General features: G+C 29.3%; 5 protein-coding genes and 4 non-coding genes across 13 annotated transcripts; 7 read left to right on the top strand and 2 right to left on the bottom strand.

The window, feature by feature from the left end:
- Positions 1–2096: 2096 nt before the first annotated feature.
- LOC137807762 (GDSL esterase/lipase At1g74460-like) lies at positions 2097–4307 on the top strand. Its single transcript, XM_068608547.1, has 5 exons — positions 2097–2390; positions 2770–2900; positions 2979–3218; positions 3318–3567; positions 3840–4307. Exons 1-5 carry the CDS (start codon positions 2153–2155, stop codon positions 4085–4087), a joined length of 1107 nt encoding a protein of 368 aa, XP_068464648.1. The 5' UTR covers positions 2097–2152; the 3' UTR covers positions 4088–4307.
- A 2096-nt stretch (positions 4308–6403) lies between these two features.
- On the bottom strand, positions 6404–7367 carry LOC137807761 (uncharacterized). Of its 2 annotated transcripts, none has more exons than XM_068608546.1 (3): positions 7034–7367; positions 6883–6944; positions 6404–6767 (listed from the first exon to the last, which is right to left on the bottom strand). In XM_068608546.1, exons 1-3 carry the CDS (start codon positions 7125–7127, stop codon positions 6645–6647), a joined length of 279 nt encoding a protein of 92 aa, XP_068464647.1. In that variant the 5' UTR covers positions 7128–7367; the 3' UTR covers positions 6404–6644. The 2 variants fall into 2 exon arrangements, with proteins under 2 accessions (XP_068464647.1, XP_068464646.1); XM_068608545.1 differs by having other exon boundaries at positions 6880–6944; positions 7034–7192.
- Positions 7368–26084: 18717 nt separating this feature from the next.
- On the top strand, positions 26085–29388 carry LOC137807765 (cyclic dof factor 3). 2 transcript variants are annotated; one of them, XM_068608550.1, is made up of 2 exons: positions 26085–26462; positions 27757–29388. In XM_068608550.1, exons 1-2 carry the CDS (start codon positions 26319–26321, stop codon positions 29029–29031), a joined length of 1419 nt encoding a protein of 472 aa, XP_068464651.1. In that variant the 5' UTR covers positions 26085–26318; the 3' UTR covers positions 29032–29388. The 2 variants fall into 2 exon arrangements, with proteins under 2 accessions (XP_068464651.1, XP_068464652.1); XM_068608551.1 differs by having other exon boundaries at positions 26233–27403.
- A 3585-nt stretch (positions 29389–32973) lies between these two features.
- LOC137807760 (uncharacterized) lies at positions 32974–34765 on the bottom strand. Its single transcript, XM_068608544.1, has 4 exons — positions 34314–34765; positions 33774–33812; positions 33258–33342; positions 32974–33178 (listed from the first exon to the last, which is right to left on the bottom strand). The coding sequence occupies exons 1-4, from the start codon at positions 34695–34697 to the stop codon at positions 33096–33098; spliced, it is 591 nt and encodes a 196-aa protein (XP_068464645.1). The 5' UTR covers positions 34698–34765; the 3' UTR covers positions 32974–33095.
- A 2097-nt stretch (positions 34766–36862) lies between these two features.
- Positions 36863–41951, top strand: LOC137807759 (agamous-like MADS-box protein AGL65). Of its 3 annotated transcripts, none has more exons than XM_068608542.1 (12): positions 36863–37234; positions 37511–37696; positions 38841–38900; positions 38994–39012; positions 39138–39202; positions 39291–39303; positions 39398–39459; positions 40313–40409; positions 40544–40591; positions 40677–40804; positions 41023–41401; positions 41612–41951. In XM_068608542.1, the coding sequence occupies exons 2-12, from the start codon at positions 37512–37514 to the stop codon at positions 41612–41614; spliced, it is 1059 nt and encodes a 352-aa protein (XP_068464643.1). In that variant the 5' UTR covers positions 36863–37234; position 37511; the 3' UTR covers positions 41615–41951. The 3 variants fall into 3 exon arrangements, with proteins under 3 accessions (XP_068464643.1, XP_068464644.1, XP_068464642.1); XM_068608543.1 differs by having other exon boundaries at positions 39288–39303; positions 40683–40804; XM_068608541.1 differs by having other exon boundaries at positions 39288–39303.
- Positions 41952–43837: 1886 nt separating this feature from the next.
- Positions 43838–43910, top strand: LOC137808895 (small nucleolar RNA Z267). Its single transcript, XR_011080768.1, has one exon. It is a non-coding gene; the product is annotated as a small nucleolar RNA Z267 (small nucleolar RNA).
- Positions 43911–44126: 216 nt separating this feature from the next.
- LOC137808897 (small nucleolar RNA R44/J54/Z268 family) lies at positions 44127–44213 on the top strand. The gene has a single exon (XR_011080770.1). It is a non-coding gene; the product is annotated as a small nucleolar RNA R44/J54/Z268 family (small nucleolar RNA).
- Positions 44214–44287: 74 nt separating this feature from the next.
- On the top strand, positions 44288–44370 carry LOC137808898 (small nucleolar RNA R44/J54/Z268 family). Its single transcript, XR_011080771.1, has one exon. It is a non-coding gene; the product is annotated as a small nucleolar RNA R44/J54/Z268 family (small nucleolar RNA).
- Positions 44371–47423: 3053 nt separating this feature from the next.
- Positions 47424–47497, top strand: TRNAI-AAU (transfer RNA isoleucine (anticodon AAU)). The gene has a single exon. It is a non-coding gene; the product is annotated as a tRNA-Ile (tRNA).
- Positions 47498–63521: the final 16024 nt, after the last annotated feature.

Raw genomic sequence — 63521 nt, 5'->3', positions numbered from 1 at the left:
ATAGAGAAAAATACTAAAAACACTACTATAATCTCTAAATAAAATTAGATATACAAAATATTTTTGTTATATTTCTAAAGTTATGTAAAAATTATTTTTAAATTCATTAAAATATTATTTTAACCCCTAGCCCAAACAATTTAAAAAAAATTAAAACCTAAAAATTAAATTTCGGTCTTTTAATTTATAAAATTATGTTTTAGGATATACTTAGATAAGCTATTCCATAAGTATTTTTAGGAGGAAAATTTGAAATTAACTCTCTGTAAGTAAGATTAACTTATACATAAATTATTTTTTAAAAGTTATTTTATATAATTTTTTATATTTTTATTTTTAATTTGTGTTTAAAAAAAATAAAAAATTCTTCTTATGTCTTTCTTCAAAAATTGCTTACCAAGAAACTTGTCCAAATATACTCTTATCCTACTTTTTATTATTAAAGCTCTTATCCACTGGTTCCAAAAGGGATTATGTTATTCAGACATATTACACAAAGGTTGAACAACTTTGGAAAAACACAATTCATTGTATACCATACAGAATCACAAATTAGTTCATGCCTAACAATTGGGTTGTTATTTTCATACAAATTTACCAAAAATTTCTTCACAATTTGAAGTGATGAACCGATTCACATTATAGAGACCGTTTGAAAATTGTCAAAATTCATCAATAAGTTTTAAAACAAAATGGAAGGGATGTATAAAAAAAATAAGTATAAAGTTTGACCTCCTGTGTAATAAAATATTAAGGATTGGAGATGATGCAGATAAAAGAAGCAAAGATAAAATTATTATTCTTCTTTTTCAGAAAATATGTGTTAACTTCGTTAAAGTATTTGATTATTTCCATGAATTACCTTGTTATGTTATTTAATACTTTCTTAACAAAAGTGAAGCAGTATATAAAATTGAGATAAAATTACTAATAATATTATAATTTATATATTAGGATTTATTATAAATTTAAAATAACATAAAAACGCGTACATGTGTTTAGAGGACTTTCACCGAGATAACTTCAAGTACTTTTCTAAGTCTTTCTTTTTTCTATGACACTAAGTAGGTTACTTGTAATTTCCTTCCTTTCTTTCTTTATGACTTTTCGGTTTATCGGAAAGATGAGATGTATCTGCAAGGTTCTCCAATTTTATCGAGCTACCTTTTTATACTACTAAATATTGAACTTCATCAATTTTACTGAAATTTTGTTATTTATAATTTTATTTACTATGTTCAAACCTTATTATGAATCATATAATTCAAATTTGATTTTGAACTTTAGTTTGGATTTAGTAGGATTCACATTGGATCTTGTCAAATTAATTTTATTTTTGGATTTAGGGTTTTAGATTTAAGTTATTCTGATTAGACTTATCTAGAGTCTTCTAGTTGTTATGTCGAATGGTATAGTAAATATCAACGTTCTTGAGGGTCTTTCAATCTCTTAACATCTTGATTATTTAGTAAATATCACTTTGAATAGTATTGGTTGAACAATTCAATATTTATTTATATATATATATTATTTTATTTATTATTATTATTATTAATTTTTTTTTTAAGTTCACATAGTGCGTGTACTTGTAGCGTACATGTACATAAGTGAATTGCGAATTATGTGACTATGTTAGGTGAAACATTCAATATTTTCCTTTTACGTTGTTGAGTTACACATTGGTGTAGGAATTAGCATTCCTGCTTGTGTTTTGGGACAACATTTGTTTTCCGGTTTGGTGAACTTACCATTGCAAATTACAATTCACTCCAAGGACATCAACCGTGTTTGTTGAGAATTCAATTTGAAATCTCACCCCATATTCCCTCATTCTTAATTCCTGTTTCTTGAAAAGGGATTTCAAGTTGCAACATAAACAAACTCTTGACTTAGCCATTCATTTCTGATATTACTCTAAAATTATATGGGTAGTTGTAGTTGCTTTGAATGAATAAAATAGTTGGTGTATCAAACAATCTACTTCTGGCTTTTGCATGTCCATGACATTTTCTCTATGTTGCTGCCAAACTCTAGAACAATCTTGTTTTCCAAATTAAAATTTCAAAATTCGTAGCAGGTAGCTTGTATAAAAAACCAACCAAATGCTTAATGGCCATAGAAAGCATAAAGAGGAATAGCTTGCTAGAAAAACATGAACTTCAATCTTGCATTAGTTACTGTGGTAATCACCATTTTGGGAATTGGTCTTGATGGATGCCATAGCAAGGTTGTTCAGTTCATTTTCGGAGACTCACTCTCTGATGTTGGTAATAACATGCATCTCTCTAGAAGCCTTGCTCAAGCAAGCTTGCCTTGGTATGGCATAGACATGGGAAATGGGTTACCTAATGGAAGGTTCACTAATGGTCGCACAGTAGCTGACATAATAGGTAACCCTTTTACTTTTATCTTGCACGCACTTTGCAATCAGTCGACGTAATAGAACCTAACCCAATTGATATCAGCATTTGGGTTGTTGAATTCTCAGAAAGCCTCTATTTGGCAAGATTCTTAATATTTTGCCAAAAGTGAAAGGTAGCTTCATTAAATTTTCTGCATGTGTATTTCAAACCTTACTACCAAATGAATAGATTTCAAATCCACATCAATGCAGCAAAGATTTAACTTTGAATTTCTAACTTCAAAGGTTATTCTTATGGTGTTAAATATGTAAAGAAATGTGAGTTAGAGTTTGTCATATTATTTAGAAATGGTAGCTCTTGTCTATTGTTTCTGGCTGCATACTAATACTATTTTTATACTTTTCAGGTGACCGTACTGGCCTCCCTAGGCCTCCTGCATTCCTGGACCCATCTGTGAATGAAGAAGTTATACTAGAAAATGGTGTGAACTATGCTTCTGGTGGTGGTGGCATCTTGAATGAAACCGGTGCCTATTTTGTGAGTGTCATATTCATACACTACGTATCTTATAGTCTTTATGCAAGCATAATTGAATGAAAATTGTGCTTCTTGCAGATCCAAAAGTTTTCCCTGGACAAACAAATTGAGCTATTTCAGGGGACACAAGAGTTAATTAGAGGTAAAATTGGAAAAAGGGCTTCTGACAAGTTTTTCAACGAAGGTCGTTATGTTGTTGCTTTAGGGAGCAACGACTTCATCAACAACTACTTGATGCCAGTTTACAGAGATTCATGGACATACAATGATGACACATTCATGGACTACTTAATAGGAACACTGGAAAGACAACTAAAGGTTTACTTATTTTTTTTCCTAACAACTTTTTTTTCTTTTTCTTGTTCTTTTTGCATCTAATAATCAAAATCTTTTCAATTATGGTATCTTTGTGTTTAGTTACTTCATAGTTTAGGAGCAAGACAGCTGGTGGTTTTCGGGTTGGGTCCAATGGGCTGCATTCCCCTTCAAAGGGTGCTCAGTACAACTGGGAATTGTCGAGAAAAGGCGAACAAGCTGGCTCTTACCTTCAACAAAGCTGTAAGCGAGTTAGTAGATGACTTTGGGAAGCATTTTCCTGATTCAACCTATAGATTTGGAGATGCATATGATGTTGTCTATGATGTGATAAGCAATCCAAATAAGTATGGTAAGTAAAATATGTTACTCCATTGCCCATTATCTAAAAGAACCTAATACATGCTGTGTATGTGAAACACTTTAAAAGAATGAAAAGTAAAGCACAGAGCATAAATCATTGGGATTTCTATTATGCTTAGGAACATCTAAAGGTTTTACAATGCTACTATTTGCTGAAGAATTGCCAACATATCACACATGATCAGATAATTAAAAATTGGGCTTTAGCTTGTGTGCTGACTGCTAAGAGTTATTTACATCATAGCTACGTTTGCTTTGTAGGATTTCAAAACTCAGACTCACCATGCTGTTCCTTTTGGAATATTCGACCCGCCCTTACATGTGTACCTGCATCAAGTCTGTGCAAAGATAGAAGCAAATATGTCTTTTGGGATGAGTACCACCCCACAGACAATGCTAATGAGCTGATTGCAAATGAACTCATCAAGAAATTTGGACTTCTAAATTCTGATCAAGGGGGTGCACCTGCACCAGCTCCTGCTGTTGCTCCATCTCCAGAAGACCAATGATTCAAGATTTTATTGTTTAATGCTTCAATACCAGTGTCCCAGTCAGTTATACATAGTAGTGTGTCTTAATAATCACACATAATTTCTTGTTAGAAAATAAGATCTAAACTTCGGATTTTTCCTTTCATTTTGTATCACACATGTAACCCACCAGTTAAGTGTGTAATTCTGTATTCTCTTCTTTAAGTTGTGCCATATAGTATCTTGTTCAGGTTCAAAATTCGGTTTAGCTGAACTGGATCATTTGCAGCCATTTAATTTTTTTACTGTCACAAAAAGGTTTCTTATCTTTTAACCTCAAGAACCAATTGGTCGCAGACCGGGTCAACTCTATCCGAAACATAATCAAAGAATGTTCAGCAGCTCACTGCAATTGCTACATTTCAGTATGAGAGCAATTGCATGGTGCTGGTAGACACATACTATCACGTATAGAGAGATAAAGTACAATATATTGAGGCAGTTGAAGACTGAAATAATTTTGTCACGAACCTGACATCAAGAGGGTTCTCAGATAATTCTCAACGTGTCTTCACTGAAAAGCATTAGCGCTAAGGTGTACATTACGAGTGAAAACTTACTAACACCTTCTGGTATATTAATCTCTTTGACTCTACAAGAGTTGACATTACTCAAAAGTTAAGTACTAATCATGATTAGCTAATTGCATCCGCCAAATTAAGCTTTATCTTGCAAAGGATTGCGTCTCTCTATGACTTCATTTACCTTTTATTCAGATTGTTAATGCTACCAATTGAAAAAGGGCCAAAGAAAAATAAAGGCTGAAAGAGTTGAGCTAAACATTATTAGAGCAAACCTAGAATCACAAGTTTAAATTAGTGAAAAAAATTCTGATTGTCAAAGATTATTAGATAAGAAATGGTGAAGGTCACCAAAATCTTACTAATATTGTTTTGGAAAACTCTGACACCGAGTTGGTCAGTAATAAGAAAACTATGACTGTTAAATTGTTGCCTCTATGTCATTAGTTTAGTATCTTTGGGTGCATCTCTGACGTTTATGCAGACGATAGAATTCATATATTAACTCAGGTTAACCAAAGAGATAATTTTTCATTGCCTCCTATTCCATTTCTCGTTCCTCAAATGGCACGGCACACAACTGAACAACGTCATCAAACTCCTAGTTTTGAAAGCATGCAAATTAAGAGCACCACTTTAGAGGACAGAGGATTCTGTAGATTTGGAGACTTTTAGTGTGGAAAATAATCTTCTAGCTTTTCCTTTAGATTACCTATCTGGATTATAAAAAATACAGCACTCAGTTTATTATTTTAGAAATCAAGACACACCATTAACGTGCACCTGTTTCACATATTAATGTCTGTGATATTTTATTGCAGAGATTATGTATCTGCATTAGAATATGGTCCGTGTGAGACGTCCTGTTACACCTGATATTAATTACTTTATGCACATCAAGTATATTAAAATCAAATCTCCATACTTACGTGCAATAGATACCAGCCTCTGATCTAATGTGCTTCTACTTAATTCCACTAACTTCATAGGTCACAATTATATTGGCACTTTTATAAGATATGTTCGAGAAGAGGCGTATATGGGAGTGGTAGACAAAACTATGTCCCCATCAACATTATGCATCGCTTTCTACGCTGTTCAAGTGTACTTAGTGGCCAACTAACATCATTACTTAAATTAAATAAACATTTTGGATTAGTTCCGATTTCACTTTCCAAGAACATGGTTATGCAATCCCTATCAACTTGCTCTCGGTGGACAAATGGTTCTTCACTTTTAAATCTCCATATTTCTATTGTGGACAAAAGAAGGGCCAAAAAGAATCTGTTTAATGCTTAATGCATCACTAACTCGTGAGCAACTATTCACATAAACTATTGTTTATTTCACGACTTAATATTGGGGTGGAGGGTTTCTAGCACCATGAACGATCCGTTGCTATGCTTCCAAGACTTACTTTAATTACATGCATGTAGAGTGGGATTACCAAAATAAGAAAATAAAATCTATGTACGTTTTCTTTCTGCATAGATTTATTAGTGGGTTGGTTTTTGTTTCCACTCGAATTCTTTGAGTGAGAATCCTTTAGAATACTTGCCATTATTTTGAAGATAAAACCTTTTGTAATTGTAATGCACAAATGAGCTCTAATGCTATTATTAGTTGAATAACATGAGTGTGAGTTTAACAGACACGTAAGTATGAATGTTTATTTCTCAATTAATCAGAAATCATCTTTGTCATGACTTTTAACATGTTTATTATAAAAACATCAAAATTACTACATATGATAATTTGTGATTAGATAACCATATAAATAACTTCCGCATTGTGAGTGCATGTATTATTTATTCTTAACAAACATGAGTGTGAGTTCACATATAATCATACCAAACAGTGGGGATTCAACTCTAGTTAATCCATTCTCTCATCATACATAACATAATTGCCTCTACAATTGACCAATTATGGCTCTACTTATATAAGATTGTACTACACAGAGGACACCTACCAGCTACCTAGACAAAGTACCATTCAGCACACCATTTCACACGCTATGGTGCTCTTGGAGTGTGACGACCATTAGGCCCTGATGGGGAATAGTCCTGGAGTTCCAACTCCATCCTCTCAGTAGTGGTTGCTTCCTCCAAGTGCCTGTAGTATTTCTCAGTGATAACCTGTATTTGAATAAAAGGAACATAAGCTCATTGACGTGATGTCTGGTTAAAAAAATGCACTACGTATCTTATAACAACATAGGATAATCATAAGGCCTCAAATTTCACACACCACCTTGTGGCTGTTCTCTGGTCTAAGATAATGAACTTGGGGGCCTTGCATAATGTTTTCAATTCCTGCTTATATAAACAAGCCATTTGTAAGAAGAGGAGGGAGAACTACAACTCTACTAGAATAAAATTAGAAATATTGTAGTAGAATTTACTTGTAACTGGTACTGCTTTCAAGCACATAAGATGAGAAAGCCCTAGAAGAATCACGAATAAACGAAAGAGAGTGCCTGCCATCTTGTATTGCATTTCTCAACAACAAAACTCTCGGTTGTGTTGCTTCCCGTATGCTACTTCTCAATTTATACTAGTGCACGAGATTTTTTCTGGATGTTTTCTTAACATGGAAAGTCCATTATGGAGGAGCAATGATGCTACCAAAGTCAAAAAGGTGATAGCAACCCATTATGGAGGAGCAATCACGTTCCACTCTTTGTAGAGCTTTTATCAGCTTGTGGGATATTCGTATGTGAAAACCCAAAGTATCTTGAGAAATTGTTGGATAGTCCAGAATCATCAAGTATCTATGATTCTGATCAATTTCTAAATTTTACTTATTTAAGTTTTTCAATTTACGATAAAGAAAATAATAGCAGTTAATTATGTGTTATGCAGATATTAATATAAACCATAATGATCCTGAATCAACTAATAATTTTCAAGTATTGAGGTGCAGAGAATTGTTTGGTGGACATGAAAGTTATATTTTAAATCAAAATGGAGCACACTATGGAAGTGGAAAGATGACACAGAAACGCTGGAGAAGTAAAAACTGTAGATTAATCGAAGTCAAAGGCTAGTGGGAAATGCAAAGGGCAGATTAATTGAACTGTACAGAGACAGAATGGGTAGGTACACATCCTACTAAACATTTGAGCTTTGATTCCAGTGGCATCTCAACAAAGTTATTAGGAAAACAGATGGTATGCACTAAATGTGGCAGCAATCGGCTACATTTGTAGTATTAAGATATCACTCAAGAATAACTCTCAAGTTTCACATTAGTCACTTGAGCAGAAAAGCCTAGTAATATAAAGCTACCCCATTCAGTAAAAGAAAAGTGACGTGATGTTTGAAACTTGGATAAAGCAGTCTCTCAAATTAAAGGACCATTCTGGAACTGTCATTAGACATGGACAAGACTCACATGAATTCTTAGAAAGGTTGACCTTCTATCAGGTGCAAATTTCTGAATGATAAATAATTTGTGTGTCGTCTAGAGTTAATTTAAGCTTTATTGCCCTTATTGTTTTGTCTGGCCAAAGTCTAATATAAGAGTTAAAAACTAGTGGTTGCACATTGGCTGCTGTTGCTGGGAGTGGAAGTCATCATATTCAACAAAGAAAACGGCTCAAATGTTGTAGTCATATGTTATTGCTAGGGTAGTGGGAACAATTTTCTCCACTATTCTGTGAAGTGGTGGCAAGCAACTTTGCTACCTGTAGACCACATAAGCTCTGTTGCTAGACATAAACTAGGAAGCCATTAAAATTTCTATTTCTAGAAGAGAAAAGGCACAATAATTTATGGTAGAATTCTCATTATAATTTATTTTAGGAAAATGTTTTATTAACTCCTTCTGCACATTACACACTTTTGACGTTGTCTACGTAGACAAACATACAGAACACATGGTACTACACAAGATAACGACGGTTTTTAGTGAAAACCGATATAAGTGTTAGTTTATGCGAGTGTAGAATGGTGATTTCAGAGTTTTTCTTTGTTGTGAAAGCGGAAGAATTTGGGGTGAAATCCTCCAAAGAAGGGCACAGTCGTCGGTGGTGAAAGAAGGGTACGTCCGTCGGAGTGAGGGAAAAAACCGTAAAAAATGTGTCATCCAATCAGATAACAAACATTGGTACCGTCGTCGTCGACATTGCGGAGGGAGGGAGAACGGTAGAACCTCTAATCGAAGGTAAGAGCATACATTTTTTGTCGTATGGCCTTCGACATTGAGGTAAACACAAACCGAAATCGAACGTTGATGAATTGTTGATCTGTTGTTGTGTGCATTAATGGTTGTTTGTTGGTCCATGGTAGGATCGTGGATGGGAGTGAGTTTGGGTTTGTGGCACATGTTCATGCTGTGAATAGGTAACCAGTTTTTTGAACCTGGGTAACCACTTTTCCCGTTCAGTGAACTCCAAAAAGAGACAAGGCAGCGGCAATTAATTTCACCTACATTTGAAATGTTACAGCGGTTATCACTACCAACCGCTGTAAAGCACCATTGTGGGTGGGATTGAGTTTGGTTTTGTGGCACATGTTCATCCTGTCTATAGGTAACCAGTTTTTTGAACCTGGGTAACCACTTTTCCCGTTCAGCGAACTCCAAAAAGAGATAAGGCAGCAGCAATTAATTTCACCTACATTTGAAATGTTACAGCGGTTATCATTACCAACCGTTGTAAAGCACCATTGTGGGTGGGATTGGGTTTGGTTTTGTGGCACATGTTCATCCTGTGTATAGGTAACCACTTTTTTGAACCTGGGTAACCACTTTTCCCGTTCAGCGAACTCCAAAAAGAGACAAGGCCGCGACAATTAATTTCACCTACATTTGAAATGTTACAGCGGTTATCACTACCAACCGCTGTAAAGCACCATAGTGGGTGGGATTGGGTTTGGTTTTGTGGCACATGTTCATCCTGTGTATAGATAACCACTTTTTTGAACCTGGGTAACCACTTTTCCCATTCAGTGAACTCCAAAAAGAGACAAGGCAGCGACAATTAATTTCACCTACATTTGAAATGTTACAGCGGTTATCACTACCAACCGCTGTAAAGTACCATTGTGGGTGAGATTGGATTTGGTTTTGTGGCACATGTTCATCCTGTGTATAGGTAACCAGTTTTTTGAACCTGGGTAACCACTTTTCCTGTTCAGCGAACTCCAAAAAGAGACAAGGCAGCGACAATTAATTTCACCTACATTTGAAATGTTACAGCGGTTATCACTACCAACCGTTGTAAAGCACCATAATGGGTGGGATTGGGTTTGGTTTTGTGGCACATGTTCATCTTGTGTATAGATAACCACTTTTTTGAACATGGGTAACCACTTTTCCCGTTCAGCGAACTCCAAAAAGAGACAAGGCAGCGACAATTAATTTCACCTACATTTGAAATGTTACAGCGGTTATCACTACCAATCGCTGTAAAGCACTCCACCAAAAACTTTTGCCATATTGATACCGAAATTATTTGCCATGTCACCACCACGACGCCACGCCTATGCCACTTATGTAGCGTCAAAAGTGTGTAGGGTGCAGAGGGTGTTAATATATCGGGACCCTTTGTTTTATGAATTATACGCCGAGAGTTGTTATAATTGGGTAGCTTTAATTGTTATTAATAAACATAAATTAAAAAGACAAACAAAACTTTTTAGGATAATAAATATAAATTAAAAAGACAATATAAACATATTGATGGAAATTATCCAACCTTAATCATTAACTAAGAAAATAAAAGAAGATGAAGGTTTCAGATAAAAACAAAATCTACATTGTAATACTATAATATTAATATTTTTTTTCTAGTCTTGTACAAATAGTATATGAGTGTTTTTTTTTTATAGATACATAGTCAAATTCGTCCCATACATGAATGAAGAAAAAAGCTTGAAGCTTGTTATGTGATGTTCCTAAGCTTTTTAGTTTCACATTTTTTGTATCATGAAGTATATGCATATAAATAAGATCCCTTGGTGCATGTAAGACCCACCTTTGAATGAATGAGAATTAATTTGTTTATATGTTTGTCTTCTTGTTCTAAGGGTCAAAATGAGAGTAATATTTTTCTTCTCTCCTTCAATTATACTATTTTTGACCTATTCTAGATGATGTGAAAGTTCATTTTTCAGCCTTTTTCCCTCTGTGTCTTTGACGAATTTGACTATGTATTTAGGATATTTGGTTGACTTTTCAAGCCCAGATCAAGGCCCAAAGAAAACTCACTTATGTCTCTACCAAAAGAAGAAAATATACTTATATAATTTGTACAAGACTAATAAGAAATAAGAAAATCCTAGTATTATACTCTTTAAATGTGGAGTCTTCTTCCATGAGGTTTTATCTTCTTTTATCCTTTTAGCCAATGGTTTTGATGTTGTATGATTCCTATCATGAATTCTTACATTGATATTAGTAAACCTGACTTGTGACTCTGAAATTAGTAAAATAGTATGAAGGAAGCGAGGACGTCTACAAGAGGCATGCCAACGTTGAATTTGTTCATGAGAAAATTTAAGATGCAACGAATATAGGATTTAGAAACAAGAAAGAAGTATTCTGAGATACTTTTATGCATTGTAATGAAGTGAGTTGTCAAGAACTTTAAGCTTCTTAAGAAGCTTGATTTACTTTGGAAAATTCCAAATATTTGTCTTAAGAACAACAAATATATGTCAAATTCTTGTATGCTTTGTAAGCACTTAAGAACAAGAGAGACTTACTAGTCAAATTGAAGCTCAATCAAGGTCACAATAGAAAGAAGAAGAAGAAAAATTCGATAAATAATCTTTGAGCAAGGAGAATGTTCAAATAAAGGGAATAAAGTCAAGAATCATTCTTACTTCATATAATAAAAGATGTTTAATAAACAATACAAATTACACAATCGATTTATATGTCTCATATGTTCAATAAGATGGTGTAAAACAGGCCAATTAGTCTAATTTTAAAAGTCTTATAGGATTATTATTGTATATTACATTAGTAAGTCTTGATTTTGATATTTATAAACATATGTTTAAATATAATAAAGGAACTTTTGTTTTATGTTGAGTGGTTCAGACTAACACTTCAAGCTATTCTTTGTTTTTTAGTTTATTTATAACTACGGAAAAAAAATCAATTCTAACATTTTAATTTAATATAAATGATATATATATATATATGTCACAAAAAAATTATTAAATAGAAAATAATTTTATAGACTAAAATAATTAGTTACTATTTAACTAAATTATATATCATTTTATAAACTAAAAAAAATTATTGGTATATAAAGTAGTTTTTATTATTAATAAAAATTTATAAAATAACTTTTAAATTGATATTTAATCATTAACTACCAAAGTTTTAGCTACTTACTACTTTATATTCTGAATTATTTTTTAATAGTCTTTTAGATACTAATTCATAATCTAAAATTTTAGTAGTTAAAATCTAGGTAATTAATTTAGAAAATAACTTAGAAACTATTTTATAAATTTTTATTAATGATAAAAATCCCTTTAGATATGAATAATTTTTTAGTCTCTAAACTATTTTCTTATTTAGTCAATACAGTGACTAATTATTTTTTGTCACTAAGTTTAATTTTTATTTATTGATTTTCTTGTAATGTTTGTTCAGTTAATAATTAATTGGCTAAAATCAATTTAAGTCAACTTTAAACAAAGCATAAACTCAATTTTTATATGAATTAAAAAATATATTTATTGACTACATTTTTTTTTTGTCTCCTGGGACTAGCTTTCTCCCACAATTTAAAAAATGTCAACCTTAATTGTTTGTTTTCAAAGGTTAATATAAATAAAACATTAAAGAGTATTTATACTTTTATTTGTGAAAAATAATTATGTCTTTTACATTTTACATTGAATGATAGTAAAAGAAATGTTTTACACTATCAATGTTGACTATTTAATTGTTCTTGTTGTGAGTACTATTAGCTTTCTTTTAGCTAAATCAAAACTTTAATAAATTAATCTAACACGAGCCATAAATATTAAAGAGGGATAAAAGGAGTAGGAAAAGAAATATTCTTTCTTTTATTTTCCTTTTCCTTTTCTTGCTCTCCCTTCCATCTTCACAATCGGACTGTTTCTTCCTGCACCTCCATATCTTCTTCTGGTACCTCCATACCCAACATGAAAATACAATTTTATCCTTCTTGTGCCACCCCCATAGAATAGCTTCCGGATTATGTAATCCGGAAACGCATTTGAAAAAAGACTTCCGGATTACATAATCCAGAAGTTAAAAAAGACTTCCAGATTATGTAATCCGGAAAGTAATCATGCATATGAAAAAAGACTTCCGGATTATATAATCCGGAAGCTAATTACAAATTTGAAAAATGACTTTCGGATTATGTAATCCGGAATATTACAGAGGGGCATTTTTGGAATTACGAAAATATATGGAGGTGAGAGAAGAAGGTATGGAGGTGCAGGAAGAAGCAGCCTCACAATCGGATATTGTATGGGCCTTGGCCCAATGAAGTATTTAATCCTTCTAACCATGGGCTTGTGGGTTATTATATAAGGCTTTTACTTCTTGTACCCTTATTATTATATCTCAACTATTAACAAAAAAGACTAAATAAAATGCCTTTTTCACTGCACCACACGCCGCTGCCGTCACCACTGTCGTCGCTGCTGCACATCATCCCTGCAAAATAAGAAGAGGAGAGAGACAACGAGTTGTAAACAAAACTTCTTATGAAAAGCTCTTTCCAGAATATATTTCTTTTAAAAAAATAACTTGTTCCATAAATTCTATTTGGGAAATTATGTTATGAAAATCCTGTTCTAAAAATTCTGGAAATCCTCTTACAAGAAATTCAGAAAATCCCGTTTAAATTTTTTGAAAAACGTGTTTTAAAATAAATTCAGAACAGATAATTATATTATTTGAGATATCTATGTAGACTTTCTTTCTCTAAATTACAATTTGAGCTGTTTATTTATGCCTTCGTGTCGGTACATAGTAAGGACTGTATTTTTGTAAATCTGTTTTGTGCGTTCATGAAATACTTTACAATATACAAGGTCGTTTGATTATCACAAAAAAGTCCATATGCCTTTAAATCTTTGTATGATTGTTTTTTTTTTATTTTCATGAGATAATAGAAGAAAAAAAAAATATCACATACTAATCTCTGAGTTGTCTGACAATATTTTTCAAGTCGCAATAAGCTCTAAATGACAAATTGTTCTCGGATGACAATAGTAATCTTTGTCCAAATGACTTCTCTCCCCAAATTACAGTTAATTATGTAATGATAAGATTTTATCATTATCAAATTAATTGCATAGAGGACGTACAACAAATTTTATAATCATTATTTTCTTAATAATAATATAAAAAGTACTTTAAAAAAATGATTAATTTAATAATTATAGGTATACGCCAATAAATTGTGGGGATGGATGAAAAAAAAAACACTTAGAATGAAGAAGGATCGATGGAGAAATAAATATAAGTATTCCAAACTCTGTTGACATTAAACTTGAGTTGGGCAGTGACCCTTCAAATTAAAGTCAAGGCATTTTTATAATGCGGATATTTCTTCTAAACTTCATTATGCTAACCTATGGTGCATTGTGGGAAGACATAATTATCAGGATACGCACTCAGAAAAAAAAAAAATACTACACATAAGAAGTAAGGAAGCATTATTCTGGAAGTTTTCGGAAGGTTATAAAAAAATCTTGATAAATTATTTCGAATGATTTTAAATTTTATGTTTTCAAAATAAATATTCTTAAATATTTTTATTCTCAGACCGAATATTCCCTATTAAACGTCTTCAGTCTTCTATCTCTTTACTCTTTCAGTTATTTGTCTTATAAGTATGTGAGTCTTCTATCTCTTTACTCTTTCAGTTATTTGTTTTGTCTGATAAGTATGTGAGTGTAAAGTATATGTAACATACTTCAACTCTCAAGTAAGTTGAAGTATTTGTCTTGTTTAACAAATTTAGAATTAAAATAATCATTATTTTTTATAATGAGGATTTTTTATATTTTTTTACTAGACTTTGAGTTATGAAAAATTAATATAAATCCAATTATTTCTTAATCATATTTTATAATTCTTAATTATAATTAACTTATTTAATCAAAAGGTTATCGTGATATAGACCTTAACGGAGAGGCCAAATTTAGAAAGTCGACAAGCCGGTCTCTCAGTTTCAAATAGAACAATTTGTAATTATTTTGAAACCAATGTTTTAAGATAAAAGAAAATATTATAAATTAATTTAAACTAGTTACAAATTATTTTTATAATATATATTTTTATGTTATCCGAATCCTTATTTCAAAGTTTATTGTTTTATAACGCATCTAGAATATATAATTGAAAAGTATTTTAATATATTTTTCTGAAAAGTACAGAAATTTTAAAATATGTCATTATATTATAACATGGAGACGTGTTAAGAAAAATTGGGTTGCAGGAAGCAATAGTCTTATTGTTATTATACTTCAAATTGAGTGAAGGACTTATGGCTAGTGGTTCTTTGGATGAATGGAAAATGTGGAGACCGCTTCTTCCCGCACCTCCATATCTGCTTCTGTCTTCGGAAAATGTTTTCGAATTTAGAATTGTTCTTTAGATTTATAAAATCTGAAAGTCTTTTTTGGATTTGAGATAAGTTTATGGATTATGTAATTTAGATATATTTTGGATTACATAATTTGGAAGTTAACTACATTTAGAAAAGAATTTTGAATTATGTAATTTAAAAGTTAATCATGCATTTAAAAAAATATTTTTGAATTACATAATCTAAAAGCTAATCTTATATCCAAAAAATACTTTCGGAGTATGTAATCCAGAAGCTAATCACACATCTAAATAAAAGACTTTCGAATTACATAATCCAGAAATTAATCTTATGTAGAAAAAACTTATGGGTTATATAATTTGAAAATTAATCACAGAAGACTTTCAGATTATATAATCCAAAAGTTAATTATGAATATAGAAAAAGACTTACCGATTATGTAATCAAAAGATTAAAAAATAATATTTTTGAATAAAAAACTTAAGTGACACAAAAGATTTGGAGCAGTAATGTACACGGTTTAGATTCAGAGGATTTTACTTTTTTTAAATACGGAAGGGCCTAATAGTTTTTTGGACAATTGGTTAACGTTGAGGTTTTGGTTTATAAGTAAAAAAATATTTTAGATTATAAATTTGATATGTATTTATTGATTAAAAAAATATCTTTTTTGAATTTCACAATTTAATTTTTTTTAAAAGAATATATTTTGGATTGTAGAATCTAAAAGTATTTTTGAATTCAATAATAATTTTCAAATTATATTATTCAGATTATAATGTATTTTTTTTATTTAGGAAGAGATGTAGGATTACTTTATTTTTTCCATTAAGAGTATTGTGGTCATTTCGTGGGTAAATTCCCTATCTAACACCATTTAGACTTTTATTTCCCTAACTAGCACCTTTTTGTTTTTATTTCCCTATCTAGCACCCTTTTGTTTTTATTTCCTTATCTAGCACCCTTTTATTTTTTTATTTCCGTATCTAGCACCATTTCAAAAATAAATAAATAAATAATAATTTATTTATTTATTGATAATTTTAATTTTGAATGCATTAAAAAATAAATATTTTTAATGTATTCGGATTTTGAAATACTTACTAAAAACATAAAAGATATAAAATAAAGACAACACAAATTAAGATAAAGATAAAAGATATAAAAATAAATCCAAATAAGATAAATATAAGATATATAAGACGATACTAAATAAGTATATGTTGATCATAAAAATAAATGAAAGATGATAATTCATTTAATATTTTCTTCAATGGTACATTAAATAGTTTGTGCGAAATGAAACATAATTAATGACGAGAAGTGCACAATCCAGTAATGTTGGAACATATTCTTTATGTGTGTCTTGGTGTTTGACAATATGAACATTTTTTTTTCCGATCATGTTGTTCTTTTATGTCCATATCAGTCCTTATTTAACTTTGTTTTTTTATAACTATGTCCTGTATTTTTTACTTGAAATTAACATAATTACATCATCAATAATAATAAAAATAAATACTAATTTATGTTTATATATTCAACTTTTATGTTGTTGTAGAGTTTAATTTTTTATTTTATTCATTCTTAACAAAAATTTAAACTAAACATTTTAAATTTATTACTTTTTTATTTTTATTTTGTAAAAACACATTTCTTTATTCATTAACTATATTTCTAACTATTTTAAACATTAAAAATATTTATTTTTTAATGCATTCAAAATTAAAATTATCAAAAAAATAATAATTTATTATTTTTTAATTTATTTTTGAAATGGTGCTAGATAGGGAAATAAAAACAAAAGAATGCTAAATAGGGAAATAAAAACAAAAGAGTGCTAGTTAGAGAAATAAAAGTGTAAATAGTGTTAGATAGAGAATTTATCCTCATTTCGTAGACTCTATAAAGGTGTAAGGAGAAGTTTGAAGGTGCAAGAATAATTTCTCTTTAGTCTGGTGGGACAACTTGCATAACGTTTGGGCTAACAATCATGAGGGGTACACAATTTTATTATTTTGTTTTAAAAACAAAATGATTTTAAATTTTAAGCATTTATCAAGAGTATATCAATGTATATCAAGTAAAAAATATTTTCAAAATGTTAGAGTTTAGATTGTTGTATACTTGAGAAAAGACATTTTTTGGGACACATTTATGTTTAGAAAGTAAAAACCTACCTATTGTTTGGGACAATTTTATAAGATTTTAGTTTATTAAATGGTTGAAGTTTATATTTGAAATATTCATCACAAATGCAATTCATCGTCCCAATCATCTTAACCAATTGATACTAAATAATAGTTGGCAGTTTCTTCCTATATCCTACATTATTCACATTATTCTTCCTGTTTGTTTAAAGACAAAATTGTCCCTATATTGGCGCTTCCAGTAAAATTTTGGATTGTCGTGTGTGGTAATCTTTCAGATTGATGTTTCCGATAGTAATGAATGACAGTGTTAATCAAAAATAAAAAAATGCAGAACATTCATAATTGAAAAAATCATTCCGGATCTGTCAATCCGTAATTCAAAATATGCATTCCGGATTCAGAAATCCATAATTGAAAAAAATCATTCAGGATCCACTAATCCATAACAGAAATTAGGCTTCCAGATTTAGCAATCTAGAAATCAGCAATTTATGCAAACTTTGCTTCTGGAACACCCCCTCATCCGGAAAGCAACATGATTCACTTCTGGATTGATGAATCTGTAGCACACTTCTAGATCCCGAATTCAGATAACGGGCGAAGGTCATTTTCGGGATTTACAAATTTATGGGGTGCAGGAAGAAAAATGTAGGGGTGCAGGAAGAAACTACCATAATAGTTTAATAACAAAGTGGGTCGGCCCATCCCACATAGACTCACTCCGCACTTGACCTACAAAATACGGGTCAAGTTAGCCTGTTCCGCGTAATGAACGCGGGCTGGATTTTTTGTCCCGCCCCGTACAAGGGCCAATCTATGGGTTTGCGGGCCAACCTGCATTTTTTTTTTTTTAAATTCAATGAAAACGTTTTTTACTTTTTGCTCTTGAAAAATTGTTAAATTGAACCTATATTTGTTATTATCAAAACATCAATATTTTTTTCTTCCATTTCAAACATAGTCAAACATCAATAATTCAATTAAGATAAAAATCAAATATTAATATTATTCCATTTCAAAACCATTAAAAATAAACATTAAACATAAACACCACTACAATAAACATAGTTAATTAAAAAACATTAATATTCTTCCATTTCAATATCATTGGATGCAACCTTAGAAGAACTTTCATCCAATTTTTCATAATTATAATTTTTCCCGTCATCTGCATACATTAAAACAATGACAATAAATAAATTATTTTTTCATAAAAATAAAGTGTGCAGCATTGGAATGAATGGAAAAAGAAAACCTATTTTTTTCAATCCTTGTCACTGCCAAGTCAACACATAAACTTTTTTTTTGTAGGCCAACAGGTCAGCCTGCTCTGCCCCACTGTTAGCTCAGAGTTTGTCCCGTGTTTTTTATTAACGAGCCGCGAGCCGCCTTGCATAGCCCGCCCCGCTTTGCCATCCTAGTTTCATGAATTACCCATATATATATCATTATGGAGAAAAAAGTGATAATGGTTTAATAATTTTCAATGTAAATTGGTTAAGCTTACTTTTACTTATAGTTTATTTTAACTATCATAATATATGCAAGTATATATATATATATATATATATATATATATATATATATTAATTTTGAAAAATGTTTGTTAATTGGTTTAAGATTGATAAAGGTTTGTCAATATTCGTGTTTGAACTCGGACATGTATTTGATCGTATAATTTTGTTAATATTTGTGTTTGAATTCAGACAAGTATTCTTGATCCAATAACTGTTTAGTTTTGGTGAGCTATATGACTCTTTGGTCCGAAGTACCAAAATATCCAATGAAACATTGTACTTTATGCAAATAATGTATTTATACATCTCTTAGGTGGTGGTCCTTGGATTGGTAGTATGATTGTCATTTATTGCTTCATAAATAGTCACTCATAAGTAAAAACTCATTGAGTAGATTATTTTATTCATAATTGTCATGGATGACAATGAAGGTTCGGTTAAGGGATGTATACAATCATCCGAGTTCTTTAACATTCTCGATCTTATGGTGGGTAAGTACAATATCCTCTAAGGTGGGTCAAACCATCGAACATGAGACTTCCAAACATTGGAAATAATATGTAACAAACAAACTACGAATCTTCTCTCCCTTAGCATGATTACCATCAAAACTTAAACACAATTAATTTCATAAATTTTGAGTTGTGGAGATGAATATTAGTGTCATTTGTAAAGAATTTTTTATTAATATAAACATTGCCTTAAAATATATAATTTGTTCTTACAAGGTCGAATATTCTCTACACTAAGTCTTTAGGTTGCTCTCTTAGGATCTTCACGTCTTCATTTTTTTTAGTCTCAATTTTTCAATCTTAGTTCGGGATAGGGTACCTACAATAACATTATGACGTTCAAGTTAGATATAATTTTATATTAGAGTTGTGTGTCAAGGATCAAATGTTCATTACTCGAAACATCTATTTATTTATAGTTATTATAGAGAGGACCATGCTAGATCCATGTAGGCCTATATTTCATTAATCATGTTTTTAAAAGATAATTAAGTTTTCTCTATCGTTAACCATTATTATAACTTTGATCACTAAGTTAAAAGATTAATTGTGATTCATACAATTCATTAAGCCAAAAGATCGATAAGTCAAAACATCGGTATAAATACAAACTTGTTGTCTCAAAATACCTGCAATAAATAATCCAACATAAACCGCATTAATTACACTCACATCAATAATGAAAAAAAAACCAATTATATTTAAACTTTTGACGAGACTTGCAAACGATTAATGAATTAACATCTAATTTTGTTTTGTTTGGAAATTGGAATGAAGGGTGTGGTGCATAATACATACATGCAATCTTTATAAAAGACCTTTTTCAGCTTTTGCGATATTATTATAAGAGACAAAGAAATAACAAGTCCACAGCAAAGATATTTGGTGCAAGATTGATTATCATATAGTATGAAGTTAAATAATTTAGTCCTATATATATTGGTCTTGTCTTAGTCATGCATTTATAATTAAGGGCATACTAAATAGGTAAATTCAATATGAGAGTCATAATCAAAGTTTTTGGCAGTTTCTGTGTACTTAAAAGTGGCTTCAAATTACCCTAATCCTCAACCGACCAGGCATCCCCTTGCATTATCAAAAGCATTAATTATTGTTAATTATCTTTCTTAATTCTTGTGCTCCTTAATTACGTGTACTACCATTACAACTACTTTCCCTCAATATATTAAAATTCACCACTTAGAGGGATACGCGTTTTGATCCATAAAATAAAAACCAAAGGAGATGCATGGAAAGTTATCAATACGTGTCAATTGATCGAATATATTTTAACACCCTATTCAACTCGTAAATTCAAGAAAAAGAAAAGGGTGAAAAATGCATGGAGGTACGTGTCTAATGAGTCACATCAATCCTTTTCCTTTGCTCTTTTCTCCTTCTCTTTAGATTATATAACATCAACCTTTAGTTTAGCCACTATATTCTCTCTCTTCATTATTTTTCCAATTTATTATGCTTTCTTTTGAGGGGAAGTATGAAAAAAATATTTATGAAAAATTATAAATAATGTGAGAATATAATTAAAATATTACTTTTAATTGGTAAAAATATAAATTGAATATCGTGTTTTAAAATAATTAAAAATAATAATATATTTATTTGTATATTTTAATTGTTTGTAATTAAAATATATTTTCTATATTATGTAAGAGAGGATTTTGAAAAAAAATATTAATTATGTAAAATTATCGAGATATTAAAAATTATTAGAATTTTTTTGTTTTAAATTAAAAATATTTTTTTAATATTTATATTATTATATAAATAATTATATTTATTTTTTATATTATAATTTTATTTATATTATTATTTTTAATATTTTTAGATATTTATTAAAAAATTAAATTAAATTAAAATTATTAATAATATTAATATTTAAAAATGTATTTAATCATTATTTTATTTTTATTAATTATTTTTAAAAAATTTGGTGCCATGTACAGATAAAAAAGATAATAGTTTGGTATTTTTGCTGCATGTAATTTTCGTAATCTTTATTGGCAACTGAAGAAAAATGTGAACGGTATGCATCCTCTGATTAATCGCTATCACTTCTACACAAATTAATTTCATAATTAAGATTTTGAATAAGACCAACTTTTCATTTTTCATTCATATGTCTCCCCCACTTTTTCATGGTAGTGAATAGTCATAATCAAACAAAATATTAACCTCTTTTTTACTACTATTTTTGAGTTTATAGTCAGAGAAAACACATCCATTTGCTTCCAAAACACACTTGTGTAAGTCATGACTTGAGAAACTAGGTTAGGGTTTTCATTACCTACAAATCATAAAAAATCAATTTTAAAATATTATTTTATCTGATAAATAAATTTTTCTTTAACATAATTTCATCAAAAACTTATTTACAAACTGAAGTTTACATTTTATTTATATAATATAATTTTATTTTATCACGAAGAGTTCGAGAGAAAATAATATAATAATTTTAATAAATTTTGTTAATTATGTTTTGATTTCAGTTTTAATAATCAATATCATCAAATCAATATTATAATTTAATTTCATTTTTAATAGATGAAAAATTATTAGTTAATAAAAAACTATTTGAATAAACAATTTTTATATATTAACATATTTATTTTATATTCTATTGTTGATTATAATTATTTTAAATATATCAAATTTTAAAATAATATTTTTTATTATACATCATTTAAAAAAAATACACTATTTACTTTTAAAATTATTTCCATATAATTATACGAAACAGTTATAATACTGTATTCCTGCAGTTGGTTTGTCCGTATCCTCTTGTTATATGTGTATTAATTACATCAGGTTCGACTTGTTTTGTTTTTGGATTAAAATTTGTTCCATGATTTTGTGGTTGAATGGTTTATATTTTACAACCTTAATGTTAAAAAAAGTATTTTATATATAACCAGTATTGATGAAAGTATATAACACGGCTTATTTTAAAACACACATTGGAGAAATTAGTTTATAGCAGTAATTAAACAAATTTAACCAACTCCATCTATCACATTATATTCAAATTTTGATAAACTTTTACTTCATTCTTTTCCCTTTCCACTATTTTTCTCTAATTCAAATAGTTTCATTTTCTACCTACTTTTTCCTCAAATTTATTATTTTTCTCTTCCTCAAATCTATCTATTAATCTAAACAAAACATAAGGAAAAAACAGAAATAAAGAACCACTATAGTCCATATATTAAAAAAAAATGTGTACATTGATAACTAATCTCACTTCAAAAAAGTTATTAAATAAAAAGAAAATTTTAAAGATAAAAAAAATAATTACTATATTAACTAAATTAAATATTATTTTAAAAACTACAAAAAAATATTAGTATTTAAAATATTGTTTATTATTAATAAAATTTATATTTAATTAATTATCAAGTTTTTAACTATCAATTAATTTAAATTCTCAAATATTTATAAAAAGATTTTTATGAACAAATATTTATCTCAATTCTAAGTTTTTGGTATACCATAAGGCAAATAATAGGCATGTGAAGTGAAACCAATTTTTTATTTTAAGAATGTGAGAACTATATATAAATTTGGATCATATATGATCATACATGTATGTAAATATTATAATTTATTTAGTGGTCACATAACCACTCAAAGAAGCCACACATTTTCTTTTAGTTTTTAGCATACAAATATAATCTAATAGTCTATATTTTTTTACCAATTAATTTTATTTTAATTCTAAAAAGGAAAAAAAGTAACCCATGATACACTTTATTTTGAAGTTAAAGTGGTACAGAAAAGAAGAAGAAGAAGAAAATGTACGAGTTATCATTGGGTGAATTGTATTAGTTCGAAATAAAAACAAAAAATAATCATTAAAATTAGTTAGATCGGACAAGTTGATATAATTTTCTTTTGTGAATTCAACACGATCATATTAGATTCATTTGAACCAATTGACTAGGCTAATAATTTTTTTAAAGAAAATATATGAAAACAATATTGTGTCATGTATATTAAGATTAAAAAAACACTCAAACTGATTTGTTTAAAAAAATATTACGATTGTATTGGTTTATATTTAGTCCAATTTAAAAGATGAAGATTCAAAGCCTAAATTTATTTTAATCCAACTATAAGTAACTAATTTTAAGATTTTGTTTTGGTCAAAATAATTAGGTTACTGAGTCGAATTATATTGAGGATGATTTTCAAAATAGACGTACTAAATCAGACAGAGAGATTTATGATTTATTTTTCATCACATTAATATAAAAAAATAAAAATAATATAAGTTGTTGGAATCTCATTTAAATACTATGAAATGTTTTCATCTCTAGTAAATGTGAGATCTCTAACCCAACCTTCTTATGTCCAGACCCCAACTCATGTGTGAGACTATATATTTATGGGTGGTCCAATAGCGATCTGATTGGTGGGTGGTATGACAGGTCCAACAAACTCTCGTTATGATAAGTTCTAAATGACTGATTAGGGATAACAAAACGGGGAGGGTCGTGCGGGCTAGCCTGCTGAGAAGAAACGCGAGACGAGTTGTCTATTCCAACCCCCTATCTCACATAACCCGCAGTCCGCACGGGCCAAGCATGAGACGGTCAGGCTGCCCCACATAACTTAAAAATCTTGAAATTTCTTTTTACACCCCAGTATTTTTTCTTCCATGTAGCTTCATATTCTACAAAATTCTAAAATTATTCATTCCAAATTTTACAATCTAGAATACAAATTTGATTGTGTAATCTAAAATATTATACAATTCAAAACACAAAATTTAACTTCTAAATTGTATAACACCGGAAGTCTTTGAATTTCACATTTCAAAATTTTTACTCGTACCTTATTACTTATGTTTCATAAGAATAATACTGAGAACATTTACCTAATTCATCTAAATAAATAAAAAATTATTCAAAATTTTTATTTAATTTTAAAAAAAAATACTGTTTATGTAAGGTGGACCAGTAAAATCAGCTTGCATATTTTAAATAAGACAGGTCAAATGCGGGATGAACCTACACAGGATAGACTAGTCTATATTATCATTCCTAACTCTGATACCATATTAAATAGTGGATAACTTAACATTTTAAAGTTGATTTATAAAATAAAGTATATATGTATCTCCAATATAAATATATAATATTTTTATCGTAGTGTTTGAATAATTTTTTGAATGAAACGTAAGAATCTGTGAAAAATGGGATTAAGCATCTATATTTGATTGGCATGGAAGTACTTACATGAAATGAAAAGAAAAAGGAAAAAAAGATGCCAAAGGGAAAGCCTTCTTAATTATTTGCATCTTTTTTTATAAACCATGACTTTTCTTCTCTTTGTCAGCTTTTGCCAAGTTGAGGAAAAGTTGTCCAATGAAAAAAATGAGAACATTTAAAAGCTTAACATAATATATTAGCGACAGTGTGCTTTTTTTTAGTAACTACAAATCTATCTCAGTCTTTTTAAATATTAATTTTGTTATTAATTTAGTATTATACTCAATAAATAATTACATCAGCATATGGTCTTTTAGGTATTAGATGATCCATTTAGTATAATCTTAAACTGAGAAACTTTACAGACAAATATTGACCACTCTATACTTGATATTAAATGGTAAACCTTAGAAAAAAACGTTTTATTTATAATTACCCTAAAGAAATACTTTTTATTCTACTGAATTACACAAATTATGAGCTTCAGATAATTATGATAAATATTCGACATGAGATTATTTTTCTAGTACATAATAAAGGCGAATTAAAAGATAAGATTTTTCTCTATATATAAAGTGTGAGTTATAAATAACTAGAAACTAACAACTATAAATTACCAAAACATGAAAATGTGTCATTCCTTCTTTGAGCAATAATTTGGAAAAAAAAAATAATTCTAATTTCTTTATTTTCACACTTAAATCTAAGAGACCATATAATATTATGTCAATACTTGATGAATTCTTTATTAGATGTCAATCAATTTTGTTAGTTATTCATTAACATACTTTAAAATTATAGTTTTATAGTCAAAATATAAAAAAGTATAATTTATGATTAAATATAAAAAAATTCACAAACAATTACAAATTAATAATATTTCTAAAATATACCAATATATAATACAATTCACCATGATACGTCTTGATATTTTTAACTTATTTCAATAATTTTTCAAAGGCCTATTTATGCATAGCACAATATTAAATTAAGAACTTTTTTCTACAAGACATATCTATAAAATTATTTTTTATCTAAAAAATATTATACCTAATTAGGGAGCTTATTATAATTTTTTAAAAAATTATTTAGTGTTTATTTCTTAACTATAAGCATGCATGTATCCTCTTTGAATGCACTTTGTACTTATTAGATAATAATTAATTGTCTTACAGGTCATGGTTTCATATTTTGTTGGGTAATTTTTTTTCAATTCCCAAAAAATAGTTAAAAGATAAAATATAAAGTTTAATTGATAATAAAATGCGTGTGTGGTTGAATATTTTTGAAAAGATAATTTAAATAATTTAGACTATAAAAATAGTTGTTTTAAAAAAAATGTATTAAAATATAGTGAATGGAGAATGTAACTGAAAAAAACAATAAAGGAAAGCCGTCCGTGGATGTAGCAAGGCTGCTTCCAATCAGATTACGCCACGTGATGGATATTTTTGAGGCAAAAGTGCTGACATGGGAAAAGAGAGGGTGCACGCAAGGAGTGTGCTACCAGAATCGAACATGACCAAAAGAAAATCTAACAGAAGCCACAAGAATTCGTGGCCAAGAATGAAAACCTAGGTATGACGTGGCACCTCACTCTGTTTTAATCGGATCAAAATCCTATTCGTCCTCTTTCCACTGACACTTCGCAACACAAACACACCCCAAACCAAGTAACCAACTCGCTGCCATCTCCCACGTTTGGATTCGATCCCCAAAAAATGCACGAAAATAGAGATCCTGCAATTAGGCTCTTCGGCCAGAAGATCCCCTTCCCTGAAGATGTTGACATAGAAGAAGAAGAAGAAGATGATGATGATGATGAGGGTTGTGATGGAAGAGACCAAGAGATAGAAGAGGATAAGGTACGGTTTGTAGTGTCTCAGAAAATTTTCAGAATCAAAGCAACGTTTTTTGTGACGTACACACAACACCCTTTCCTTCTAATGCTAAAACCTCTCATGGGTCCGTTTTGTCTCTTCGTTTTTCCTTTATTTGCACACATCAACAACCTACCTCCCTACTCGTCTGCTTTTTGAAAACTTTCATTTCTACCTGAATTTGTACTTCTCATGTTGTTTTTCAATGAACAACTTGTACCCTTCTGTTAATTTTTGTCAATTCCAATTACAAATTGATTTAATGAATGTTCCCAATTTCGAATTTATTGCTAATTAGGCAGTTTCAATGTTCTGGATATAGATTGGTCGGATGTTGAAAGAAAAATCCGTTTTCATTTTAATTTACAATTCCAAAACTGGTCTATTTCTGGACAAACTAATAGGTTTTGTGACATTGCTAAGAGTTGATGTAAACTTCTTTTCAAAGCCGTTCGTAGACGGCAAACTTTTTTCGTGTTTTGATTTTGCTGATTGCGATTAATTTTGTTACGGTGTTTTTGTGGAGCATTTTGATGTTTGAGTGGTGATCTAAACAATCTACTCAACAATTTCAGTCAACTCTGTCTGTGGAACAGGAACATCACTGTTTCTTTTCACAACGACTTGTTTTAATGTTTCTACTCTATGTACATGTTTACTTCGTTGTCCTGCTTAAAACCAGTGTTTTCTGTCGGTGCAGTCCTACTCCCACCCAAATCTGTGTTAGTAATCCGCTATGTGGCTGTAAGATTTTTGTTTTTGTTTCTGTACCTTTATTAGCCACTGATTTTTTTTTCGCTTGGATCACTCAACTCACACCTCACCTCGCTTGAGTTCCCTGCATCAAGTATTTTCTTAGCCCGTGGAATTGTTGTATTGTATTCTGGAATGTGTCTAGAAGAACAGGGAACTTTATATACTGTATGGTAAGAATAGTTCAAGTAGAATTTTTCATTGATTTTGCTTATATTTTTACACTATTAAATTGCATAGATACTTACATATGATCGGCTTTTTGAGTCTTTTCCACTAAAAAATTAAACATATTTTTTGAGTACGGTCAGTTTTTCAAATTTTGGTTTTCTTTTATGCAATACTTCAAAAAGTCTGTTCTACCTTTCTTATTACCCAATTCAGTTGTCATTTCAACTAAGAAAATTGTGAATATATATATATATATATATATATATATATATATATATATATATATATCTTGGTTTTGTTTATGCAATTCAGAAGCATTCATTTTAGTGAGCAAAACATGTTTTCGTATTACTAGGATGCTGGAGTTGACAATGTTACCGAGGAAGAGCTAGAAGCTGATTCTGCTCCAAGTGCAGGAGAGACTAAAGATTCAGGTACCCCTGAGGCTATTGTGAACCCCGAAACACCCTCCATAGAAGAAGAAACTGCAAAATCAAAAGCTGACAAATCAGAGAAGGAGCAAGGCGATGCAGCCAACTCACAAGAGAAAACTCTGAAGAAACCAGATAAAGTGCTACCATGCCCCCGCTGCAAAAGTATGGACACTAAGTTTTGTTACTACAACAACTACAATGTCAACCAGCCACGTTATTTCTGCAAAGCTTGTCAAAGATACTGGACTGCAGGTGGCACCATGAGGAATGTTCCTGTGGGGGCAGGGCGGCGAAAGAACAAGAACTCTACCTCGCATTATCGCCACATCAGTATCTCTGAGGCCCTTCAAGCAGCCAGAATTGATTCTCATAATGGAACTCATCTTCCAACTTTGAAAGGCAATGGTAGAGTTCTCAGCTTTGGATTAGATGCAAATGCACCAATTTGTGATTCCATGGCATCCGTCCTCAATCTTGGAGAGAAAAAGGTTCCTAATGGCACAAAAAATGGGTTTCCTCATGGCTTTGAGGATCAAGGACTCCCTATTCCTCGCAAAAGTGGGGAAAATGGTGATGACTCCTCGACTACATCTTCCATTACAGTTTCAAATTCCATGGGAGAAAGTAGCAAAAACACCTTCCAACAACAACCGGTGCTCCAACCTCATGGTTTCATTCCTCAACTTCCGTGTGTGCCTTGGCCCTTTACATGGAATTCTCCCGTTCCCCCACCTGCTTTGTGTCCTTCCGGATTTCCCTTACCATTCTATCCTCCTGCTACATTCTGGAACTGTGGTATGCCAGGGAATTGGAATGTTCCATGGTTTTCTTCACTTTCATCTGCTTCAAACCCAAACTCTCCAAGCTCCGCTCCAAACTCTCCGACTTTGGGGAAGCACTCGCGGGACGGAGACATGATTAAGCAGGACTCTTTGCACAAAGAAGAAGCTTCAAAGCCACGAAACGGGGGTGTTTTGGTTCCCAAAACCTTGAGAATTGATGATCCAAATGAAGCTGCAAAGAGTTCTATATGGGCAACTCTAGGAATTAAGAATGAGTCATTGAGTGGGGGAGGTATGTTTAAGGCGGCCTTCCAATCAAAGAAGGACGAAAAGAGTCGTGTTGAAGCCTCTCCAGTGTTGATGGCCAACCCTGCAGCTTTATCTAGATCCCTCAATTTTCATGAGAACTCATGAATTAATGGCACCTGTTAAAAGTCCTTTTTGCAAGGTTAGTCACTTCTTGTCTATCCAGCAAGAGGCGGTGACCATCTTTGAGTGAAGGATTATTGACTTGCTTTGTTGATCTTGTATAGAAGAACCGAAAGGGTGTGGTAGTCTCTGATTTCCTCAGCATACATGAGTGGACGGCGAGGACTAATTTTGTCTTTATTTTATTTGACATTATAAATAGAATATATAGGTTCTTTTCAACGTGGTTAATTTTATGAGTTTGAGTTCATGTGCATGTATAAAAATATATGTGAAATACTGATCTTTAGCCCAGAGATGGAGAAGATCTTTCACTTTGTATAAAAATCCAAATATTGTACATGTTTCGGTACTCAGTAGAAAAGTTAATAACTTTTGGAGTATTACAGATACTTAAAAACTACAGAACTAGGAAGATAAATACGTTGATAAAAGTAATGGATAGGACAGTCTTGATTGTCTTGTCATACTTTACTCGTACGTTACATGTAATGTGTCTTCATATGCTGTCAAAATAATCAGTATGCTTTTGATAGCAGGATGATGTAATATGTTTTGGATTTAAATAATTAAAAAGATAACTAATTGTACAATATCATGTTCCACCAAAAAAGGTAGATTTTAATTAATAATAATCAATCTTTTTATAAGATAAAATGAACTTGATTCTTATACTTTATCCTTGTTTATACTTTGTAAATTTGTTCCTGCAACTGAAAGACCTGTTGCTATAGAAGGGTGGTGAAAAAAGATTTAACTTTTAGCGTCAGTGGATAAACTTTCATTCAATGGCCTTTTATCATCTGATAAATAGCTTTCTTTTATCTTTTTCGAAAGAGATTGTTTTCAAGAAATAGTTGTTTTTTAAGTTTTTGATAAATTTGCAAAATTTATTAATTTCTATGGAAGAAATATATACCGAAAAATATTGAATAATTATCTTGGACATTAAGAGGGACCTTCAAGTAACATCAAAGCTGAACCACTAGAAGGATTTATCTGAATGTTTTTCTTGGTCTTTTAAACTTTTCTAAAATTTTAAAGTCAATACAAAAAACTATTTCATTATCGAAGCTAATACTACCTCCATTCCACGAATAGAGTTTACAGCTATTGCACATAACAAGAACAATAATAAATTTAATCATTTTGAAACAATTTTCTTTAAATAACTCATTCTATTCATAAATACATCACTTTACTTGGATAAAAAAATTAAGAAGTTGCTTTGAGATCGTATTGAGAAAAAAAAATTAAGAGTTGTGAGAACTAACAATCTTATATATTAATAACTAATAATAAATACTTTTTTTATATAAAAAAAACATCTCATTTAGTTCAACTTATCTTAAAAAAAACTTATATTTCATATTTAAACTTGACCAAATAAATATATTACTTAGTATTCATACTTAATTTGTATTCATATTTTGTTCGATCTCCTAAAATTATATTCTACTCAATAAATTTAACACAGATTAAGTAGCATATGTCATATTAAAACTTAATGATCAAGAATCGAGACTTATTAGATATAATCCAATCCATAAAAGAATATATTATAATTAAATAAATACAGGCTATCTTCTAGAATTTTCCTTATTCTGCAATTTTGTACCCAAAATGTGTGTTTGATGAATGAGCCAGAACAAAAAGATGCAGATATGTTTTTAGGTTGAATGAAATAGAAGCCACACATGAGAAATGTAAGATGAGTTGTGTTGTGATGTGATGAAGCCCTACCTAATGCTAAAACATGAAACCTTGAGTTGAAATCCTTTTTTCCTGCACCCAACTTTTTTGACTTTTTCTCTTTTTAATTCCCTTTTGCCCTTTCCCTCTGCAACACCAAGAAAGCAATGCCTCTTTTCTTTTCCTCCATACGTTCTCACTGCCAAATTTCACATCAAGCCAAACCAAAAACAATAAATGCACTTCTTTCTTCCTTGGAAGTAAGCATACTTGCCAATTTCTGGTCATCATTATGCATTTGGAGGGATGGCTTTTGAATAAATACATTTTATACTTATTTTCATTTTCTAAAAGTTTCTCTTTTTAGTTTCTCAAATAAAATTAATTACATTTTTTCCTCCTAAATTTTTCAGTTTTTAAAATTTTATCTAATTATTTTCTTTGTTCCTTAAATATATTTTAAATTTTAAATTTTCTTTAAAAATAATACAATCAAACAATTATTGATCTCTGGATTTTTTTAATTTTCAAATAATATTTGATTAAAAAATAGATAAAAATAGAGATTTTTGAATTGAAGAAAAATATTTATTATTATTATTATTATTATTGTTACTTGGAGGTAAACAGCTTTCAAAAGAAAATACTGACATTGAAATATTGAAGCTACACATGGTAACTAGATAATGAAAGGGTAGGAAAAGTAATTTACCAACCTTTCCGTACCTTTTCACTTTTATTTGCAAAGAAAGTACTGTGATGCTTTTGTAGATTTTTTTTTTGAAATTAAAAAAATAGTTGAATTTGAATTATAATTTTTTATTGGACAAAATTTATTATTATTTTTTATAAAATTATTGTTACATTTTTTATTTAAATAAAATTTAAGATGAGTTATGTTTTAATTTTTTTTAAATCAAATATATTGATACACTGTTTAATAAAAGTTAATTTAAATACTTCAAGTAAAATTCAAACACATGATATGAAATCTTATTTCAACTAAATTCTATTTTTCTTTTTAAATCTTTTCATTCATTTTCTCTTTGACATGTTTGATGAAATTGAAAACACATAAAACAAAAAATTAATTAAAAAATAAGTAAAAAAAATAAATTCTTTACATATATAAGTTGATTTGAGATGAAACTACGTACATATAAAACTATAATAGATTATCTATCTTAATATTTTATTTATAATCATAGTTTCATAATAAACATATTAAAATTATAAATGAAATAAAATTAATTTATTGAAATTTTAATAATTTAAAGTAATATTTTAATATATTATAGTTTTAAAAATATTTTCTATTTATTAAATCTATAGTATTTATTTATTTATTTTAATTTATATCTTTAAAATTTATTCACATAATTTTTTTATTAACTATATTTTAAATATATTAATATAAAAATATTTTATCACATCTATCAAATCAAACACAATCTTTTATTTTATTTTTTTCAATTTTCACAATTTTTATCTCCATTCAAATAAGCTCACTTATTACTCTTTTTATTTTCTTTTATTTCTTTCTTTCATATTCCCACTTTAATCCAAATAAACATTAGGATGCTTCATTTAACCAACACATGGTTACTTTATTAAAATTTAAATATTTTATTCTCAGAATTTTAAACAAAATTTCCAAAATAATGATTTACCTCTCTTTTTCTTACAAATAAACGTTCTTAAAAAACTATATGTTGCAGAAAAAATAAACGTTCTTACATTGATTTAAGAAAGCATTTCATCTGTCTAACTACAAATTTTCATTCTTTCCATCTACACTTAAAACATCTATTGTTAGTTCATAATCATTTTAAATATTTTTTATCCATTTACTTATTAAATGTATAGAGACTAAAACAGAATGTTTTCAAGAGCAAAGACTAAAAGCAAAAAAAATTGCAACTATAAAAACTAAAAAAATAGTTAAACATTTAATATTTAACAAAATTATAATACATAATTATTTGTTTTAAAAGTAAATTCTAACACATTTATATTACTTAGGTTGTCAAAAAATAAAATTTAATTTTTGTTAGCATGTGATTTAGGTACACACACCTTAAGAATTAAGCATGAAATTTGTGGTCTCAATCAATTTTTCAATTCCTTGATTAGTACCTTAAAGCGCATGCTAACCCATAAAAATTATTTATTTGTTTCTCCTCAAACTAATTATTAAAGAAAAGAAAGAACTAATGGCTACACACCTACAGAAAATTGCAGCAAACATAAGTGTGACTCATTACAACAAAAGATCTACAAAATTTTGTAATTTTCATCATTCAAATCCATCTAGAAATCAATCATAGAATAGAATAGAAGAATATGGAGAAAAATGTTCATTGAATTCTACATCCCCCAGAATCGGGTCCACGCCGGACATTGCCATAGGCAGACAATTCAAGAAGATCCATATCACGATCTGTGCAATGCATCCACTACTCTAGTTAATATTATCATTATAGTTAATAAATTTCTAAACAGTTAATACAATCTTGTACCTGAAATCCTGCAATAAGAACTCTTTTGAATAAGTTCAGCTTTGGAGATATCTACTCGATTACCCTTTGAACGATTAACTGTTGCCTGAAAGTCATGAATAGAAACTTTATTAAATAAATAAAGGGAAATCTCTAAATTACAGTATGTTCCCCAGTTTTGTTTTACCACTTGCAAACAAATCAAATTGGAACTGGGAGCAAAGGAGTCACTTTTTTTAGAACCACATGATAGCCATATTAACCCGATTAACCTTGGCTAAGTAATGTCCCTGATTAGACTGATTAGTTGAATTTTCATAAATATCTTAACAGAATATTTTGCAGTACACTAAAGGAAAATCCCTTAGAAATATGGATGATTTTTACCAGCATCACTGTATGGATCAGTGCAAATGTTTAAATTTTAAGAAAAAAAAATCACATTAACACATTTTTTTTTAGAATACACACTACAAGGTTCCGTCAAGCCTCTGGCCAGGTTCTCCCTTCAAAGGGAAACAAAGAAATGGTTCTTGCCTGTAATACTTGACAGTTTTCCAGAGTGCTTTCTCCTCCCTGTAGTTTCACAAAAACACCGAAATAAAGAATGAGCAAAATGAAAATTAAAACCAAAATGTATTAGCTAGCAACTTAAAGATGGTCCTGATTTTTGAAGGAACACATAAAAATCCATCATCGTCTTCTCCTTCACTAATAAAGATTAAGGCTAAACTCAAAATTTCTTTTCCACCTTATTATTGTTTTTTCTTTCCCGCCACGACACTAATCAAAATCTAGTGATATTTACAGAAAAAAATCAAGTCAATCAAGTCTAGAAGACTCAAAAAGGACAATCTGTAACACTAATTTTCATTGAAGTTGCTTCTCCTTCATTGATGTGGGAATATGTAATATATAAATTTCTGTAGTGCATATAAAAGTGCAGAGTAGGTTCTTCTCCTAAGACACTCCGGTACAATACCACATAGGCATACAAAGATTCAAAGAAATCCAATTATTGAGACGAAAAACAATAGGAATTATATTAAGAGGTGAAAATAAAGGGTACGACCTGACCTTAGAGTAAGGAACAATGTGGTCGTAGTCATGACAGAGACAACCGGGGCAACCTACGAGCTTGCGAAAGATAGTATTGCCGAGGACGTCCCTGCGCCAGCGGTCGGGATCTCGACCTTTGACCTTGTCGGCCTTTTCCCAGCATTTTTGCTTAACGGTGTGAGGGAAGCTCCGAGGGTTAGGGTTAGGATAATCGTGAGAGAGAGAGGTGACGTTGTCGTCGACGTCGAGGAGAGTGGCAGAGGATGATGTGGTTCGTTTGGATGAAGAAGAAGATAACTTTGAGGAAGAGGGTTTGGATCGGTCCTTCAATGGTGACGAAGACCTCGCCCTTCTTCTTCTTTCTTCTCTGCTACTCGAATCAGTAGCATTACTACCCCTCATTTCTCTCCTCCCTTTTTCTTCCTTATCCTCCACAATCAAATTTTATAATTTAGGGCTCCACCAAGATATCCATAACTTTTTTAGGAGGAGTTATAAAAAAGAATAATATACTCTTGATATTAAAAAAATAAACCATGGAGTACTTTTTTTAGTTTTAAAAATAAATATCTGCCTTTCATATATACTCTATACATATATATATATATATATATATAAAAAGGAGGGAATTTTTTATTATAACTATTTTTTTATACACATTTTTTTTTATCAATATTTTATTTTAATTATTTTGTCGTTTTAAAAATTTTAAATTTAAAACAAATAAAGTTAATATTAATTTTTTTTATAAAATGTTTACGGTTTGTAATCATAGTGGATATAATTAATTACTGATTTTAATTATTTTATTAAGATTAGTACAAATATAATTTTTTATTATGTGGAATCGTTCATACTATAAGCGAATTTTTTTTCATATCTTCCTCTTATAATTTTTATTAGAGATGGTAAAGTGGGGTGGGCTGTGCGGGCCGGCCTGTTGTTCGCTGAAAAAAAAACGGAGCGGGTTGCTTATTTCAATCCGTTTGCCCGCTTAAGTCCGTCCCGCATAATCTGTAGCCCGCACGGGTCAAGTGTGGGGTGGGGCGGGTTGACCGACTTGACCCGCATAACTTTAAAATGTATAATTTTTTTTTTACACCTATATTTTTTTCATATAGCCTCATATTTTACATTCCAAATTTTTTAATAACATTTTATTACACATGTTTTATGAATATAATATTATGAGATCATTTACCTAATGCATCTAAATAAAAAAAATCAAAATTTTTATTTAAAAAATTGTTTTTTTTAATAAATATTTCTTATGCGGGCTGACCCGCAGACCCGCGCGCCAACCCTTATGCAGGGCGGATTAGAGAAATCAGCCCGCAAATTCTATGCGGGACAGGCCAACCCGACCCACTTTTTGCGGACCAAGTGCGGGGCGGGCTAGCCCACATTGCCACCCTTAATTTTTATCTCTTCTTTTTATTTGGTTTGTTGTTACTAAATGTCATGCAATATATTATGTTTTATAATTTGTATATAATAGACATTTAAGTAGAATTCTATAAATATTCATCAATAAAAAATTTCTTTTCTAAAATTAGTAAATTTAAATATTAATCTGAATAGTTAAATTACATTATTTTACTTAAAAATTTAAAGAATTTAAATCCTATATAGTACTTAGATTTATCAATAATCTCAATAAATGACAAATTGTTGGTAAACTAATATTTAAAATCAAATAAAATATTATTATTAACATATTTATATTAAGAGTGTAGATTTATAATTTATTTTAATAAATACAAATATATTATATCCATAAAAAAATTATTTTTATAAATAAATTTAAAAAATTATATTATAGTTTAGTTTTCAAAACAAAAATGTATAAATAAATATATATATAAATTATTTAGTTTTTTTTTACTCTTGTTACTTTTTTCTTTCTTTCATGTTGTAATTCAATTTTTTTTTTTATAAAAATCAAATAAATCATAATACTTAACGATCTATTTTTTTTAATCTTATAAAAATATGCAAATAAAAATAATAATAAAAAGTTGTAAATTTTAAAATTAAAAGAATTATGAAGATATGTTTTATATCATTTGATTACTGTTATAATTTAAAAAACATCCTAAATATTAATCTTTATTTTTGTTTGATCTTTTCTTTAAAGAATAATTTAATGTTTTATATATATATACTTTTTATATTTAAAAGACACTATGTATATCTATATTTTATTTAAATAATATTTTTTCCTTCATTTACAAAAACTTACTTATGACTTGTTTAAAAAAAATGTATGACACAAGAACTTAATTGTTTATTATTTTCAAAATTCAAGATAACAAAATTTATGAGTTGTACTTTTACTTAAAATTTTAATGAATACATGCATTCATAATAAAATGATAAATGAGAAATGATTTATATGCATTTATTACATACTAAAAAGAATTATTACAATAATGAGTGTATATATCGGTAGACCTTTTCAAAAACTTAAAAACTAAGAAAATAGAAAAAAAATAAAAATAAAGACAAATAGAAGCATGTCATGTGAGTTTGTTTTAAAACGTGGTCCATTTGGGATGTGCATGGAGAGGAAGACGTGGCAAACATAAAGGTCGAAGAGAAAGAGGAAAATGTGTTGGTTTTGTTGGTAGAGGAGGTGTTTGTTGCATAGGGTGCCAACGATTGGGGTCTCCCAAATCTCACCCTTCATATTCATGTTATGAGCTTGGTTGGTTTCCCAAACTCAACCCACCGAAATCACAGCTACACCTTTCATCTTCCAACAATTTGTTAGCTCTTAGATATCATATCCAGCTTTCCTTCTTTCTCTCTACTCGCCATCTCCCCATAAACAAATGTTGCTGTGATTCTTCAGTTACCTCACACCTTCACCCCTTTTATTTTAACATTTCCATTCACTTCCCTCGATTCTTTTCCTCTGTCTTCACTCTCTCAATAAGGTTTGTTCTTTTTACTTAATCACAATTTCGATTTTCCTCAAACCATTGCCCTTTGGTGTTCAAGTTTGGTTCTTTCTTTCGCTCCATATTTGGGCTAGTTTTTGTTTCTTGCATCCTTGAACCTGCTTGCTTTTTTACCAGATGGGGAATTTAAAATCATTTAGGGTTACATCGAAAAATGTATTATCAAAATTTGGTTATATTAATGATTTGTTTTCAATTGTTTGTGGCAATATTTGGGGCTAGATGTGTTTACTCTTAATCCTAAATTTGCAGGATGGGAAGGGTTAAATTGAAGATAAAGAAACTAGAGAGCATAAGCAATCGACATGTGACTTATTCAAAGCGTAAAAGTGGAATTTTAAAGAAAGCAAAGGAATTATCAATACTATGCGATATAGACATTCTCCTTCTCATGTTTTCTCCTACAGGAAAGCCTACATTACTACAAGGAGAGCGCAGGTAATAATAATGATGAAAACATTTATGTGGTGTTGAGAATGACTGAATGATATTGTTGTGAGTTAGTACAACATTTATGTCTGAATAGAAGAACAAACCAAAAACATTGTTATGACATTTATGCCTTTCTATGAGGCAACAACCTTACTTGCTATAACAAACATATTATAACATATAACACCCAGTTTTAATGTTTTTTTTTTTATGTTAAAAGTATGTTGTATAGTAAACTTTTATTGTTTCATACAAACACACTCTCTGTTGTAGGAGCAAATAATCTTTTAAGAGGATAAGGAGATATTATTAGCTTTATATATATACCTCCTAACTAGAGAATGCAATTTAATACTGTATATTACTTTATTGGGTGGATCTTGAATAAAAGATTATCTTCACACTTGAAATTTGAAATTAAGAAGTATATATTCTTTGGACTCTAATTGTTTATTAGATAAAAGAACTGGAGTCGGACTTTTCTCAGTATGATTGGAGTTTTTTCCCTTACTTCCAGAGGCCTTATTAGATTGAATTTAGCAGTTAATGGAAACATGAGTGTGTAATTTTTATTTTTTTTTAGTTTTGTAACATTTATTTATAAAGTATGTACTTAAAACTACTAGATTGGTTAGTTCATGGTAACTTATAAAAAAAGGATTCTAATATATTTTCTAGGATTTCAAGTATAACTAGTTCCTAGTCAATCTTTAACTTCAAACAATAAATTAAAATAACTACAAATGTATATGCAACAATTGAATAGTTGAAAAGAAAAATAACAACTCAACAACTCCAACACTATAATAATAACAATAAAAGTCTAATTACACTAAGATTCTTATTCAACATATTTTATGAGTATTATGTTGGTTATCAAGGGTCCTAGAACCTTTATTCTTTAACGAGACTTGATCCAGCAACTCAAATATTATTTGTGAGATATATTTATTTATACATAATATAGTTTAATATTCTAAAAGGTATAAAAAGAAAGAACCATGGTATTGTTAACTAGCGTATCCTTTTTAACGTCTATATTTTCATATGTATTGTTCAAGTTTATATTTTTTTTTTCAAGAGTTAAAATGTAAAATAATAAATTCATGTATAATCTTTAATAATTTTGAATATTTGTTATTGTTTTCAGTAATATTGAGGAGGTTGTTGCAAAATTTGGTCAACTTAGCCCACAAGAAAGGGCCAAAAGGTTTGTCAACTTTTTTTGTGAAGTTTAATTGTTTCTTACTTGTCATTTGTTAGTGATAAAGAAGCTAATATATTTTATTATTTTATTGAGCAGGAAAATGGAAAGCCTTGAAGTAAGATTACTCTGTTTTTCTCAATTATGTCTTATACATACATTGTTTTTGTTGTGTCAAATGCATCTTTTCAGTTGTCTCTGCATTTTTGTGATGTTTAGATTCTAATTTGGTTTTAAATTTAGGCACTAAAGAAAACCTTCAAGAAATTGGATCATGACGTAAAAATACAGGATTTCTTAGGTTCAAGGTAAGTTTATGTTTATATGAATTTGTCAATATTTTTCTCGTAAAGCTTTCTAAAGTTTCTCAATTTTATCTTTTCTACCTTGCAGCAGCCAAACAATGGAGGTACAATTTCTTCATAGACAATGCTATGCTTAATAATAATGTCAGAATCTTAAGTTAGTAGTTGAGCAACCAAAATGTTATGATCTGTGTGTAGGAATTATCTCATCAAGTGAGGGTTTTACAAGCTCAACTCACAGAAGTACATCAGAGACTGAGGTGCAACTTTGGAGCTTTTGGTTGTTAAAGTATTTCTTTTTCTTTTTGGTTTTTATAAGCTCTCTTGTTGAAATATTATTCATTTGACCTCTTCAGGTTTAGTGTTTTGCAATCATTTGGTTACTTTTATCCCTTATCTAGCAGGCATATGCATCATTTTCATGTGCATTCGAATTTTGACATGTTACTTTATGCTCATACTCATTCATGTTCCCGTGTCAAAATTATTTCAGATGATGTTGTAACTTTTGATGTTCTTCAATCTACTTGACATTTGGGTTTTCTGTATATAAATTATTTATTACAAAATTACAATACAAAATATTTTTCTATCCCCTTCTCTTAAACAAAACACTAGCATAGTTATGATATTGAGTTTAGTCAACATTTCATTTGTTACTAGAGCATTATAAGTTGGTAAATAATATTACAAAAGGAAGGAAATATTAGTTAATACTATTTTATTTATTATGCATCATTTATGTTTCGGCAATGGGTAAGAAAATCCAATCAAATTTCACATTTTCTATCACATATTCTACCAGCTGTGAGCAGAAGCACAGCACCGGTTTGAGAAGTGAAACTATTATACTTGTTCACCTTTCTTAAATATCTAGATTTTCATGGTTATAGAAATTATAGTAGTTGGATTTGAGCCTACTTTATAGATCTGAGTAATTCATATACATTAACATCCATCGAACTTCTACTTGATTTTTCCTCAGCTAACATTAACTATATCATAATGCACACAATGCATATAAAATTGATGTTGTCATACATGAGTTATGGATCATGAAAGTTTAAGTAATAATCATAAATTAATATTGTGTTTAAATTTTCAACTTTTTAGCTATTGGAATAATCTAGAGAAGATCAACAATTTAGAGCATCTTAGGCAAATGGAAGACTCGTTACGAGAATCAATCAATCGAGTGGTTCTGCAGAAGGTAAGACTTTTGTTTCATGCAGACTTCCCATATTGTTATGTCATCTTCAAATTACCACTACACCAATCCATGGATAACTAATTAAATACTAGGTTTGTATTTTAACATGTCAACATGTTTTCTTAAATTAACAGGAAAATTTAGGAAAGCACCAATTCATTTCACTTGAATGTGCTAACCAGGTATAGTAAATGTTGTATTTTGCCTTTCTTAATATTTCCTGTTCTTCTTTTCAAAATATTTATTTGGTATTTTGTTGCTTCATAGTTACAGGAAGGGATGACATTACCCTTGATGATGGCAAGTCTACAAGAATCTCAACCACTGTCTTGGCTTTTGAATAATGATAATCATCAATTGTTGTTACCAAATGAACCAAAATTTCTACCATTTAGGTGGGTTACCTCGTCTATATAACTTTGTTCTACTTGTGGGATAGTGGAAGTGTGGAACTGGATTATTTCCACTGAAGATATATATTTTAACAAGCTAGCACATATGTCTTTCAATTAATATAACTAATGATATATCAAATTTTCTTCCTAAGATTGCTTTATAGTACCTTATAATTCATCTTTCAATTTCGTTACTGATTTAATTGTACAACATACAGTGATAATACCAATAGAGACGCTGAGTGTTCAACTGACATTTCAATTCCAAGCTATTCAAGTTATATTGGGAGCCACAAACTTGAAGTTGGTAGTTCTCCCCAAGTGACTACTTTGGGTCAAGGAGGTGGTGCAATGAACGAGTTAAATGGAACAACATACTTAAATGTACAACGTTGTGACCAATTTACATTCCCTCCTCCACAAGATATTGAGGAAGCAAAACATTTACCAACGTTGAACAACAAATCAAACACCGTGGATTACCAAGTTAACAACTTTGATCTTTCCGGTTCACTATTCGAAAATGGACATCAATTTTGGAATTCAGCTTCGGGGTCTTGTGGTATTGCCATGTATAATGAGAACGGCTACCACAGGGTAAGCAATCCTTTTATGTTTCAATGATTCATACTTCATAGTTTCAAGGTAGATTTTGAATTTTCTAAAATCGCTCAAATGGGCATTAAGAGAACTCAAACAAAAGATAATATCTATTGTGTTTCAATTCTTTATGTTGGACTTTAGTCTCTACTTTTTGTTTTGTAGACAATTTGACTTAGGTTGTTTCTAATTTCCTGTATTTTGCAGTAAATCAATGACTCAACTATTCATACTAGCCTATTTCGAGTGACAAGGATGTTAGTTGATAAAGTCATGACAAAATGCTTGCAAATTATGTCTACAAAAACAGATTAGATTGTCTCTCCACCTATGAGGTCAACAAGGTTCGTAAGAGTGGACAATATTAGTTGTATATATTGTAAGACTTGTAGGATGCAGTTTATTCACATACCAGTATTAAACTCACTAACTCTTTTACCAGTAGATTTTTGGAATTGATTAATCCAAGCTGTAAATTTTTATTTTGTACAAAAGTTATTTTAATGGTCTTATAAATAGTTTTATAAATTGAAAGTTTATTTGTTCCTTGGTCCCTTGGCACACATACAAGCTTTTTATTGAAGAGCATATTATTCTGAAATCAAAGTTTCAAATTAGTCTTTAATATTGTAATGGTAGATGAAGAACTGTGCTTTAATATTTTTACTCAGATTTCAGATTTGAATCCAAGTAAATTTTTTTATTTATTAGAAACATAAAAAATATTAAGGATGGTGAGTCAAACTTCTCAACCAAGAGTACGCATCATATTTTGCACTTTTAAGATAAACGAAAAGTTTTAAACTAACCAACTTCTTTTTTTAATCCTTTAATCCGTACATTTGGAATTTTAATTTACAATTAACCTAGGTTTTGAGGAATATGCAAAGGAAACCATAATCTTTCATTTGAGCGAAAATGGAATTGAATGCAAATACAAGTTTTTTTCAAACCTTATCCAAAATTAGTATATCAATTTGTAATTTTTGTATATAACTCAAAAGATGAAAAAATAAACGTGATATTACTTTGCTAAAAAATTGCTTGCATCCTCGTTCAACTCACAAATCAATATATATATATATATATATATATATATATATTCAAGACTTTCAAACATAAATTTAACTAAAACCAAACCTAATAATTTGATCAACAACTTGTGTAAATACATAAACCTAAAAAATACTCACAACATATCTCAATCTTTCAATATCTAATCAAAATTAAGATATTAAACAATCAAAATCTCAAAACTCAAAGATAATATAACCATGTAGGTTCCTTACTTGTTTAGCTTGCTCATGACGAAATCAAATTCCAACTCTACGTAACTAACAAAAAAATTAAACATAATTGATGATTTAAGCATATGATCCCAGCTAACATAGACACTAAAAACTGACTCAAGAAAAAGGATGTAGAAAATTTTAATGGAATAAACTTGTTTTATTTTCCGTTGAAATTCATATGAAATGTTGTGATCTAATATTTGAAAAAAATCAATAGATTGGTTAGAATATTAAAAAGAAGTTAGAGAAAAAAAAGGGGAAAAAGTTATAAAAATATAATAATTATTTTAAAATAAAGTTTGAATAATTCAGTTTTTTTATTTATAAGCTTTATAATTTAATAATAAATATTCATATTCCATCTTAGTTATACCACATCTATTCTTAAACAATTTTTAAAATCTTTACATTACGTCATATATTTAATTTAAAAATCAAATTATTAAGTATTTAAAATAAAAATCGATTATATTAAAAAGTGAAATCTTATTTAAAATTTTTGTTTTCAAAAAATAGAGTAAATTCACCTTGTTTTTTTTTTCTACAAGTAGTTTTCGTTTTTCCTTAATATTTATTTATCATGATAATATATCAAAATGTTAAATTTCAACTTAAGTAAAGAACTATCTAAATTTCTCCTTCAAAGAGTCTAATTTTATAATATTTATAATTTATATTAAGATACCAAATTTAAAACTATATATTAAAATTTACCACTATTCCTTAAATATTTAAATAAAATTAATAACACAAGAAATTTAAGTACAAAGTGATAAATATAGTTTTTTATATCTTAAAAGTAAAAGCCATCTCATATAATAAATAAAAAATTAAAAAAGTAATGAATGATAAAAACCAGGGTTAAACATTTTTTAAAAATATTAATCGTGAATTTGTAGGGTGGTAAAACACGTACATCCAACGGTCAGGATTTTATGAGAGTAAAAGGAACAAAACGGCTCCGTCTCCTATACCCTAACTTATACTATCGCCCCTCTTTCTCTCTATATATACGAAGCCATTGTTCTGAAACCCTAACCTCCACAGCAGCAGCGATATCCGTCTAGGGTTTCTTCTATCCAACTCTCTTTCGTTTTGTCTCATTTTTTTTCCTTTTTTCAATTCATTTGCCTCTAATTGCTGTGTGCCAATGATGGTGTTAAATATACTCCGAGATTTATTTCTATGAAATCAACTTCGATCTGAGGCACTAGCTTTATCTTTCTGAATCTCTACGATTAGCACAGTAAAGTGTTTTAAGGGTTTTGCTCCCTTTTTATGATTGTTTTCGTGATTGAATTGCAGTTGTAATGTTGTTGTTCTGATTTGCTGAATTCACTTGTATGACTTTGATCTAGCTTTAAAATTTGTTCTGCCGTCTTGTGCCAACCTTTCAATTCCATAGTTTGAGCCAGTAAATATAGTATTCATTCGCAGATGACGACAAAATAGACAGGGACATCAGCACTCCTATGGAGAATGTTGACTTCGTCTAATGGGAATCTCTCTGATGCGTTCATGTCTTCTTTTGTGTTTTTGATTTTTTTTTAGTGAAGCATTTGAATTTATTGTTTTAATTTTAACTATACCATTTGCAAATGACGATAAAAGACAGGGACATCAGTACTTATTCTAAGGATGTTGATTTGTCTTTGGGAATCTCTCTGATGCATAATGCAGTTTTCACGATGAATGTGTAGAAATTAATTGTTAGGAAACTCTCCAACTTGTATAAGGCTCTGTTTGAAAAGAAATATCTAGGTTGATGATGTTGTGATGATCTTATATGTTCTACAAGCGATATTGATCACTTTGTTTACTATTGAACTGCTGAAGAATGATACTGAAATTAGGTTTGGGTTAACCCCATATTAGAGTTATGGCTTCTAAATTTTGAGTGTTGGACTTGATAATGTGTACTATTGATTATTGATACTGTTAGTATTGATTTGGCCAATGATGTACTCATTTGTTTGTATCATCAGATGTGTTTATGATGATATCTTTAATTGTCACTACCTCTGAGGCCATTCTTTATTATGGTTTTTATTTCATTTGGTCTAAAACTCTTTGTTCGGATACGAATTTGGTTTTTGGAAGTATTGATTTTTTTTGTTATTGAAAGGCGCTGTTTTCCCCTAAAAATGACAGCTCCCTTGGCCTTTAAATTTGGTTCTGTTAACTGAATTTACAAGCCTGGTGATTGCCACTAAGAACGGAGATTTGAAGGTTCTTTTGTTGAAGCTTGATCAAATTCGGGCTCCAAAAGCGTCTTATGAAATAAACGTCTTGCATCGTTGTTAATGAAGGCTTGTAATCTCTGTTATGGCTTTATGTTGTTGTAGGCCGTGGAGAGTTTTGATTATGCGAGTCAAATTGATGTGTCTTCAAAGAAAGTCACTGTTACCCGTTACTAGATGTGCTTTTGAAAATGTAGTTTTTCCCCTTTTAATCTGTCTTACCTTTGGCTTTTTATGTGTTTTTGAAACTTGAATTCATAGACTTTTTGTAATCAACCTTTGGCTTCATTACCTAGCGTAGCCTAGTTTGTGAGGAGCTAGGCCACATATACTTGTGGTATATTCTTTATAACATGTTTTTAAATATTCTAACCTAATATATCTTGAAAGATTATCGACAGTGCCCATAACTGAGCATCAGTATCATTAAAATATTCTTAATAGTCAACATGAATAAGATCAAAACTGAGTGAGGTCCTATACATTAACATAAATAAGATCAAAGCATCGCTGTAAATTAACATAAATAAGATCAAAACATGATACTGAAATGCTAATTGGAAAATGTATCATTCTTTGGTTTGCCAAACTGCAAACGTTACCAAAAATTTGTTAAACTTTTAGTTCAACTTTTTTCAACAAAATCATCACTGTAACAAGCTAACAAAACCTGAAGTTATTCTTCTTTCCCCTTGAAGTTATAAACATGATCTCTCCACTAGACAATCGTAATATCTTAGTTATGACAGATACCCTGGTAATCTAGTTCTGGATTTTACAGTGAGCTTGAAAAAACACTAGGACTTATTTCCAGTTGGTAGAGGCATGAGACAATTTTTATAGACCACAATTTAGAGGCACTTAGTATGATATGAATAGGTTTAATTTTATGATAAAAAGTGAAGTGAGACAATTAAAAAGTGAAATGAGACATTTAAAATGTGAATGACACAAACAATAACAAATGTGGTACATCACTATTAGAACCTACTAACTAGAAGAGTCATGTTAGTAATTTGTGATTGCTTCAAGAATGTTGTTTGTTTTTATTTTGTTTATAAGGTAAACCAAACTGATGCTGTCCCAATTGACTTAAAGGAATCCAGATTTTTTTTATTTACATTAACATCATTATTATGAAGAATTTTACGATGGATAAAGATAAATAGTATGGTGAGGTCTAATTTTGAGAATGGTCAATATTCATTTATGAATGTAACAATCTTAATCAGAACTCAGACAACATAATAGAAAAGAGCAAAAAAAATACAAGATAATGTGGACTAATTTCTTCATATTTCTTATTACAGAAGAATAATGTAATCCCTGATAAATACAAGGGAGAACACCACAACTATTCACCGTATATTTTTTTAAAAGAGAACAAGATTAAGTTTTTTTATACATTATTTACAATACTTTCCACGAGTGGTTAAGGAAATTCATGTTTTTTTTTTGTTAACATGATGCTTTTCACACTATTATACATTTAGCAAAATTAATTGTTAAATTGAAGACATGAGGAACATCGATATGAAAGGGAATATAAAGAAAAAAAAAGGTTACAATATGTTACCCCAAAAAAGATGAGTCTATGTGATTCATGTTTATCTTCTTTAGTTTAATATTGTTTTATTCTTGATTATTATAATACTTTTGGTTATGTTTAAGTAGATTATTAATTGTTATTTTTTTCAAAATAAAACTAGCCTACACTTAAATTTTGTCGTGGTAATAAATTTTATCAATTTTAAAAACAAGCACGGTAAATCTAAAACATAATTTAATTGATCACTAATTTATTTTAACTCTATTTTCTAAATGTACATTTAGAAATTTAGTTTCATGTGAAATTAATCCTTTACATCGATAAACTTTTTTCTATCAAGAGTTAAAATATTAAAAAATATATTATTTACGTATAACACGCCATTATTTTATTAATCTTTTATCTTTTTCAAAACACTAATTGAGCTAAACTTGAAATCTATGTGTTGATGAAAATATGGGAATAGTTTTTTTTTTTTTTTTTAACTTTAGCATTGGTCAGACATAGTAATAACTTCAATAGTGATTAATTAAATAAGAGAGAACTTTCACCTCTACTAACATGAATTATACTTTTTGTATTTTGAAACATAAAAATAAGTAGACTAATTAGTAAACAGTGCAGCATAAGAATTAATAATAATAATAAATGATGAAATTATTTAAAAGTTCAGTTGTTCAAATTTTTATCAGGAATTGACACTATACAAAATTGCAACAGGTGTTGAAACAGTGAAATTGATTTTTATTGAATTGTAGAAATAAATGTGAATGAATTCATGGAATAGTTAAGCCCAATACCAAAAAATTCTGAACCTATTTTCCTTCACACTGAAATTAAATATTCCTCAACTTGTTAATATTTATATTGAAACTTGTTAATATTTATGTTGAAAAATGATTATATTTATATTTAAACTTGTTAATACATTAACATGTGGCCTATTAGCTCAGCTGGTTAGAGCGTCGTGCTAATAACGCGAAGGTCGCAGGTTCGAGACCTGCATGGGCCATTTTTTAATTTCTAAAAATTTTAAAATCTGATTCATATTTGCTTCTACTTTCCTTTGGTTTTTTTCAAACGGAAATGATCACATTTTTTTTTATCCCAAAATATTTCACTTAAGTGTATAAAAAATTAAGCGTAAAATTATTTACATATATTATTTTCTAATAAAAGTCATAAAAATTACAAAATAAATTATTCTTAAACACTAAAGTAATTTTTTTAAGTTTTTTTATTAATCACTTTTTCTTGTTCTTTTATCGTATTTATTTATAACGAGGTTCAGAAAATTCTTGTTTATCGTATTTATTTATAAATTATAAGGACGTTAAGAAAAGTGATTTATGAATATTTTTTTAGTATGATCTAGTTTACGTGTGCGACTGTTTTTATATTATGATATACAATAGATAGAATATTAGTACAATTGTGCCCATTGCTAAACACACATTCAGGTCTCTAAAAAAATTAAATTTAAATCCAACTAACATCCAAATAGAAAATAAAAATAAAAAATCTAAATAGAAATGTAGTGTACATGACATTAGGTAACAAAGTACAAACCAATATCAATTTTTTTATTAATGATATTTGATCTCAATGTGTAGTTGGTTTTTCCAATTTTCCACTCTTTGAATACTTGACTAGTTACAGAAGAATACATCGTAGTAGCAAGCAACTAAGAGATTTAGCATATATTGAATGTTTTAATTTAAACTTTAAAAAGATTTTTTAATTATAATTTACTTGAATTTAGGGGTGGATAATCTGGGTTAAACCCGCGAGTTATGGGACAGTGCTTAAAAAAAATCACATCTAAAAAAATGTTTAAAATTGAAAACTTGTACAAGTATAAATTAAGGATAAATAAGTATCCTTAAATCTAAATAATAACTTCTTGTTTAAGTGAGCTAAGGTGCAGTTTTATTGTAATTAATTTACATTGAACAAGAATGCAACTTATTTATGACAACAATTTTCAGGCTAATAGTAGGTGTTAAGAATCATACACTACACTCTTTATATGCAATGACAGTGTCCTAAACAAACTATATTATCTTTTTAGTTTCTACTTTTCAAACATTATCCGACACTATTCAGAGACTCCTTCAATTATAAACCGTGTTGTTCAATGTTGGACCATGTACTCTTTCCACCCAAAATTTCAAGAAATGGCAAAACATAAAAACTTAACCAATGAATTGGCACCAATCTCTATATTAAAATCCCAACATTAGTGGTTTCTATGCAATTCCATTCGGTGCTAGTCCCTTTCTTCTTTGCAACTCTCACAAGTTCCCTACCTTTACCAATTATTAGGGAATGTTGCCTTTAATCTCCAAGTTATCTAAAACCAGCACCTCAAAAAGCTGGCACAAGTTTATAATCATCTAACCATAAATAATTTAGGCTTTGTTTAACACTTAAGTTTGCATGAGTGATCCAAAAGTTACAGTGCAAAAACATAAAAAAATTGGTTCAGATGACTACGAGCAGTGAACATAAGTTGTGGCACCTTCTGCATACATTTTACTTTAGTGCATGTAAACTAATATAGGTGTTGAACAAATTATAAAAGTAGAATGTTAATAAGTTTGCCTAACCCACCAAGCCTATGAACCAATCAATTTAATTGGCAGATCCTACTTTGTGGTGAAAATGACAAAGGAGAAGCAAATTTCATTTCCCATTTCAGTGATCTGCTTCGCTGTTCAAATCAAGTGTGATTTATCTTTGTTTTTATCTTGGGAACTTTTCTGCCATGATTCATTTTGGACTCATTCTTATTTTCAACACCTAACACTCTTCATTTCGTCACACCATTGGTTAATTGCAAGTTTATGTAAGCTGCTTCATCAAAACCAATAACCTAGCATCCAACTTTTTCTTTACAGAAAAAATAAATTAATATACTTTTTTTAAATCCAATGTGTTTTTACTTTTATGGTTTAGGCCAAAATGCAATGAACATGTTCAAGTTATTTGATCTCTTAAAAAATGACTTTAGAACACTAAATCAAAACCACAATACACAAAGACATATATAAAAATAAGATTGCATTATAAATCCCCATTATCTGGGAACTTTGTGGGGGAATAAACACAGCACATAGATCCTCCTCTCCCATTATAGAAACAAATCACGAAAAATCTCAAAAAATTTAAAACTCCACATATATGATGCAAGGAAATTGTCATTGATTCTCCAACACCAACCCGAATTTGCATTAATTAGAGGATAAATGTTTAAATTTATCCAGTTTTAGTGTCACTTGGTTTTGTGTAAAGTAATATTTTACCTTTTAATTCTAATTATATTACAAATTTCATTGTTCAACTTTTTTAACGTATTTAAATAAGTATTTTATTAAATTATTTTTTAAATACTAATTTTGATTTTTTTAGATAAATTATTTTTATAAAAAGTGTTCTACTATGTAGAGAAACTAAATTAACTCATGCATAAGTTATTTTAGTATAAGTTCTTTTATATAGTTTCTTTAAAATTTTATTTTTTTAACTTATAATATAAGCTAATTTTAGTATGTAGACAAACTTTTTTTTTCTTCTAAAACTATTTATGGAAATACTTGTTCCAATAAACTATGTGTATAATTCACTACGTATTGACTTTTGAATAGTTCTAAATTTAGCGAAAAGTTTTAGTTTGATTCCATTTTCAAATGTTGAAATATCGTCAAGTTGTATTGACGGAGAATACAAGAATGGATCAAGTTAAATAAATATAACAAGTGTTTATGAAATAATAAATTTTAAAAACTTCACTAATTTACTAAGCAAATAGAAATTATTTCTTAAAAAAAAGTTATTAGACTTGTGCATAAATATGGTCATTTTATTAAAAACATAAAGAAATGAGCATATGAATAGAAATTATACATATTTGTATTACACGTTATATATGGTATTTTTGTCCTGAAATATTCCAATTAGAGTGTTATTTTTTTATGGTGTTAGTGACTAAAATTATTGTCCTCTTGATTTCGATAACACCAAAGGTACACATATAGATGGCTTAAAGTCATATAATGAATGATATTATTGGTGATATAAATATTATTTAATGGCTGCGAAGCAAAGATACGCCACAACTCTCACTCAAAACAGATTCCACAATGCCATTTAGTCAATCGGATCAAATACGAATATTCCCTCTTTTTTCTCAATTCACCTTTCTTTTATATCATTTTCAAGAGATTAATTCTTTTTTCTATTTTTTATTTACTTTTTATCTTTTAATATCTACTTTCTTTTCTTAATTTTTAAATACTTTGATTCCATTCGTTATATTTTAAAAGTGGATTAAGATTTTTCTTTTATTTTCAAATTAATCGTTCATCATATCACTTATCATTTATCACTTTTCCCTCAATCTCCTTCACCACCCTCCTTCTTCCTTTTCATTTTCTCTCATTCAACTTTTCTTCTTCTTTTTGTTATTGAAAATAAAAAGTGTTTCCTTTAAATGTGGAATCCCACCTTAATTTAATCTCTCTTGCATTGAGGAAGTAACATTTTTTTACTATTCTTGCCAAAATATTAAAAAATAAATGAAAAAAGCTCCTTATTTTGTTTGAGAAATGAGGGTTTTTATTATGTGTTTTTGGTGTGATTATATATTGTTGAAGAAAAGGTTGAATGTGGGTGTGGATGGAGGATCGGGGGAAGGGAAGGAGAGTGGTTGCAAGTGAATGTTGACCGTAGTGAAAGAAGAAGTGAAGGGCACATGAGTTCCAATTACTTTTGAGTAGTTAATTAGATTTAAAATATAAATTATTTATTAATAATATAAATTATTTTAAATATTAATATCTGTTTAGTCTATAAGATATTTAATTAGTTAGGATAGTAACTAATTATTTTGTATATTTTAAATTAATTTTTATTTAATAACTTTTTAGTATATATATGTTTTTTGACCGGGAGATGAGACTTAGAAAACTATTAAGAGACTTCGTCTTTCATCTTTTTATCAGACAATTGACCTACATTTCAACTTGCTCTTTCAGTCTTTTTGCTACTCCTATGGGTCTTGGTCGCTTGATCACTCAATCTCCTAGGGAATGTCAAACGGGATACTTGCAGAAGACACTCTAACGCTTAAGTCAGCAAAGGGTGTTCGACACCTGAATGTCAGAGTACAGTAATTAATTACGTACCTACTTATTGGAATGTGCACTATTTATATTATTTTAATGAGCTTACCTTATTGGGTCAGATTAGTGAGGTGAGTCATACTTAAAGGTGTATTACCTAATTCATAATGATAATTTACCTTTATCGACCTTGATTGAGTGTTAATGGACCAAGGGTATCGGTCAGTCTACACGGACGTGTATCATTCGGTCGGCCCGACTGCAGAAGTCGAGTCTGGTATTGATCGTTCAGTTCATACCAGCACAATGTATAACAATTGTTTAAGATTTTGTTTACTCCAATTAATTAAATTTTTTAATTTTCTATTTATTAATGTAATTTTAAATAAGTCATTTATTATACTTTTTAAAAATTTCTCTCTATAAATAATTTTCAACACATAATTAAAATTAAAATAAAAGTATAATTTATATATATATATATATATATATATATATTGTTTTGAAATTGAAAAAACCATAAAAAGGAAGAAATTTTTTTAAAACGAGTTTTAAATACAAAAAGAGGATAACATTTTAACTTAAACCAGTAGTGTTGAACGTGAAATTTAAGTATATATGCCTACGCACTAAGGCATGTCTACATTTTTTTAATGAAAAAGAATGACACGTTTTCAAATGGTTGCATTTACATCTTCACTTCTCACGTGATACGCATGGATATATTATTTTAATTGATTTTATTCTTAAGATATGTTTGTGTCTGAAGTTAAAATTATTTTTTTGTTATAATCTCATTGTATCTTACAAACCAACTTCAAATTAAATCACACAAAAAATATTTTTTTTCCTCAGTCCATTTGGTTTGTTTACACTTTTAAACAATATTTTATGAATACTTTTTAAAAAGCTAAATATTAGAATATGTATTAGATTTAATAAAACTTATATATTTTAATAAAAACACACGTTTCAAATATATATATATATATAAATGAATGAAACGTTAACAAAATTAAAACTATTCAAATATTTTTCATTAATGAAAGAAAAGAAATACATTCTTTACTAAAGCTGGAAAGAATAATACCAAACTCGATAATAATTATATATATGGTATTATAATAAAATAATTATTTAGTTATAATGGGGTGTTATAATTGTAACACCGAAAAAATAACATCACATCTTATATAAACTTTATAATTCACACAATACATATATTAATACATCTATTTACAAAAGAAAAAATAAAATCGAAATAAAGTTTTAACATAAAAAATATAATTAAAAGAATTCATAGTTAATTTAGTTTTCTTCTCACTCAAACATAATCATACAAAAATTCAAATATCAATCATAATAATTCAATTTCATTTCAATCATATCTACTACACATGGATCTATTTTCAATCACAATTATTGGGTTTCATTTCAATTACAAGTATTAACAAAAGAAAGTTGTAATTAATTACAATTTTTAAAATTAATAAAATTTTCAAAGGTTCAATTCACTTTTATTACTCATGTAAAAAAAATAAAAATGTACTTGAGCAAAATGACAAATCTTGTTAAGATGGCTTGAGCCAAAAAAGCTCAGATTAAGTCCAGGGAAATTTTGCTTGGCGCATTGAATTTGCATTGAGCGAATTTGAGACAGAGAACATGTAAAAATTGCAATTCAATTCCGCTAAGCGTGGGAAAATTTTGCTAAGTGCATTTGAGGCCGGGAGCACCCCAAAACTACAAATCAGATCCACTTAGCATAGGGAAAGGCTTACCAGATTTGAGATCAAGATCTCCCCTAAATCTACATGTAAAATCTGCTTAAGTATAGGGGAAAAGCGTTGAACGACTTTGGGGCCAAAAATACCCAACATTTGCACCTTAATGCGCTTAGACTTGCACTAAGCGAATTTAACAGATTTTGCAAACTAAAACCCCAACTTGTACCAGAAATCTAACATTCTCAACAACTCAAATCTATTTTTTTTTTTCAAGTTGTATTTAAAACCAGTTTAATCAACATACAAGTGGCTTCCCTTACCTGATTGTTTGTTTTCAATGAAATTTCCAAAACTAGTAGGTTATAGGGACCTAGAGCAAGTTATCCAAACATAATAGATTTTTAGTATGTGGTAGAACAAGTTGAGATTATCATTTTTCTCAATTGGTCCCATCAAAATTGATGATAAAAACATAGTGAAGATCAGATAACAAAAGATCGTTAGAGTAAATAAAAACTTATATGGTTTGAAAACATAATTGGATAAAAATTATTATTGACTCCTCAACTAATGCAAGGAGTGATAAAATTTTGAAATAGATGAGGTATGTAGACGAAATCTTAAAAAAAAAAAAAAGTAATAGAGAGATATTTGGGAGAAAGAAGAATTACACTTATAGAATAATAATTTTATAACTTCATTATATTTGCATTTATAGAATAATAATTTTATAACTTCATTATATTTGCATAAATGGATATGTAAGGGTGTTGTTGAAAAGATAACTTATAAATAAAATTGCTTTAGAAAAAAAATATTGTTTTAGAATATAAAAAATTGTTAAGTATTCTCATAATTAAGGGTTTAAAATTGAACCAATTCAAAAAAGTAACAAAATATTCATCAAAAAAATTTAGATTTTTTTTTCAATTGATTGGTTCAATTTTTAATTTAAAAAATGAAATCAAACTAATAATTCCATTTAACTGTAATAATATATCTTTTGATTTAATTTGCAACTAAGAAATATAGACAAATATGAAAAACCTTTGAAAATTTGTTTTACTCTTTGATTATGTTATAATTATATTGAAATTATATTCGCTAAAACATCACAACAAGTTTGTTTTAATCATATATCTTTTTATTATACAAAATGTTTAATAATTTTATACTAACAAAACTTGATCCAAATAAAATTGAAATATTAGTTTAATTTTATTTAAATTTAGAATAAATTAAAATAAATCGAAGTGCGTCTCATTTTTTGTTTCATTAAAATAATATTTAATAAAAAAAATCAAGTCGTGGATACTGAGGTTTGTACGATCTTATTTATAGGTTTTCACTTTTCCCGTCTTTTAGCTTATGTTTAGACGTGATTAAGGAAAATAAGGAGCAAAACAAATTGAAGAAAAAAAAATAAAGTAGAAAACAATGTTATGTGTATCAGTGAATAAAAAAAAGTAGAAACGAGGGATTTTTTTTGTGTATATTTATATATAATTAATTAATTTGATAAAAGTGAAAACTTTGTTAAGTGATTTTTTTGAAAAGTCAAAATTATCTTTGGATAAATTTTTAAAATGATTTTGTATTTATGTAATTTATTTATGAGTATCACGTGAGTGAAAAATCCATAAATCATCTGAAACTAGTATCTCTAAATCACTTATTTTGAATCAAACCAAACTCACACGTCTAATGTAAATTGTGGCATTTCCATTGACACATATAAAGTAAAATTACGAAAAAAAACAAAGCAATAAGTAGAAAAGTTGATAGCTTTTTGCTTTCCTTCTTTTTTATAGATAGAGCAAGTGTTGAATCTTCTCACATTATTTTTTGGTTAATTTTTCCACTTCTAAAATGAAGCAAAAGACAAACTAACTATTAAGACCCTATCACTACTTTATGCTAATGATGAATAATATATATAACATTACTTTTCTATTAATAAATATAGTTTTCTACTTTCTTTACTCTCATTCAAATGTTTATAAGGATTTAGATTGTTCTTGAACTAAATAATAATTTATTATTATTATTCAACTTAACATTAATGATGGGTTTAATTGAGAAGGGATAATTTCTTATTTTTACGATGTAATTAGAAACATTTAAGTTACCTAACTTTCAAGCTAAAAATACTTTTCACAATTTGTTCATCTCTTCCGAATAATATTTCATTATTTAATAAATAAACATTTTCAAAATATCACAATTTCATACATTTAATTAATTAGAGTAATCTTGTGCAAATATCTTCTTTACACAGAATTTTAAAGGTTTTTGGGCATCCCAATTTGCATTGTATCTAATGCTATCTTAATACAGCTATTAACAGGTAAGTCTCGACACATCTTATGGCTAATTAGGTGGCTATGTTGGCTTTCTTTTATGAATACAAACCACTTAATAACTAACTACAACCCCTTAATTTGAACCACAAGTGTGTCCTAGGCTTCTGTCTATATATTTTTAGACCTAAGAAAAAATTTTAATTTTATTAAAATACAATTGATACTTATTTATTTTTTCAATGGTAAAACTTTCACTGATTTTTTTTATATAAAAATATTTTCATATTAGGCATTACTATTGCAATTTGATATCTCAACTAGGCACAACTCAATTAACAATAATCATATGTCATCACATGAAAAAAATATTACTAAAAAATAAATAAAGAAAATACAAAAATATGGGAGACTATTAACACTAAATGTTAGAAACAAACTGTAACAGCTGGGACTTAAGTCCTTAAATGATCAAAGAAATTTTAACCATTACACCAGTCAAATCTTGTTACTTTCACCTATCGTTTAATAGCCAAACAATTTTTTAGCTAAAATAATGAAACATATTCAATGACTTAATTAAGTAATTTATGTGAATGAGAATATTAAAATAGTATTAGTTATATATTTAATCAATAGAATTGCACATTAGTTTTTTTTTTATAAAATTTTTTTATGTTAGGCATCACTATGCAACTTGACATCTCAACTAGACTGACACCTCAAATAACAAGAATCATTTACCATCGTATGAAAATAATATTATTAAAAAAGAGAAAAAAATATATACAAACTTTATCTTATTAACTAATTTTATAAGATTAATTTAAGTTTAAAATCAACTTTTTAATATAAATATTCCAAAATTAGTCTTATAACAATTGAACAACCTAAAAAATTAGAAGAATTTATTTTAATAAAGGAGAAACATAGTTGTGAGGTGTTAAAATAAATGTTATAGCAATTTATATATTGAAATTGGTGATTCTGTGAATGAATAACCCCATACATAAAAGCTAAAAAAGTTAGGCAGTGGAATGAAAGAGTCAAATAATTAGTTGAATGGTTTGAAAGAAGAAGCAGGTAACACAATCATCTATCACATTTGAATGACATTTGCCTAACTTCATAACATATATATAATCATCATTTTGGACCATTCCCATTCTTCCACGTCCTCCTCTATTTCATTTCCTCATGTCGGAACAGGAGAAACATCACCCACTTCACCACCTCAAACACAAACTTATAACTTATAAATAAAACAAATTATATGCACTTAATGATCTTATCTTATATTCATTTTTTTGAATTAAATATCATTTTCTTCATTTTAAATCCACTCTTAACTATATTATTTAGAAAATTCAAACACTCATATACCTTGTTCTTTTTTACTTGCAATGTGGGTAAGGTATGAATGTTGACTATGGTTTTAGATTAGTAACTAAACTTAGTAATTAAATAATATTATGAAAGTCTCTTCATTTTTCTGGAATGTTAGAGGATTGGAAAACCACAAAACTGTGGAGATGTTGATTAGTTTACTCAAACTACACAAACCTCTTCTGGTTTTTCTTGCTGAACCTATGGTGCCGTACACTGATGTTTTTGAAGTCATTTTCAAATCTGTTAATATGCATTTGGTGGCTACGTCTCCTATTGTTAATAAAGCTGCTAAGCTTTGGTGTTTGTCGGTTCCTAATTTGGTTCGAAATTTCTTGGTAAATGAACAATTTATTTCTGTAACTTGTCATTTGCATGATAAATGTTTTAGTTTTGCAGGTGTTTATGGTGCTACCACATACGTGGCTAGACGGGTTTTGTGGAGGGATCTTAGTTCCTTCATAGGGTCTTGGTGTATTATGGGTGATTTTAATGTTGTGCTCTCAGTCGATGACTGTAAAGGAGGGGTGGCTCCTAATCAAGTTTCTTGCAATGAATTCCTTGATTGGATTAATACTAATGATCTTTCTTGTATGCCTTTTACCGGTACTTGCTATACTTGGTGTAATGGAAGGAGAGGGCTCCATAGAATTCATAGAAAATTGGATAGGGCGTTATGTAACGAAGTGTGTTTGGATGAATGGGATTCTTGTACTTATCAGGTTCTTGTTAAAAATTGTTCTGATCATTCCCCTATTCTTACTAGTCTTGCTAGTAATTCTTTGAAGAAGGTTAGCAATTTTCGTTTCTTTTCTATGTGGCTTCAAGACGCTTCCTGTATGAAGCTTATTCATGATTCTTGGGCTAATAAGGTTGTTGGTTGTCCTATGTTTATTTTACATCATAAGTTAAAAAGGTTGAAAGTTGAGCTACGTGACTGGAATAAAAATTCTTTTGGTAATGTTCACAATGCAGTTCTTCTTAAACAGGGTCTTCTGCTTGGTATTCAACAAAATTTAGAGACTGCTAGTATGTCTGATATTGATGGACTTCTCTGTCAAGAAAGGATCGCTAAAGAGGAGCTTGATCAGGCTCTTCACTGTCAATATTTGTTTTGGAAAGAAAGGGCTAAAATGCTTTGGTTTAAAGATGGGGATAGAAATACTGCTTTTTTCCATGCTGTGGTCAAGAGGAGGAATAATTTTAGTGGGATTCATCGTCTACGAATTGATAATGTTGTTACTGAGGATCCTACACTCATTGAGGAACATATTTTGGACTTTTATAAAACTCTTTATGCCGAGTCTATTTCTCATGATCAGGATGCAAACAATATGAAAGATTTTATTGGTACTTATATTCCTGAGCTGGTTTCCTCTGAGGAGAATATGATGTTGCTTAAATGTCCTGATTTTTTGGAGATCAAGAATGCTGTTTTTAACCTTAATGGTAATAGTGCTCCAGGTCCTGATGGCTTTGGTGGTGTTTTTTATCATTCTTGTTGAGATATTATTGGGACAGATGTTTGTAATGCAGTCCAACAGTTTTTTAAACAAAACTGGGTTCTCCCTGGAACGAACAGTAATGTGGTATCTCTTATTCCTAAGATTCAGGGTGCTGAATCTATTAAAGATTACAGGCCGATTGCTGTTGCTAATTTTAAATTTAAGATTATTTCCAAGATTTTGGCAGATCGGCTTGCTCTTGTGGCTGCCAGAATTATTTCTCCTAATCAGTATGGGTTTGTGCAGGGCAGACAGATTCAAGATTGTATTAGTATTGCTTCTGAAGCTATTAACTTGCTTTCTAAAAAGGTTCACGGAGGCAACGTGGCTTACAAAGTTGATATTCACAAAGCTTTTGACACTCTAAGTTGGAAATTTTTACTATCAGTTTTGTCACGCTTTGGTTTTCACCCCTCGTTTGTCGGTTGGATTAGTACTATTATCCGTTCAGCTATGCTTTCTATCAGAATAAATGGTAGTTTGGTGGGTTATTTTCCTTGTAGTAGAGGTGTTAGACAAGGTGATCCTTTGTCTCCTATACTTTTTTGTCTTGCAGAGGAAGTTCTTAGTAGAGGTCTCTCAAAGTTTGTGAATGATAAGAAGATTCTACATATGGCTAGTCCACAAGGTTTTCTCACTCCCTCTCATATTTTATATGCGGATGACATTTTTATTTTCTGTAGGGCGGATACTAAGTCTCTTAGAAATTTGAGAAATTTTCTAAAAACATATGGTGATTTCTCTGGTCAATATGTTAATAATTCTAAGAGTAGTTTTTTCACCATGGATAATTCTACAAGATTTGTCACCAAAATTCAGCGTATTCTTTCTTGTAGTCATGGTTGTTTGCCTTTCACTTATTTAGGAGTGCCTATCTTTGTTGGTGCTCCAAGGGGTCGTTTTCTTCAACCTTTGGCTGATAAAGTCAAATTGAAGCTAGCTTCTTGGAAAGGTAAATCTCTTAGCATGATGGGTCGAGTTCAGTTGGTCAATACGGTGATTACGGGTCTTCTAGCTTATAGTTTTAATTTGTATAAATGGCCTGTTTTTCTTCTTAAGCAAGTTGAACAGTGGTGTCGAAATTTTATCTGGACTGGTGATATTCTGAAAAAAGGTATAGCTACTGTTAAATGGGATACGATTTGTTCTCCCCTTGAGAATGGAGGTTTGAAAATTATTAACCTTCACCATGAAAATAATGCTTATCTTCTTAAGCTTGCTTGGAACTTTGCTTATAGCAACAAGCCTTGGTCTCTGCTCTTGAAAGCTAGGGTCCTTAAATCAAAATATGAGTTTCAAATGGTTTATAGATCGTCATCTCTTTGGCCTGGAATTAAGCAGTTTTATTCTACTATACTTGATTATACTTCTTGGACTGTTGGTACAGGTTCTCTTATTAATTTTTGGAATGATAAATGGTGTGCTACTTCTTCTTTAGCAAATATTGCAGGATTATCTGATGGTGCTAGTATTCCGGATACAGTCTCTCAGTTTTGGACAGGTAGTGATTGGAGTATTCCATTGTCTTTACAGCAGATGCCTCATCTTTTTAGTCATATCATGGTTAGGGCGGTACAGGATATTCCTAATTGGATTCTAGATGAGTCTGGTCGTTTCACTCTTAAATCAGCTAGGACTTTTTTCTTGGATCCAGGGGTTTCTTGTGGTTGGGGTAAATTTATTTGGTCTTCATATATTCCGCCTTCCAAAACTCTTGTCCTTTGGAAAGTTTTTCATGGGCGGCTTCCTACAGATCAGCATATTCAAAATAAAGGTTTGCATATTTGTTCTATGTGTACGCTTTGTGAAAAGCACGAGGAATCTATTCAACATTTATTTTTTGAATGTGCTAATGCTTTGCGTATTTGGAGTTGGGTTCAACACATTTTTCCTACTTATCATTTCTCTAATAAGGATGATCTTCTTTCTTTTATTAAGAGTGATGGTAGTCCGTTGGTTAAATTAATTAAGCTAGCTGTGATAACTTTTTCTATTTGGATGATATGGCGTATGAGGAATTATGCTCGTTTTCAGGATAAGATTGAGGTTTCTAGGGCTATTTTGGTTATTAAAGACTTAACTTGTCTAGTGGGTAATTCGTCTAAAGCTTGAATGAAGAATGATATGTTTGATTTCAATGTGCTAAAGTTTTTTGGTATTAACACTCGTACTGGTAAAGTTCTACGTCCTCTTCCTGTTAGATGGGAGTTTCTTTCACCAGGCTGGGTAAAAATTAACACTGATGGGGCTGCTAGGGGATATCCTGGTCTTGCTACTTGCGGAGGTATTTTTCGTGGGAGTATGGGGGAATTTATTGGAGCTTTTTCTGCGTTTCTTGAAGTTCAGACTGCTCTGGTTGCTGAGTTTTATGGGGTTATGCATGCTATGGAGGAAGCTCAAAAGATGGGGCTTACTAATGTCTGGCTGGAATGTGATTCTGCTTTGGTTTGTGCTGCGTTTACTGTTAGGACAAATGTTCCTTGGATGCTTCGTAATCGATGGAATGCTTGTCTTAATTACTGTGGGAAAATTAGGTTTACAGTTACTCATATTTTTCGTGAAGGAAATGCGTGTGCTGATAAGTTGGCTAATTTAGGATTTTTTCATAGAGAACCTTTTCTTTGGTATAATAGGCTTCCACCTTGTCTGTTCTTAGAATTCTTTATGAATAGGTATAGTCTACCTATGTATCGTTTTTGTTAACATATGGATTTTGGTCTAGTCCCCCCGTATTTTTGTATTTTTTTTTCTTTTCTTTTTTCTTTTGTTTAATAATATTTTTTTTTCATGTGATGGTAAATGATTGTTGTTACTTGAGGTGTTAGTCTAGCTGAGATCTTAAGTGGCATAGTGATACCTAACATGAAAGCTTTTATTTAAAAAAAAAAATAATATTAATCTTGGTTGCTTTACAATAGACAAGTTTTTAGTAGCGTGTAATAAATCAACGACTGTTTTAATAATAAATAAACATGGTGGCTAAACCTTGTCAAATTATAATTTTTCAACTGAAATATGTTCTTTTGTATAATCATCATTTTTTTCAATTTAATATTTATTCTTATAGTTAATTAGTGACAAAGTGGTAAACATCATTGAATCACAAACTAATTTTATGATATTTAATAACTAAAATGTTGACATTTAGTGATTGAGTTATTGTGGAATCATAAAACTCTATTGTTCAGACTTTTGTGATAGTTTTGTAGTATTACTTTAAGTTATATATTATCACTAAGTCTTAAATATAAATTTGACATTTTTTATTTTCAATTGTTTTTTCTTTTACTATCTTGTTATGTCCTTCACTCTTTAGAATATTAGTATGATCAGTACAATAAACCTAATTAATGTGTCTTTGTACGGGAAAGGGGCTGTGTACATCTCAAAATGAAAATATAAAATTTGTATACTTTTAAAATTCATACAATAAATTTTACAAAATTTAAAATTCAATAATAAAATTTGCATGAATATAATTTTTTAGTAACAAAATATGTAATTAATCCTTTAAAATATTTATTTTACTATTTCATAACTATATCAATGATAATAAATACAACATATGAAAAATTATAAAACGACAATAAGCAAAATAAATGTATTAGAAAACTTATGTATAAATTAAAGATTATAAAGGTTTGAAGTTAATTAAAAATAAAAAAATAGAAATATAATTAAAATACGCTTTATCAATATAATAAACTTAAAATTTATATAAAAGCATTATATAAATATGTCTAATTTTATATATTTGAATTGATAATTTTATTAACCACTTGTAATTTAAAAAAGTTTGTTTTGAACTAACAACTACTTAGTTACTAGTTAATTTTTCATATTTATACTAGATTTTAAGCTAGCGGTTTTTTTTTGCTAAACATAGCCTAATAAATATTTTATTTTATAAAAAAAATTAAAAATTTCATAGTGTGAGTAGTTTTTGTGAGATATAGTTCTGTTTTATTTTGATTGGGATGATAATCTGGATTGGTTATTTTATTTTTATCCCATATGTATATATGGACAATCATAAATGAGTCAAGACAAATGGTTAATGTAAAACTTGCAAACACTTTTATTATCCATCTTGTATTTATTTTTACTAGCTGGTCTGCACTTCTTTAAAAAATGTCTTTAAACCTAAGAAAATACACAATAATTAAATAACACAACATGCATTAATATATTTTTCACACTTAATATTTAAATAACACACATTACATAACATGAATTCTTAACAAAATCTCAAAAAATTATCAAATAACACAACAAAATTTAAATTAATCATTATTATCTTTGATTAACATTGACTGGGATCGTAGAAGAACTCTCCTATTTCACTTCTACATACATTTTGAATTATGATAATCAATTAAAAATATTATAATAAAACAGTCTCAATTAAATTAATTGAATTACTCTAAAATAACTTGTGCTCCTACCAGAAGTAAATAAAATATCTTTCGCATTTAAGAATCTGAGAACTAATGTTAAATATTGAGAGAGACACACCTATATTAATTGGCATATTCAATAAATTTCTTGTCATTAAAGAAAGAAATAAAAATGTTGAAAATCATTCTTTTAATATTGTAGCTCATCCATTTGCTCTAAAAAAAAATCAAAATCCATTTGATTGTGTTCCGGTATGCCAATATAGTCTCACATCGTTCAGGAGTCAAGATCAAGGACAGTTTATATACTCTCTCCTCTCTCAACCCCCGAGACGCTTTTTCAGGACAAAACTGTGACGGAGCACCGATCTTCAAAGCGAACAATACATCGGATGTGGTGATTGATCCTAGTGATGCTGTCCAACAGACCTGAGGTTGGAACAGATTGATTAACCTCGAGAGAGCATTAGCAGAGGAAGAACCAGATATAAAAATGAGAGCTCTAAGCTCTCTTCCATTCCCCTTCCTCTTTTTATTTTCTTTTTGTGCCTTCCATTCCCTTCCTCTATATACATTCATGTTTATCTTTTAATAGTTG

The sequence above is a fragment of the Phaseolus vulgaris genome, chromosome 3 (genome assembly GCF_000499845.2).
Source record: "Phaseolus vulgaris cultivar G19833 chromosome 3, P. vulgaris v2.0, whole genome shotgun sequence".
In the NCBI taxonomy this organism is placed as follows: Eukaryota; Viridiplantae; Streptophyta; class Magnoliopsida; order Fabales; family Fabaceae; genus Phaseolus; species Phaseolus vulgaris.
This window is presented reverse-complemented; position numbering and strand designations above follow the sequence as displayed.

What these genes read in the sequence shown, in the direction of transcription:
- LOC137807765 (XM_068608550.1), top strand. Translation starts at nt 26,319, where the DNA reads ATGCACGAAAATAGAGATCCTGCAATTAGGCTCTTCGGCCAGAAGATC. An exon ending in AAGAGATAGAAGAGGATAAG is followed by an intron (nt 26,463 to 27,756) that starts GTACGGTTTGTA and finishes TCGTATTACTAG; the next exon opens with GATGCTGGAGTTGACAATGT.
- LOC137807761 (XM_068608545.1), bottom strand. Translation starts at nt 7,127, where the DNA reads ATGCAATACAAGATGGCAGGCACTCTCTTTCGTTTATTCGTGATTCTT. An exon ending in GAAAGCAGTACCAGTTACAA is followed by an intron (nt 6,945 to 7,033) that starts GTAAATTCTACT and finishes TTATATAAGCAG; the next exon opens with GAATTGAAAACATTATGCAA. An exon ending in CAGAGAACAGCCACAAGGTG is followed by an intron (nt 6,768 to 6,879) that starts GTGTGTGAAATT and finishes ATTCAAATACAG; the next exon opens with GTTATCACTGAGAAATACTA.
- LOC137807759 (XM_068608541.1), top strand. Translation starts at nt 37,512, where the DNA reads ATGGGAAGGGTTAAATTGAAGATAAAGAAACTAGAGAGCATAAGCAAT. An exon ending in TTACTACAAGGAGAGCGCAG is followed by an intron (nt 37,697 to 38,840) that starts GTAATAATAATG and finishes TATTGTTTTCAG; the next exon opens with TAATATTGAGGAGGTTGTTG. An exon ending in CACTTGAATGTGCTAACCAG is followed by an intron (nt 40,592 to 40,676) that starts GTATAGTAAATG and finishes GTTGCTTCATAG; the next exon opens with TTACAGGAAGGGATGACATT.
- LOC137807760 (XM_068608544.1), bottom strand. Translation starts at nt 34,697, where the DNA reads ATGAGGGGTAGTAATGCTACTGATTCGAGTAGCAGAGAAGAAAGAAGA. An exon ending in ACATTGTTCCTTACTCTAAG is followed by an intron (nt 33,813 to 34,313) that starts GTCAGGTCGTAC and finishes GTGAAACTACAG; the next exon opens with GGAGGAGAAAGCACTCTGGA. An exon ending in AAAACTGTCAAGTATTACAG is followed by an intron (nt 33,343 to 33,773) that starts GCAAGAACCATT and finishes CATGACTTTCAG; the next exon opens with GCAACAGTTAATCGTTCAAA.
- LOC137807762 (XM_068608547.1), top strand. Translation starts at nt 2,153, where the DNA reads ATGAACTTCAATCTTGCATTAGTTACTGTGGTAATCACCATTTTGGGA. An exon ending in CACAGTAGCTGACATAATAG is followed by an intron (nt 2,391 to 2,769) that starts GTAACCCTTTTA and finishes TATACTTTTCAG; the next exon opens with GTGACCGTACTGGCCTCCCT. An exon ending in CACTGGAAAGACAACTAAAG is followed by an intron (nt 3,219 to 3,317) that starts GTTTACTTATTT and finishes CTTTGTGTTTAG; the next exon opens with TTACTTCATAGTTTAGGAGC.